General features: G+C 43.3%; 1 protein-coding gene across 1 annotated transcript; it reads left to right on the plus strand.

Moving 5' to 3' along the window:
- The first annotated feature begins 22,836 nt into the window (after nucleotides 1–22,836).
- BLOC1S4 (biogenesis of lysosomal organelles complex 1 subunit 4) lies at nucleotides 22,837–48,398 on the plus strand. The gene is made up of 5 exons (XM_077492305.1): nucleotides 22,837–23,120; nucleotides 34,014–34,085; nucleotides 42,399–42,500; nucleotides 43,838–43,978; nucleotides 47,398–48,398. The coding sequence occupies exons 1-5, from the start codon at nucleotides 22,911–22,913 to the stop codon at nucleotides 47,485–47,487; spliced, it is 615 nt and encodes a 204-aa protein (XP_077348431.1). The 5' UTR covers nucleotides 22,837–22,910; the 3' UTR covers nucleotides 47,488–48,398.
- Nucleotides 48,399–52,315: the final 3,917 nt, after the last annotated feature.

Consider the following 52,315-nt stretch of genomic DNA (forward strand, 5'->3'; position numbering starts at 1 on the left):
GAAATTAAATCTCTTTTCCTCTAGACATAAAGAGTGCCCCCTTGTCCTCTGTGTTGACCGGTAAAGTGATTAACTCAACACCAAGTTCACTATATGGACCCCTTATATATTTGAACATGTTGATCATATCCCCCCGTATTCTCCTCTTCTCAAGAGTGAAAACATTCAGTTCCTCTAATCTTTCTTCATAGCTGAGTTCCTTCATGCCTCTCCAGTTTCCTGATATCCTTTTTGAGAACTGGTGCCCAAAACTGAACTGCATATTCCAGATGAGGTCTTACTAATGATTTGAACAGGGGCAAAATTCTCTCTCTCTCTCCTCTCTCCTCTCTTAATAGAAGAAAGGACTTTGCTCGCTTTGGAAACCGCAGCTTGGCATTGCATGCTATTATTGAGTTTATGATCTACCAAAACCCCCAGATCATTCTCCACTATGGATTCCTCCAGTTGTACTTCCCCTAGCATGTATTATGCGTGCATATTCTTAGCCCCCAAGTGCATAACTTTACATTTATCAACATTAAACCTCATCTGCCACATATTGCCAGGATGGGTCTCCTTAAGGTCACCTCCCTCAATATCCGGGGCATTAATACACCGGAGAAATGCTCCCAGCTATTGGCTGGATTGAGGAAAAGTAAAACGCAAGTTACTTTCCTACAGGAAACGCATTTTCGCAGTGACCATATCCCTAACTTGACTAATGGTGCCTATCACATTGTGTCTCCAATCTCCAAATCTAAGGGGGTAATCATCCTGTTTGCTAAATCAGTCCTCTGGCTGTTTGAGGCACAACGGTCGGACACCCAGGGTTGTTTCCTCCTCCTGAGGGGGAGGGTGTTTGATGCGCCGGTCACCTTTGCGGATGTGTACTTCCCGAACATGGACCATCCCCAGTTTTTGTGGAGGCTTCTCCCGAAGCTCCTGGAGTTTGCGAAGGGTCTTCTTGTTTTGGGGGAGACCTCAATTTCTCCATGGACCCAGTACTGAATGTCTCACGGGGCTCCTCTCATCTCTCCTTTTCCCGCCTTCAGCGGTTGAAGGCAGACCTACAAGCTCTGCACCTGGTAGACCCCTAGCGGTTGCTACATCCACAGAACCGCGACTATTCCTTTTTCTCACCGGTCCATCACACCTACTCACGGCTTGATTATCTTTTGATCACAAAGACCTAGCTAGAGAAGGGTCAACCTCGATCAATGTTATCTCTCTCTCTGACCACACACTGGTCCACGTGACACTTCAATTGGGACCAGTGACACAGACCCCTCCATTCTGGAGATTAAATGAGTCTCTGCTCCAATCAGAGGAGATTCGCACTGAACTCCTGACCACCTTACGGGAGTATTTCTCCATTGATGAAGCCTCGGTCACCAACCCATTGGTGGTGTGGGAGGCCCATAAAATGGTTGTTCGGGGGGCATTGATCAGAATAGAAGCTCACCTTAAAAGGGAGGGGACTCATCTTACGGCGGGAACTCATCACCCACATGCGTAAATTGGAACGCTCTCATAAGGCCACTCTTGCCCGCTCCACCTATCGTGATCTTCTGAGAGTCCACGAGGAACTCCGTACACTTATATTCCACAAAATGAAGCAAAAACTGGCCCGGGCACATCGTACAATGTACGGATTCTCAAACAAACCCGGTACATTGCTTGCACAGGCATTGCGTGTTCCTCACACGAAAATGTACATTTCCAGCATTATGGCCTCCTCAGGTCAGAGGCTGACTACGTCAACTGATATGGCGAGTTTAAGTCCTTCCATGAGGGCCTCTACAATGTAGACGGAGCTCCTCCCCCTGCCTCCCCCTCTGATGGTGGAACAATCCCACAATCATACCCAACATCCTCCGGCATGTCCTCTCTTTCCCCTGCAGTACTGGAGGAACTGGAAGAGAGTATCATGAACTGGGTGTCACTCTGGCCCATTCAAAACTGAAAAAAGGCCCCCGGCCCGAATGGTCTTACCTCAATTTATTACAAGGCCTTTTTTGAGACTCTCTCGCAAGCTTTGGTTGCAGCCCTTAACTTGATCACGGAAGGGGAAATCTTCCCATTAACTGCCCTGAGAGCCTATATTTCTCTGATCCCAAAGGAGGAGAAGGATCCACTGCAGTGTGAAAACTCAGCCAATAGCACTCATGAACACTGATTTGAAACTGTTCGCCAAAATTCTAGCCAATAGACTGCTCCTACATATCCCGAGCCTCATCCATAGGGATCAGGCAGGCTTTGTACCTCTCTGAGAGCCTGTGACAATACCATTCGGGTAATGAACATGATCCACGCAGCTAGATCATCAAAACAGCCCCTTCTCTTGTCCATGGAGGCAGAGAAAGCTTTTGATTGGGTTAATTGGACCTTCATACGGGCCACTCTCAAACACATTGGTCTCCGATCTTCTCTGCTGAGTTGAATACTGTCTCTATACTCCCACCCCACGGCCACGATTAAGGTGAATGAGGCAAGATCTGATTTCTTCAATATTCATAATGGCACAAGATAGGGTTGTCCTCTATCCCCACTAATATTTATACTCTCTTTAGAGCTCTTCTTGTGCACAGTAAGGGCGAACTCTGCCATTGCTGGGTACAAAAAAAAATGTCAGGGATGCACAAGGTAGCCGCATTTGTGGACAATATGATCTTCTTCCTGACGGATCCCTCCTCCTCCCTCCCGAATCTACTGCAATCCCTGCAAGAGTATGGCTTCCTCTCCTTCTTCCAAATTTGTCCAAATCTTCCATCCTCAACGTTACAGTAGATAAGGAGATGGTCAAGTCATTAAGCTCAATTTTTCCCTTTCACTGGGCAACTAACTCTATACATTATTTGAGTGTTGACCTTACTTCTGACCCCGCCAACTTGTACTCAGTGAACTTTGTCCCACTGCTAGCTCGTCTTAGAACTGATCTTCTCCATTGGCACTCCCTCACATTAACATGATTTGGCTGCTGCAGCACCCTCAAGATGACCATGCTGCCAAGGGTGTTGTACTTGATACAGGCGCTCCCCATTCGACTTCCACCTGCGTTCTTTAAGTGAATCAACTCCTTATTTCGAGACTTCATATGGTCTAATCGCAGGCCACGAATCAACTTTCACATGCTTACTCTTCCGCATGGGGGCAGAGTTGGCCTCCCTGATCTGAAAGCCTACTACAGGGCGACACATCTTACAAAACTAGTGGATTGGCACTGCCACGCGGCGGCAAAACACTGGGTGGCCATGGAAATAGAAGACTCCAACGGTACAGCTAAGAGTTGGCAGTGGCTCACATCAACTTTGCCCAAAGCCCTCACAGATCACCCCACCTTAGGCAGTATGCTGGGGGTGGCTAAGGATGCCTTCTGACACTCTTTAGATTTGCCTTCCCCATCCCCTATGATACCGATTCTGGGTAAATCAGAGTTGGTTCCTGGCCTCCAGAATATCCACTTCCAATGTCTCTAAGCGAGCAGACGACTCCATCTCTGCAACTATGTAGACGATCAACTGTCCTCCTTGGCCGGGGTGTCTGCTGCTGACTCCCCGCTGGACTTTTGGGGTGATCTCCAGTTACGCACCTTTCTTCGCAGGTGTCTCCAGATACCAGGCATATCTCAAAAGCTCCCAGAATTGGAAAACATTTGTCACCGAGGGGAGCCGATCCGCCATAGTCTCTCAACAATCTACTCTCTTCTGATCCGACCGGCGGACGATCTTGACCCCGTTTCTGTCCAGATGGTATTCAGAGCTAAATGCCCAATTCACCGTGTTCCAGAAAGAGAAGATCCTTCATTTTGCACAGAAGTCCTCCATAGCTACTAGAGTCTAAGAGACGTGCTACAAAATTCTGACTCGGTAGTACAGAGTGCCTACCACATTACACCGATTCTTCCCAATTTCTAGCCAGTGTTGGCACTGTGGCAACACGGAGGGCACAATGTTGCATATCTTTTGGGACTGTCCCAGGCTTGGACAATTCTGGCGGGAGGTGACCAGCGCAATCAAGCATCTGACAAATGTCGACTTGGAGGGGAACCCTGCTGCCTGTTTGCTTCATCTTTCACTGCGACCGATTAAGAAATACAAGGCCTCTCTTACAATCCAACTACTGAATACAGCTAAGGTGTGCATCCTCCTCTGTTGGAGATCGGAGACACCACCATCCAAAGTCCAGTGGTTTTATAAAGTAAACTAAGAGATATGGAAGATTTCACCACCACCCTGCACAACCGGGAGGAGACCTTTCGTGAAACCTGGAGACCCTGGCACCACTTTAAGTACACTAACGCATATCTCCAGGAGGTTTCGTTATTTCGGCGTACCTCCCGGATTTAGCTCTGCTCACCAGGGTGAGGAGGTACCTATTACCTACTATCCGCTCAATTTCTCTTTCCCCTCTCCTTCACCCAGTTTTCCTCCCTTATTAGGGACAACCGCTATACTCTTTCCCCCTCACCCATTTAATGAAACCTTTCCCCCTCTGCCTCTCGTTACTTGAATATAGCCTTAGTTATAGGTATTACTTTTTCGGAAAAAAAATTCTGTCTCTTTTCTTTCCCTTTAATGTTATATTTTATTTACACCTGGCCATCGGGATGCATAGCATCCCAATACAGTTTGAACCTTATTTTCTAGCACAGCTTGACATATATGTTTTTCTGCTAGGGTCCCTATTATGGTCATTTGTAGATTCCCTCAGCTCTACCTGTTGTCCATGATTTTCTGAAACCGGTATATCCTATGTGCTCAGCTGATAGAGTATTGCTGGGTCAATTGATTTGTATATTGGCTGATGTGACCCTATTGTTTCTATTTCATAATGGTATTGTATGTTATATATTTATGTCAGTTACTTGGGATATAAACCATATCCTCTTTGAAAAATAAAGGAATTACAAAAAAATTGCTTTTACATGCATTTGTTGTGCATTTACAGGCGTACCAGTATATTTATCTGCAAAAAAAAAGCAGCACACTGTAACACACATGAAAACACCGCAATGATGTAAATTGGACTCACTGAAATATATTTGTTTTTCTTGCATCGGATCAAAACCAGCCCTCAGGGATTTCACACAGGTGTTGAATTCGAAAGCAGCCTTTAGCACGCACGTTTAGAACTAATGATTGTTTTGAATGTGTTACAGAGGCGTTCAAATTGCAGCAGGCGATACTCCTCAAACTCTCTGTGAGATTTTTTTTTTTAATTATCTTTACATGGTTAAAATGAGAACTGATCTCTTTTTGATGGTTTGCAACTGCACCAAAACCATAGGCCTGTCTATGGTGCGCATGTTGCACATTTCCATAGAAATGAATGGCAGTGGTTGCAAAGCATCAGTGCCTGCTGAACTCTGCAGGTAGTGTTATTTTGCTTTGCTGCGACACAAGTCAACGCTAATGCTGCAGTGTGAACACCTTCATCCACTTTCTAGTTATAACGTTTTGAGTAACGCTGTTAATCAATCAGAAAACAGTAAAAACACAACCCACCTGTTTCCCCACCTGTGTAAATGAGCCCTTACTCTATATAAAGTGGTATTAAATCCAAAAGCAAACATTTAGTAGATTGCAAGTTACCAATACTTAGATATGATAGCTGCATTTGTTTTCTTTTTTAGTCTTTCTTTCCCTTAATTTCACCTGGTGATCCGGACATTAAGTCTGTTGCCTTTTAACAGAACAAGCTGTCCTGCAAATTTAGCAGTTACAAGGGTTGACACAAAACACTTACACTGACAGAGGTGCTCACAATGGTCAGCTTTTATTCATTTTTGTAAAACCTTTATCCCAAAAGGAAAACTGTTTCCTGTAATTGCTTATAAAGTGCTATCTTGAGTTTGGCTTTAATTTGTTAATGTATCTAAATCTGCTAATACATCTAAAACTTCCCTTCCCCCAGATTAACAATGCTGCTGTCCAAAGGTGTCCACTGTGCTCCTTCATCCAGAGTGGTGTCTGTATAAAACAGGTGTGTTACTGCCCATATCACCAGGTGAAAACAGAATGTAAAAAGCCTAAACAAAAATAGAAAACACAAGTTAATCAACCCTTTTGTTACAGGTAACCTCCGCCCCGTTAGCTGAACAATCCCAGGCGCTTACACTCAAATTGCGTGCTTGTTACCTGGGGGCTGTGGAATTTTTTGGTCTATTTCTAATTAGCAGCTGTTTTAAAAGGGATTTTTAAGCCTGTACAAATATATAAAAAAACAATCTACACAATGAATAAATATATCAATTGATAAATCAATCCACCAATAGAAAACAGCGCATAGTACTACGTTTGCAATAATAGTCGGGTGCAATTCTTTATATCAAATCCTACAAATAGTCCTCTGTAAGTCCTTAGTGTGCAGTCATTTTATAAAAACGACACATGTATCCGACTTGTGATTCCACTTCAATATTCATCAATTATGTAGCCCTTCCACCAGGAATCCACCTCCACATGTGCACAGGTATACACGAAAGCCACACTGAGAGATATGTGGAAATAAAGAGATCCCCCTTTGGTGTTGCTCTTACCAGAACCAGCTGGTTTCACAGGCCTTTGCAGATCACTTTTGCTGGCTCCAAATGCTGGGTTCCATCAACATCATAGGCCACAAGTGTGCGGAATCTCGGAAAAGGGCAATTTTACAAAGCACACATAGCGTAATTCCGTTATACACAAAATGTATTTAATTAAAGACCAAATCCCAAAAATATTGCACTCACAAACGTAAAAACGTTAAAGACATTGATTCATTCTAAATGAATGGTTCATTCAATCGACCAGGATGAGAGACAATCCTATCGTTCACAGCTCCTAAATGGTAACCACTAATGGCTCACGGTTTTGGCTGGTTGTCTGTCTTTCCTCCTGTCAATTCCACTCTACTCGTGTTGTAGATTCCACCCTGACGCGTTTCGTCGTATTGACATCATCTGAGGGTGGAGTACTACGGTCCCATCACTTTTTTATACGTATATAGGGCCCATATTATTAACCCTTCAAAGGATTTTATCATTAAATGTTCTCTGCACATCTCTCCAGCACATACAGCTCTCTCACTGACTGGCAGACACAGGACCTCACAGGCTGCACTCAAAGAATCTGATTTTCATTTACTTTAATTAAAACAATTAATCCTCACCCTATACCCTTACTCATTTACCGATACACCGATCTTGGATTGCATAATTAGAAACATCCCGCTCATGCTGCCCATTATGTATGGTTAGAATATTGCACTTAGGAAATGTTCATCGAGCAAAAAAGATAATCATTTCTGAGCGATATATATATATGAAATATGAGACAACTCTTACGTTGACACATATTCCCTTCCCATATATACACTACACATATGTTCTGAGTGGAGAAAATGTTTACTCCCCCGAGACACTTGTATAACTAATACTAAGGCACATAGTCACCTTAGTGGAGTCTTTATGTGGGATACAGCATGACAGTATTCAACTTCTCGCCATGCTTTACTCGCGCTAAGAGGTTTTAACTGTTTGGTGGCGGTCCGATCCTATTGCCGTCACTGGATGAATCATTCATCTTTCTATATCGCTCGAGGCCAGTACTTGGCCTCCCCCCGCTGACTTCCGCCAAGCCCTCGTTCATCTTCTTTAGAGCTGGGCAATACACTGCCCGATCACAATCGTGCATGGAGAATTCAAATTAGCAGTCAGACTTGTTGTGATAGTGGAGTTTATATCCACAGGCAATAATAGAAAATATGAAATCAAAGAATTCATTACTTGTAGTTCTACACATGTGGTATATGTATTACAGTGCCCATGTGGCCTTATGTATGTGGGAAGGACAAAGAGGACTTTGAGGAAGCGCATATCTGAACATATGTATAACATAGAAATTGGATACAGTGACCACAGTGTATCTCTTCATTTCAAGAAACATCACAATAGAGACCCCTCTTTATTAAAATTTTGGGGGGTCGACAGAGTGTACCCTAACTGGCGTGGATCAAATATGGTTCGGGAAATTTCTAAAAAAGAATCTCAATGGATATACTGAATGAACACTTTAACGCCCAATGGTTTGAACGTCGAATTAGACGTAAACCGTTTTATCAGTGATTTTTAGCATACTAATTAAACACTTTAGGTAGATCCATAAAATACAGTGGCAGATAAATATTTAAAGCAAGGTCGCTATTTCTCTTAATAAGATAAAATACATTTTGATTTTGGGATGAGAGGAGGGATTTTTATAGAATAATTGAATAGAATAATTGAATAGAATGATATATAGTTTCGCAGATCCAGTGTACTATAACTTCCACGATGATGGTGTAGATGCTGGATTTGGTTATCTTTTTTGCACGATGAACATTTCCTGAGTGCAATATTCTAACCATACATAATGGGCAGCATGAGCGGGATGTTTCTAATTATGCGTTTCGAGATCGGTGTATCGGTAAATGAGTGAGGGTATAGGGTATAGGGTGAGGATTAATTGTTTTAATTGTTTTAATTAAAGTAAATGAAAATCAGATTCTTTGCAGCCTGTGAGTTCCTGTGTCTGCCAGTCAGTGAGAGAGCTGTATGTGCAGGAGAGATGTGCAGAGAACATTTAATGATAAAATCCTTTGAAGGGTTAATAATATGGGCCCTATATACATATAAAAAAGTGATGGGACCGTAGTACTCCACCCTCAGATGATGTCAATACGACGAAACGCGTCAGGGTGGGATCTACAACACGAGTAGAGTGGAATTGACAGGAGGAAAGACAGACAACCAGCCAAAACCGCGAGCCATTAGTGGTTACCATTTAGGAGCTGTGAACGATAGGATTGTCTCTCATCCTGGTCGATTGAATGAACCATTGATTTAGAATGAATCAATGTCTTTAAAGTTTTTACGTTTGTGAGTGCAATATTTTTGGGATTTGGTCTTTAATTAAATAAATTTTGTGTATAACGGAATTACGCTATGTGTGCTTTGTAAAATTGCCCTTTTCCAAGATTCCGCACACTTGTGGCCTATGATGTTGATGGAACCCAGCATTTAGAGCCAGCAAAAGTGATCTGCAAAGGCCTGTGAAACCAGCTGGTTCTGGTAAGAGCAACACCAAAGGGGGATCTCTTTATTTCCACATATCTCTCAGTGTGGCTTTCGTGTATACCTGTGCACGTGTGGAGGTGGATTCCTGGTGGAAGGGCTACATAATTGATGAATATTGAAGTGGAATCACAAGTCGGATACATGTGTCGTTTTTATAAAATGACTGCACACTAAGGACTTACAGAGGACTATTTGTAGGATTTGATATAGAGGATTGCACCCGACTATTATTGCAAACGTAGTACTATGCGCTGTTTTCTATTGGTGGATTGATTTATCAATTGATATATTTATTCATTGTGTAGATTGTTTTTTTATAAAAATAGAAAACAAATGCAACCACCACATCTAATGATTGGTAAGCTGCGATATGTAAAATTTTTGGTTTTGGGTTTTATACTGCTTTAAAATGCTTGAATAATGGATGTGCATTTTAACGCACATTGCCATACGTTTATATGTGTGTTAAATTGCTATGCATTTCGCTGATTATTTCTTCTGACATTAAATCCATTTTCATGTTTGTGAATTGAGAGTGGGTGTAAAGGAAAAACATAGAGAGAGAATAACACATTTTTGTTCTAGAGAAGCACTGGCAAACGGGATGTCTAGTGTAACAGCCTTAATCATTGTGATTGCTCTAGCTATATTGAGGAGGATGCAATTGAGAAGCTTAGGGCAAGCCAAACTTTGCTATTGAGCGCATCCATTGCTCACACATGTTGAGTATAAAGGGCAGCTTGGACCTTATACCAGGATGTACCATGTCACTCATCTATTTTTATAAACTTTGTCATTGAGACACCTCACCAACCAGCTTTCCATTGCACACACTCTACTTCACCTCCAGGTGACAATAGATGGACTGAAATTCAGATGGTTCAGCAGCTATAGGCAAGCTGGTTGAACTGATAGGCGTCCAATCACAGTGCCTGTCGCTTCAGCCAATCAGGTGACAGCGTAACCAGACCCAAGCACCTGATTGGCTGAGAGGCGGACCAGTGTTAGGGAAGCAATGCATTCGCTTCTCTAACACAACACTGTGTAAACAGCGAACGCACAGCATTGCGCCCGCTGTTTACCAATTTGGAAGCCTATTAGAGCCCACGGCTCTAATCAGGCACTTCCAAAAATAGGATTTTTATAACAGCTTACCTGTAAAATCCTTTTCATGGAGTACATCATAGGACACAGAGCCTTAAGTATTTACTAAGTGGATTATAGCTAGCTTCAGGTGTTGACACTTGCACACCCAATACAGGAAGTTGACTCCCCTATATAACCCCTCCTCCTTCATGGAGTACCTCAGTTTTTGTAGCCAAGCAATATAAGCAATACTTAAACCCCATAAAAGAAGAGGGCTGGGATGTCTGTGTCCTATGATGTACTCCAAGAAAAGGATTTTACAGGTAAGCTGTTATAAAATCCTATTTTCTTTATCGTACATCATAGGACACAGAGCCTTAAGTATTTACTTAGTGGGACGTCCCATAGCAATGCTACTTGAGGGGAGGGAGACACAACCCGTAGGGCACCCCCAGCCCTTGAGGACTTATACTGCTGACTGCAGTACACTGCGCCCAAAGGCAGTAAAATTGGTAATATTTTGTGAATGTATGGACCGAAGACCATGTTGCGGCCTTGCAGATCTCAGCAAAGGAGGCCTGGTGAGACTGCCCAAGAAGCACTAACCGCTCTGGTAGAGTGTGCCTTAACTTGAATAGGGGGATCTTACCCCTTAAATCATAAGTTTGAATTATAATTTGCTGAACCCACTTAGCTATAGTGAATTTCGAAGCTGCCTGTCCTTTTTTAGGACCTTCTGGCAGAATAAATAAGACATCAGTCTTACGAATCTGAACAGTTTTCTTTAAATAGATTTTCACTGCTCTCACTACATCACGACAATGTAGTGATTTTTCTTCCCCGGAACATAGTTTGGGGAAAAACTATGGCAGGACAATATCTTCTTTCAGATGAAAGCCTGAAACCACTTTTGGCAAAAAGCCTGGACGAGGGCGTAACACCACTCTGTCCTCATGAATAATAAAATATGGCTCTTTACAAGAAAGAGCAGCCAATTCTGAAACCCTCCTTGCTGAGGATATAGCAACCAAAAATATCAGCTTCCTAGTCAGAAGGACTAAGGAAACATGCTGTAATGGTTCAAATGGCAGTTTTTGTAACACTGACAAAACTTCAAGTTTAAATTCAAGTCCCAAAGCATTAAAGGTGATTTAACTGGCGGATTAATCCGCATCACCCTTGCATAAAACCCCAGACTAAAGAATGCGTAGCAAGCGGTCTATGAAATAAAACCTATAAGGCTGAGACTTGGCCCTTAATAGTACTTAGGGCCAACTTCATCTCTACGCCCAATTGTAGAAAGGCAAGGATTCTGCCTAGAATATATCTCCGAGGGTGCCAACCCTTGGATTCACACCACGAAACGTAAGCTTTCCCAACTCTATAATATACAGCTCTGGAAACTGGTTTCCTTGCATTGATTACAGTTGAGATAACAGACCTGGAAAGCCCCACGCTTCTTCAGAATGTGGGTTTCAATAGCCAAGCCATTAAAGAGGGATTCCACCAAAAAAATAAATATTAAAAGCCAGCAGCAATAAATACTACAGCTGCTGACGTTTAATAAATGGACACTCACCTGTCCCGGGTTCCAGCGATGCCGGCAGCCGAGGCCGATCGATCGCTCCGCTCTCGGCTGCTGCAGTCACCATTCTAGGTGAGGGAATCAGGAAGTGAAGCGAATCGGCATCACTTCCCGGTTCCCTACTGCGCATGCGCGAGCCGCGCCGCGCAATAGGAAATCTCCGCGCTGTCACTGGGACCCGTGTGTGTCCCAGCAGACAGCGCGGCAGGGCAGGAAATGGCGTAGACTCCCACGGGAGTCTATGCCCGGAAGTGGGTAAAAAATACCTGTCTTTGACAGGTATCTCCACCCCCCTCCCCCCTGAAAGGTGTCAATTGTGACACCGGAGGGGGGGAGGGATCCGATCAGCGGAGGTTCCACTTTAGGGTGGAATCCCGCTTTAAATTTAGCGTTCGTAAAGTAGGATGGAATATCGGCCCCTGCGATAGCAGGTCTGGCCTTAGTGGGAGAGGCCAAGGACCCTCCACTGCCATCTTTATGATCTCTGCTTACCATTACATTCTGGGCCATGCTGGTGCTACCAGAATTACTGGCATTCTTTCCGGGTTGATCCTGCAAAGAGGTCGGGCAGCAACTGAATTGGGGAAAAGCGTAGATCAGTGAAAACTGATCCCACGGGGTTACTAGCGCATCTGTTCCGTATGCGAGTGGATCCCTTGTTCTGGACACAAAGCTGACTAACTTCATGTTGAATCTGGACGCTAGAAGATCTATGTCCGGAGTCCCCCATCTTTGGCAAACAGCCCGAAACACTTCGGAGTGATGAAACCATTCCCCTGGGAATAACTGCTGGCGATAGTTCGCCTGTCAATTTTCTACTCCTGGAATGAAAACTGCCGATAAGGATGGGACATTCCTTTCTGCCTAAGTTAGGATATGGTTCACCTCAATCTGAGATGAGAGACTCTTTGTGCCCCCTTGGTGATTGATATAGGCCACAACCATGGCATTGTCGGATTGAATCTGGACTGGACAATTCTTTAACCTGGAGGTCCAGGTTTTCAGAGCCAGATACACTGCCCAAATCTCTAGGATGTTATGGGCAGGGCTCTTTCGAGTTTTGACCACTGTCCCTGGACAGTTGTCTCCTCTAGTACTGCTCCCCAACCTGAGAGGCTGGCATCTGTCGTTACTACTTTCCAGATTATTGGTCTGATGGATTTCCCCTTCAGAAAATTCTGGCTTCGTAACCACCAACTGAGGCTTTGAGACACTCTTGGGGACAGCCGCATTGGTAAGTCCAAAGCTTGGATCGCCTTGTTCCAAGCAGAGAGGATTCTGTTTTGCAACAGTCTTGAATGGAACTGGGCATAGGGGACTGCTTCGAATGAAGATAACCATCTTTCCTAACAACCTCATGCAAAGGCGAATTGAAGGATTTGCTTTTGCCCTGACCATCCGTACCAGCTCTTGTATGGAGCTGATCTTTGCTGGAGGCAAGAACACCCTTTTCTGGGCTGTATTTATGATCAGGCCTAAGTAATCCAGCCTTCTTACTGGTTTTAAGGAAGACTTCTCTAGGTTGAGGATCCAACCGAGACAATCCATGTAACTGGTTGTAATGTGTACGCTTTGTCTTAAGCAAATCACTGACTGGTCAATTAACAATAGATCATCTAGGAATGCCAACACTGTTATGCCCTGTGCCCTCAACCTGGCTAGAGGTGGGGCCAGTATTTTTGTCAATACCCGTGGTGCTGTGGCTAGCCCGAAGGGTAAGGCCATGAACTGAAAGTGCTGTTGTTCCACTTCGAATTACAGAAGCCTTTGGTGAGCGGGAAATATAGGAACATGCAGATATGCGTCCCTGTTGTCGATGGGCGCTAGAAGTTCTCCGCCATTTAGGATGGAGACCACTGACCTGATTGACTCCATTCGAAATGAGCGAATTTTTAGGAATCGATTTAGATTTTTTAGATCCAGAATGGACCCAGGAATCTACATTTGGTTTTGGTACCGTAAACAGGTTTGGATAGAAACCTAAACCTTGTTCTTCTGTGGGGATCTACCCCTTGAGTCAATAATCGGTCTAATGCTTGAAACAGGGATTGTATTTTTCCTGGATCCTTGGGAACATTTGATCTCAGGAAGTGAGATGGTGGAAACTCCCGAAACTCTAGTTTGTATCCTAGAGTCACCGTGGAGAGAGCCCATCTGTCCTGAGTTTCCCTCTGCCAAACTTCTGCGAAATGCAGAAGTCTTCCCCCCACCTTGGTAAGGGGAGGCGCCTCTTCATGAAGAGGGCTTAGTATTGTGCTTTGTAGTCTTGCGGCTCCAGGTCTTCCTTTGAGCCTAGGCCTGACCCTGCGATTTTCCTCTGGAATCTGACGGTGGAAGCCATCGCCACTGCCTAGAGGCGGATTCGCTTGGCACAGGAGAGAAAGTCAGATGACGCCTGGTGAATAGAATCCTTTATAGCATTTATGGCAAAACATAATGCTTTTGGTAAAATCGGCCAACTCACTGGCTGGTTGTGCAGGGAGCTCTTTAAGGCTGGATTCACACCTATGCATTTTTAGTGCTTTTTGCATTTTGCACTGCAGAACGTGTTCCATAGGAAACCGTGTTAAATGGACTGTAGTGAAAATCTGCAAAAAGCACTAAAACTGCATAGGTGTTAATCCAGCCTAAGGGCTTAGGTGAACTGGTCTAAGGACTGACAGATGCCTATAGCTGCAATTGCAGGCTGAGCAACAGTACCTGCTAAAGAAAAAGAGGATTTTAACAGGTATTCCAACTTTTTATCTGTTGGATCCTTTAGCATTTGTGCATTGTCCACTGGACAAGTTAAACTTTTATTCACACTGGAATCACAGCATCTACTGCTGGAACTTTCCATTTTTTGATGACTTTTTCCTCCATAGGATAGAGAACTGAGAATCTCTTTGGAAGGAGAAAATGCTTATCCGGATGATCCTATTCGTATAAATAAGCGTCTCTAGTAATGTGTGGACTGGAAACGCATGCACTGGTTGTGAAGGTTTCAAGGAACCCAAAGAAGAAACCAGACTTTCAGCTGACTGTTAGGGGTAGCATGAAAGTGGAGCGAACCATGTCCATAAGGATTTGTACCTCAAATTGTGAAGCTGAAACTTCAACTGTTATTTCCTCCACAGAGGAGTAATCAGTTTGTTTTTCCCAATCATTTGAGGGTAATACCTCATCCTGGCCCCACTGTTGCCCTGGTAAGGGGTTTGGAATGAGAGAGAGGGATCTAGCACGCTTCTTATCCCCTTTAATGGAGGATGTGATTAAAGCCGCTAATCTTCCTTCTAAGCCTTGCAGGGCAGAGGAAAATGCATCTTCAATCGTGTATACAGGGGCTGAAGTGTGAGAAGCAGTTACACCACCAATTGCTTCCAATGATTTCACTTAGCTTGCCATGTCAGGTATCTCCAGAGAGGATGACAATGTGGAGGCATGTCTGGAGTTCCCAGCGCCTGGGGGTGGTTTTGGTGCCTTAGTAGTAAGCCTTGAAGCCATAGTGCAAAGCACAAAAAGCAAAGGTACTCTAAGAACTGTTCTATTTATGTGAACAATAGTAGGGAAAACAGTGGTAGCATAGAATGATCTAATGCTAAACAATACGTTTTTTCCTGTACTGCAAATGCCTGTGTAAACCCCTCACGCACACCAGTGCTTCTGTGTCCTGTGGCAGCCTTGCTTCAGCTGCTCTGATAGACACTGTCTGTTTCCCAGAGTATCAGCTTTAAGCTTTTTCAGGTGTGAGCCCAATTGTCTATGTGCCACACCCTTTCCTGTGCTTTAGCAAGAGTCACCTCAGAGGGGAGGTGGGTAGCGGAGGAGGGAATTTACACAGCCGTTTTATCAGCTTTTCAGATTTATGCTTGTTTAAACATAACATGTATCCCTATCCACTCAGTTTGCCTATTTAGGGGGAGAGGAGACCCCCCCCCCCTTCAGGTTCTGAGACACGCTGTATCAGCACAGATTTAAACAGGGTCTATACACTATTACTCCCTCTAGAGGAATTTTTTTTCAAAGAACATTTTTATTGAGTTTTATAGAACATACAACAGTCACAGTGAGGCATATAGAGTACATTATATAACATTGTCGTATTTTATGACAAAACGTTAACATAGAAGAAATTCCTACGGTTGCGATTGATCGGTAAACAACAATTAATTAATTAAAAAAAAAAAAGTAGAAGCTCCTGTTTTCTTTTAGACTGTCACTTAAATCAACATAAGGCAAGTGCTTACCGAACCGGGGTGTAAAATTCCATGCGGAGGGTAGATGGGTTGACAAGGTGTTAGTGGGGCCCAGTGCATGTCCATCCTCCATACGTCCACCCCTACAGGGAACTCACTGTGAACGGGAGGGGACCATTGTACGAATTATGAACGGAGTATGTGGTTTTGCTAGGGCCCAGGCAATTCAACATTTATGTGTGACCCTACCAATGGATATCAATCGCTTGATGTACGAACAGGGCGAGCGTGGTGAGCAGGTGAGCATTGAATTAGTTAAGTAGTCAGATACTCTTCACTGACAGGTTCGGCGTCTGGGGTGCTAGAGGAGTTTTTAAGGCATTTTACAATATAATTGAAAGAAAAGTCATAGGTGATTCTAGTCTCCTTGAGGATTCGCTGATGTGGCAATGAAAAAAAAAAAAAAAAAAAAAGAAAAGTCATAGGTGGACTTTGCAGTTCCTATGCTCTCCTCTTACCTTTTCCTCGCTGAAGGATACTGCTGTAAACAGACAGATCCAAACTTCACCCATTATGGCAGGCAGCGTGGTTAAACCTTCCAAGACTGGGACCCTTGTAATAGGGGTTCCACTCCTTTAGACCATGTATAGCACCCCTCAGGACAGCTTTAGGTAATGTAGCCAAGACCAAAAAGAACCCTAGTTCCTAGGGTCCAGCCCTCAAAGAGGAACGTTATAGGCAAAACCTTGTTCTGCCCAGGTACCATCCTGGAGCCGCAGTGGTGGGATGGATCCGGTTGTGGAGGCTTTTAAAATCCAGCATGGAGTGCCTCCTTACATGCAGCCTGTGTCACATAAAATGCAGCCTGTGTCACCACCAAATTGCAGCAGCCTGTGTCACCATCAATTGCAGCAGCCTGTGTCACCACCAAATTATAGCAGCCTGTGTCACCACCAAATTGCAGCAACATGAGTCACCATCAAATTGCAGCACCATGTGTCACCATCAAATTGCAGCAGCATGTGTCACCATCAAATTGCAGCATGCATGTGTCACCATCAAATTGCAGCAGCACGTGTCTCACCAAAGAATGTGCAGAATGTGTCACCATCAATTGCAGCAGAATGTGTCACCACCAAATTGCAGCAGCATGTGTCCCAACAAGTTGCAGCAACATGTGCCCATCAATTGCAGCAGCATGTGTCACCATCAATTGCAGCAGAATGTGTCACCACCAAATTGCAGCAGCATGGGTCCCACCAAATTGCAGTAGCATGCGTCCCACCAAATTGCAGCAGCATGTGTCACCATCAATTGCAGCAGCATGTCTCCCACCAAGTTGCAGCAGCATGTGTCACCACCAATTGCAGCGGCATGTGTCCCCATCAATTGCAGCAGAATGTGTCACCATCAATTGCAGCAGCCTCACATCAAACCCCCCCCCCCCCCCCTTATTTACCTTGCATTATGTTGTCCTCTCCAGCGGTGTCTCCTGTGGAGAGGTTTGTCCTCTCATACTTCCTGTTTCCTCTCTCCTGGGCGCAACTGGAGAGAGAAAACAGGAAGTGACATCAACTCAGATGTCAATCAAACCGCCCGGCCGTAGTAATATATATATACTACGAACAGGCGGAAGCTACTCGGCGCTTCAGAAAGCACCACAAGGCGGGCTAAACGCTCACAAATGAAGCACCACGTCTGCAATCTCGTGATTGCATAGACGTGGCGCTTCCCATAGCTGCACTGTGTCCGGCGTCCGAACACAGTGTACTTAAGGGCCTTTTTTTTTTTAAACCACAACTGGCCCATAGCCGAATTACGGCTACAGGGCGGTTGCTTAACTCTGGGAGGACCTACTATGTCGTCCTCCCAGAATTTTGCTCTCGCGCGCACTCAAGAGCATCCGTGATCACACCGTGACGGAACAATCACTTGTAAACAAACCAGCATCATGTTATGATGCCAGTTCTTCCCTCCCCTCTCTGTACAGTGAGAGGGGAGAGATCGGTGTCAGCAGCGCTGTGGGCTGGATCTGCAGTGCCCACAGCGCTGCTCACTGACAATTAACCCTGCAATTCCCTGCCAATACTCTGCAATACCTTGCCAATACTCTGCAATGCCCTGCTAATACTCTGCAATGCCCAGCAATAATGTGCAATACCCAGCAATACTCTGCAATACCCTGTCAATACTCTGCAATACCCAGCCATACTCTGCAATACCCAGCCATACTCGGTGATACCCTGCAATACCCAGCCATACCCGGTGATACTCTGCAATACCCAGCCATACTCGGTCATGCTCAGCCATACTCGGTGATACCCTGAAATACTCGGTGATACCCAGCCATGTTCGGCCATGCTTAGCCATGCTTGGCTGTACTCGGCCTCTGTATGTGACCAGGCTGTGGAAGTCTCACACATGTGGTATCCCCGTACTCAGGAGGAGTAGGAGAATCTATTTTGGGGTGTCATTTTTGGTATGTACATGTTATGTGTAATGCCGTCATATAACGTCCTTGACTTTGTGCGGGGATATCTGAATGATGCCTGTAGCTACAGGCATCATTCAGATATCAGCTTTTTAAGCTGGTGATTCCCTACACCATAAGAATGATCATAGCGGCTGTTCCGCTGCTTGATCATTCTTACAGGGGGCGAGAGGGGACATTCCCCCCCCCCCCCCTCCAGTGCCTCTACCGACTCGCCAATACGATCAAAGCCAGAATCGTTTTTTTTATTTCAGGCTTCCCAGTCTAGAGGTGAGATGTGGGGTCTTATTGACCCTATATCTCACTGTAAAGAGGACCTGTCATGCCATATTCCTATTACAAGGGATGTTTACATTTCTTGTAATAGGAATAAAAGTGATCAAAAAATTTTTTGGGGGGGAAAAAGTGTCAAACTAAAATAAATAAAGTAAAATTAATTAAAAAAATAAAATACATTTTTTTTAAAGCGCCCCTGTCCCCATGTGCTCGCATGCAGAAGCGGACGCATACGTAAGTCCCGCCCACATATGAAAACGGTGTTCAAACCACACATGTGAGATATCGCTGCAAACGTTAGCGCGAGAGCAATAATTCTAGCCCTAGACCTCCTCTGTAACTCAAAACATATAACCAGTAAAAAAATGTAAAGCTTCGCCTATGGGAATTTTTAAGTAGTAGCCTATGGGAAGTAGAGACGTTTGGCGCCATTCCACAAGCATGTGCAATTTTGAAAGGTGACACTTTAGGTATATATTTACTCGGCGTAATTTCATCTTTCACATTATGCAAAAACATTGGGCTAACTTTACTGTTTTGTTTTTCTTAAAGCACAAAAGTTTTTTTTCCAAAAAAAAAAAAAACCCTTTCGAACAATTGCTGCGCAAATACCGCGCGAGATAAAAAGTTGCAACGACTACCATTGTATTCTCTAGGGTCTTTGCTAAAAAAATATATATATATATATATATATATATATATAAATATATATATATAATGTTTTGGGGTTCTATGTAATTTTCTAGCAAATAAATGATGATTTTTACATGTAGGAGAGAAATGTCAGAATTAGCCTGGTTGCTCCAGAATGCCTGATGGTGCTCCCTGCATGTTGGGCCTCTTTATGTGGCCACGCTGTGTAAAAGTCTCACACATGTGGTATCGCCATGCTCAGGAGTAATAGCAGAATGTGTTTTGACGTGTAATTTGTGGTATGCATATGCTGTGTGTGAGAAATAACCTGATAATATGACAATTTTGTGGAAAAAAAAATAATCTTGATTTTGTAAACAATTGTGGGAAAAAATGACAACTTCAAAAAACTCATCATGCCTCTTACTACATACCTTGGAATGTCTTCTTTCCAAAGAGGCGTCATTTGGGGGGTATTTGTACTTTCCTGGCTTGTTCAAGAAATTATATAGGTTGTCAGTGCTTCAGGTGTGATCAATTTTCAGATATTGGCACCAGAGCTTGTAGACTCTATAACTTTCACAAAGACCAAATAATATCCACCAATTTGTACTTATTTTTACCAAAGATATGCAGTAGTATAAATTTTGGCCAAAATTTATGAAGAAAAATTACTAAACTGCTACATTTTATAACAGAAACAAAGAAAATTTAATTTTTTTTTTTACTGAATTTTCTTTTATAGCACAAAAATAAAAAACCCAGCAGTGATTAAATACCACCAAAAGAAAGCTCTATTTGTGTGAAAAAAAGGGCAAAAATTTCATATGGGTACAGTGTTGCATGACTGAGTAATTGTCATTCAAATTGTGAGAGCACCGACAGCTGAAAATTGGTCTGGTTATTAACCACTTAAGGACCGCCTCCTGCACATATACGTCGGCAGAATGGCACGGCTGGGCACAATCATGTACCTGTACGTGGCTCTTTAAGTGCCCAGCCGTGGGTCGGGGGGAGCGCTTCTGACCCGGTCCTGAGCTCCGTGATCGTGGCAGCCGGACCACTGGACCCGATTTTCGCTGGTGTCCCGCAATCGGGTCACAGAGCTGAAGAACGAGGATAGGTCTGTGTAAAACAAACCTCTCCCCGTGCTTAATACTGTGACTGTCACCGATCGTCTGTTCCCTTTTATAGGGAAAGACGATCAGTGACGTCACATGCCAGGCCACGCCCCCCTACAGAAAAAAAAACACATAACGTCATACATAACCCCTACACAGCCCCCTAGTGGTTAACTCATTCACTGCCAGTGTCATTTACACAGGAATCAGTGCATTTAAATAGCACTGATTGCTGTATAAATGACAATGGTCCCAAAAATGTGTAAAAAATGTCCGATTTGTCCGCTATAATGTCGCAGTCACAATAAAAATCGCTGATTGCCGCCATTATTAGTAAAAAAAAAAAAAATATCAATAAAAATGCCATAAAACTATCCCCTATTTTGTAAACTCTATAACTTTTGCGCAAACCAATCAATAATCGCTAATTGTGATTTTTATTTACCAAAAATATGTAGAAGAATATGTATCGGCCTAAACTGAGGAAAAAAAAATTATATATTTTTTGGGGATATTTATTATAGCAAAAAGTAAAAAATATAGCATTTTTTTCAAAATTGTCGCTCTATTTTTGTTTATAGCGCAAAAAATAAAAACCGCAGAGGTGATCAAATACCACCAAAAGAAAGCTCTATTTGTGGGAAAAAAGGACGCCAATTTTGTTTGGGAGCCATGTCGCACGACCGCGCAATTGTCAGTTAAAGCAACGCAGTGCCGAATCGCAAAAAGGGGCTTGGTCCTTTGGCTGCAAATTGGTCCGGGGCTTAAGTGGTTAAGGGGGTTTAAGTGCCCGGTGGTCAAGTAGGTAAAGGGCCAGCTTTAAAAAAAAAAATTCTACTTTTTTTGTGACTGCCTGGAGGGGGGGGGGGGGGGGGCGGGGGGGGCGGCACCCAGGCGCCCCCTATGGACGGGCCACCACTGAATGAATCCATCTATTGGTGAGAGAGGGGGCGGTGCTCCTGCACCCTCTGTGGACGCACCACCACTGCTCGGCAGGTTGGGTCTATTGCGTAGTTGTACATCCCTTCTTGCAATAGATACAGTGGGTGCATGACCAATGATCGCAATGTCTGCCAGCCACTTGCGATCGCTCCACAGAGAGCCAGAATGGGGATCTATCAATGTACACAAACAGATCCCCATTCCGTCAGGGAAGTAGAGAGAAATTGTCTGTTCCTAGTGATTAGGAACAGCGATCTCTCTCTACTCCGTCCTTACACTCCCCCCCCCCCCAGTTAGAAACACATTTAACCTCTTGCTCGCCCCCTAGTGTTAAAGCGGGAGTCCGTGTTTTTTTTTTTTTTTTTTAAAAGCCAGCAGCTACAAATACTGCAGCTGCTGACTTTTAAAATAGTGACACTTACCTGTCCAGCGCGCCCGCGATGTCGGCACCCGAAGCCGATCTCTCGATCGTCTCTCGGGTGCTGCCGCCGCCATCTTGGGTATGGGAATCAGGAAGTGGAGCCTTTCGGCTTCATTTCCCGATTCCCTACTGCGCATGCGCGAGTCGCGCTGCGCAATAAGGATGGACCCGCTGCCTCTGGGATCTGTGTGTTTCCCAGCAGGCAGCGGGGGACTTTCGGAAAGGGGCATAATCTACGCCCCTTTCCGCAGAGAGCTATCCCGGAAGTGGGTGCAGATACCTGTACTGTACAGGTACCTGCAGCCCCCTCCCCCCTGAAAGGTGGCAATTGTGGCGCCGGAGGGGGGGGGAGGAATCCAATGAGCGGAAGGTCCACTTTAGGGTGAACCTCCGCTTTAACTAAGGATGAGCTCCGGCGTGTTTGCACACCCCACGTGCAGAGCCCGCCAGGAAGTCGGCACTGCACAGCGCTAATCACAGGCAGTGAGACATTTCCCAATCTCTGCAGCTGTGCATCAGGAAAATGTCTCACTGCCTGTGATTAGCGCAGAGCAGTGCCAACTTCCCGCGGGCTCTGCACGTGAGGTGTGCGAACATGTCGGAGCTCATCCTTCGTGTTAGCCCCTTCCCTGCCAGTGCAATTTACACAGTAACCAGTGCGTTTTTCCAGCACTGATCGCTGTAGAAATGTCACTGGTGCCATAAAAAAAGTGTCAAAAGTGTCCAATCTGTCTGCTGCAATGTTGCATTCCCACAAAAAAAAATCTCAGATTACCAGCATTACTAGTAAAAACAAAACAAAAAAATCATAATGCAAGAAAATGGCCTGGTTATTAGGGGGGGGGGGGGCAATCTTACGGTGTTTATTTAGGGGGGCTGTCAGGTTGCAACAGCAGCCATGTTCTGAAGGCCTGGCAGCCTTAGCAACACATTCACGGCGCACTCGTTTAGAAAACGAATACTAGAAGCACATCTTGACGGGCTCATGTAATATCTCCTATGAGGAGTCAGTGAGTAATTCGCTGAGGGAACAACGCTTTCTGACTAAGTTTGACCCGACTCGGCACCCGCCTCCGGTCACATGTCTCATTGGTTAGAGGAGCGATGGCGTTAGATGGAGGTGCCGGGCATTGGGAGCCGGAGGAGGAGGAAGAGGGGAGCCCAGGGGACAGCGGCCATGTCTCCCACAGTCAGAGCGCCTGCAGCAACGTCTCGGTCGGCCTTCTGAAAGATGACGAACAAGCTGCTGCAGGTCTGAAAACAACAGCCAATCAACTGTCTAGCTACCTTCTTCCCGCCCATCATAAGAACGAGGTAAGGGCGGGGCTTTCTGACAGTCATGTGATAGCTCACCTGCGCTTGCAGTCCCCCTCTCGTGACGGAAACATGGAGGAGGCTGCTGCCCTGTCCTGAAATGCCAGTCACCTGGCTGCCCTGCTCACCCCTTTCCTCCATTACTTTGACATTAGCTTGCAAAGGAAAGCTTCTGACTACCCCTGAGCAGGAGCAGTGATTCCCAGTGTGTCAGGCCAGCTTTTTCAGAGGCAGACAGCAATGGTTGCCCCCGTGATGTGAAAATGCAAGCATTTTATTGAGGCATTAGCTAAATGCCAACAACATACCACCAATGATGTGTGCCACGCTCAAGGCTGCTGCTCTGTTCACACTGTTGGGGTTCATTCAGACACCCCAGTATGGGAATGGTCCCTCAGCACTTTTGTTGCCAGATCAATTTTTGCCTAAGGAATACATAAAACCCCCAAAATGTTATCTATTTTCTGAAATCAAACACCCTAGAATGGAGAATGAAATAGCGGTAGTTCCAATTTTCCAGAGGTAATGCTCTAACAGTCCCTAGACTAGAGGCCAACTTAGCCATGAATAACGGGCCTACAATTATTGCCCTTACTCTGGCATGAACTGCGATGTGTAGCGAAATCAGCACATTTGTGCATAGCCCCCCAACACTTGTTACATTTCTACGTGTGTGTGTGTGTGTTGGGGGTTAAAAACACTCCAATTGTCCCACCTGCTCTCCAGTGAATCTAATGAAATGCAGATCACACTTCATTAGATTCTTCTGTGGACAGTCACACCAGGACCCAGAAGTGACATTTTACACTTTACTTTTGGGACAGTAACAAAAAAGGGAAATCAGCAAATGGACGCTTGCTGATCTCCTTCCCCTGTACCCTGTGGCACCTGCCTTGGTGGTCCTGAGTCCACTATTGGGCCCACAGAGAAAATATGGCATGCAGGGAAGGGTGGTGGAAGCAATCCCCAACATGTCACACTTTAAAATTGCGCACACTCATGGAATGACGCCAAACTTCAGTACTTAAAAATCTCCATAGGTGACGCTTTAAATTGTTTTACAGCTTACATGTTTAGAGTTAGAGAGGATGTCTAGAGAGAAAATTGTTGCTCGTGCTCTAACGCACGCAGGGAGACCTCATGTGTGGTTTTAACGGCGTTTACATATGTGGGCGGAACTATCGCGTGCGTTCGCTTCTGAGCAAGAGCTACCGGGGACAGGGGCGTTTTAAATTATTATTATTATTTTTTATTTTACTTTATTTTTTTATTTTTATTTTCTTTTACAACATTGTATTTGATCATTTTTATTCCTATTGCAAGGAATGTAAACATCCCTTGTAATAGGAATCATTTGTGACAGGTCCTCATTATGCAGAGATGCGGGGGCAATAAGACCCCACACCTCTCATCCAGGCTGGAAAGCATGAGATCAGAAAGAAAAATCCACAATACCATGCTAACCAGCTGCAATCGCGGCTTTGTTTACACCCGCGGCCCGGACATGATATCATAACGTCGTGCCTAGGCCTCCGACGGTCATAGAGATGAACGGTGACCATCTGGTCACTGGCCATCTCTATGCCTGTCATCCGGCGGCAGGCAATTCTTTCTCCGGGTCCCCGATGGCACGGGAGAGACTGGAGAAGCATTGGATGGCAGCAGGAAGGGGGGAGATGTCGCCTGTAAGAACGATCAAGCAGCGGAACTGCCGCTATGATCATTTTTATGGTGCACAGAATCGCCTGCTGCAAACAAGGATATCTGAATGATGCCTATAGCTGCAGGCATCATTCAGATATTCCCACTGAAAGTGCAGGATGTCATATGACGTCCTTGGACGGGGAAGTGGTTAATAAATAAATACTATTTTGGATGTCATCCTGAGTGCCGCCCATCACTTTCCTTTATTTGGGTATGTTGGAAGTGTCAGCAGCCTCAAGGTCTGAACATGGGGCGGAGCTGTTATGTGGGAAGGTTGCATCGCCTATACACCTGTTTTCCAAAGCCACCACTGTAGTTTATATAACGGTGAAAGGTTTGGGGGATGAAACATATCAAGAGCAGCTTCAGGAACTTAATATGTACAGTCTGGAGGAAAGAAGGGAAAGGGGAGACATGACTGAAACCTTTAAATGCATCAAGGGGGTTAATGAGGTTCAGGAAGGCAGTTTTTTTTAATATGAAAACAAAATCAAGAACACGGGGACATTACCTCAAACTAACTGGAGGAAAGTTCAAAACGAATCTTAGTATTATTTTACTGGAAAGGTGGTTGATATAGACCCCCAGCAGAGGTATTGAGACAGTCAATGGTAAATGGCTTTAACCATGCTTGGGAGAAACATAGATCTATACTCAGCAACAAGACAACAAGGATAATGAAAAAGAAACAAAACAAAAAGTAAATAAAATGAGCAGACTCAATAGACTACTTAGGCCTCTTTCACACAGCCGATCCGTTAAGGTCCAAATGTCAGTTTTTCAGGCGGACCTGAGCGGATGCTCCATAGAGGTCTATGGATCGTCGGATGTCAGCGATGACATGTCCACTGACATCCGATTCAAAAAAGTGTGACAGAGGAAAAACCTACTTTTCCATCCGTCATCAGATCAGGTGACGACGGACACCGAAGTCCGTCGTCATCCGATCTCCCATAGGGGAGAGCGGCGCTCTGACAGGTCCGTACCTGCACAGTGTGCGGAGACGGACCTGTCATCTTCCTGCTCAGCGGGGATCACTGATCCGCCCCGTGTGAAAGGACCCTTAGTCTTTTTCTTCCATAACTTTTCTGTGTTTCTTTATGGCAATGGCAATAAAAGTTTTTTTTTTTTAATTATTATTAATTTGATAAATATGAAATATTGTATATGAAAACATTGTATTTATTTTTCCTGTCAGCCAGTGGAGGACTAGGCTGCTTGTCACATTTTACTAGGCTAATCTTAGCTGCTTGGCTGAAAAAAGTGTTTTCACAGTTTATAATAACTGAATCCCCAATTACACCAACATACTGAAATACAGTAAGGCTTGTTTCACACCGCTGCGACCTAAAAGTCATGCAATTTATGGTGAGACTTTGCCAGGAGACTTCCTGGCGACTTGAGTACTACTTTGAGGCACAAGTCTGATAGAAGTTGCCTTGACGTAGTACAAGAACCTTTTCTAAAGTTGAAGTGACGTCAGTAGTGCTAATTAAGACAGCTGTCATTGACTAACATGGGATTTCACATGTCGCGCAACTTAGGGTCTCACAAGTCAGATCCCAAGTCACGGAAATGTGAACCGAGCCAAAGTCCAACAAATGACACTCCTCCACCCCTCTTTCCCTGTTGGGCCCTGCAGGGCTCTGTACACAGGTTAAATTAGTGCTCTTTCTTTCAAAACCCATTCCTACCTAATTGTGCTGCAAAATCAGAGTATTGTGTGCACCTCGTATTACATGTTTATTTGTAAAAGATTTTATGTAAATACAGGTGCATCTCAAAAAATTCAAAAAGTTAATTTATTTCAGTAATTCAATTAAAAGATTGAAACTCATATATTATATAGATTCATTACACTCTAATCAGCTCGTTAATTCAAAGCACCTGTAAAGGTTCCTGGAGCCTTTACGGCTGGGTTCACAATCAATACGCATGTGGCTCACAGCAGGGGTCCGGTGTATCCCTGTTCTCCATTTCAGTGACAAATCCGGTCCTAATTTTTGCCTAAATTCAGACCTGAAACAGCCAAAGACGCACAAGTCCCCTGTGCAATCCGCTTTGCGGCTTCCACAGACATGTGTGAACCAGCTCCATTGAGAGCCGGGCACGCTCTCCTGTCATGCGAATTGCCCGCATCCAATTCACACTAGTGTGAACCCAGCCTAAATGGTCTCTCAGTCTGGTTTATTAGGTTACACAATCATGGGGAAGACTGCTGACTTGACAGCTGTCCAGAAGACAGTCATTGACACCCTCCACAAGGAGGGTAAGTCAAAAAAGGTCATTGCTAATGAAGCTGGCTGTTCACAGAGTGTTATATCCAAGCATATTAATGGAAAGTTGAGTGGAAGGAAAAAGTGTGGTAGAAAAAGGTGCACAAGCAACAGGGATAAGCGCAGCCTTGACAGGATTGTGAAGTAAAGGCTAGGGTTGCACCAATACCACTATTTTGAGTACAAGTACTGACACTTTTTTTCAAGTACTCGCCGATAGCTATTATCAATGCTTTTTTTTAATGTCATGTGACAGTGGACTGTGTCTGTAGTTTTTTTTTTATTCTATATATATTTCTTACAATTTTTTTTTTTTTTTGGTTATTTTTTTCTTTACACTTCTTTCTCATTTATTTATTTTTGGGGTGGGGGAGTAGACGAGTCAGTTGTTTTAGTTTTTTTTTACAATTTTACCTTTTAAATATTTATTCCTTTTTTTGTTATCTTTTTTTTATCTGCCGTGTTGGGGGGTGGGGGAATTGGGGTTTGGTGAGATGTCAGGGATGAAAAGACACCCCTGACATCTCCCCTTTGAGACAGGGAAAGCAACGGAGGACACAGATTCCCCAGTCCCTTTCCCTGCGGCCTCAGCTGCACTGAAAATAATTGGACAGGAGACAGCGGCTCCTGTTCATTCATAAACTGAAGCAGAGAAAAACACAGTTTATGATGCTCATTTGTGAATAGACAGGGTCAATGATCACTAACTCTGTCCATTCAGAAAAGGAAGGAGCCACTCTCCATCCTGACAGATCCGGGCTGGAGGAGGACATGGAGGGGGACCGGAGGAGCATGGAGGGGGATTGGATGGGGACCAGAGGAGCACAGAGGACATGGAGGGGGACTGGAGGAGCATGGAGGACACGGAGAGGGACTGGAGGAGCACAGAGGACATGGAGGAGGACTGGAGGAGCACAGAGCAGGAGATCGGAGGACACGGAGGGGGACTGGAGGACATGGAGGAGGACTGGAAGAGCACAGAGAGGGGGACCAGAGGAGCACACAGAGGAGGAAATGGAGCAGGACACGGGACAGTCAGGGATGATTGGTGCGGTGGAGGGGGGAGTTACAAGCACTGATCTCCCTGTATAGATTTTTAATAAAGCAGCTGAAAGCCACGGGGGGAAAGGAGAAGTGGCTGTCAGATGCTTTATTAAAATCTATACAGGGAGATCAGTGTTTGTAACTCCCCACACTACTGCACTGATCACCCCTGACTGCCCAGGTACCGGATTAGGCATTGAAGCATTTGCACGAGTACAAGTACACATGTAAATGCTCAGTATCACCCTAGTAAAGGCCATTCAAGAATTTGGGGGAGATTCAAAAGAAGTGGACTACAGCTGGTGTCAGTGCTTCAAGAGCCACCGCACCCAGACATATCCAGAACATGGGCTACAACTGTCGCATTCCTTGTGTCAAGCCACTCCTGGAGAAAAAGGACTGAACTGTTGCTCAGTGGTCCAAAAGGCCTCTTTTTGCATTTCATTTGGAAATCAAGGTCCCAGAGTCTGGATGAAGAGTGGAGAGGCACAGAATCCAAGTTGAATGAGGTCCAGGGTGAAGTTTCCACAGTCGCTGATTAGGGGGGCCATGTCATCTGCTGGTGTTGGTCCACTGTGTTTTATCAAGTCCAAAATCAGAGCAGCCTGCTACCAGGAATTTCTAGAGCACTTCATGTTTCCCTCTGCTGACCAGCTTTATGGAGATGCTGATTTCATTTTCCGGCAGGACTTGGCACCTGTCCACACTGCCAAAAGTACCAATACCTTGTTTAATGATCATGGTATCACTGTGCTTGATTGACTAGCAAACTCACCTGACCTAAACCTCATAGAAAATCTGTGGGGTATTGTCAAGAGGAAGATGACACCAGACCCAACAATGCAGATGAGCTGAAGGCCGCTATCAAAGCAACCTGGGCTTCCATAACACCACAGCAGTGCCACAGGCTGATTGCCTCCATACCATATTGGTCTTATGTAATATTCAAATTTTCAGAGATACTTAATTTGGGGTTTTCACTGTAAGCCCTATATATCAAAATAAAAAAAAATGCTTGAAATAAATCACTCTGTGTGTAATGAATCTATATAATATATGAGTTTCACTTGTTGAATTGAATTACTTAAATAAATTAACTTTTTGATAATATTCAAATTTTTTGAGATGTGCCTGTAGATAAAGAATAAAACATCATTAAAAAGTGGAATAAAAATGACCATTGGGTTGGGTCTACACACTAGTTGTTCGTTGTAGTACGATAATGCGTATTGTGTTAAGGTCACCTTTTCATTTTGAATTGGCTGATAAGGCACATGACCCTTTTCTTGGATGCAGTGCACCACATTGCATGGCAGGTCATTGGGGTGCCACTCACAATGAATAGAACAGCATCTGGAGGCATGTGTTGACATGCTTTTTAACCATTACAACACAATTAATTTTAATGGCCTTTACCACTGCCAGTGCGTCCAGGAGCAGCAGAGTTTTGATTTTTAAAAACAGCTTTCCTGTAAAATCCTTTTCTTTGAAATACATCAGAGGACACAGAGCCATAGTAGTTACTATGTGGGATGTCCCATAGCAATGGCAACTGAAGGGAGGCGACACAACAAAAAAGGTAGGGCATTAAGAGGCTAGAGGACTTATACTGCAGTACACTACGCCCAAAGGCAATATCCTCATGACCTTTTACATCGATTTGATAGAATCTGGTAAATGTATGGACTGAAGACCAAGTTGTGGCCTTGCAGATCTGAGCCATAGAGGCCTGGTGATGCACTGCCCAAGAGGCACTAACAGCCCTGGTGGAGTAAGCTTTAACATGAAAAGGAGGAATTTATTTCTTTAGACCATAAGCTTGAACAATCACTTGACAAATCCATTTGGAAATAGTAGATTTTGATGCTGCCTGTCCTCTTTTTTAGGACCTTCTGGCAGTACAAACAAAACATCTGTTTTGCGAATCTGAGCGAATTTAAATAGACCTTGACCGCTCTCACTTCATCAAGGGAATGTAGTGACTTTTCTTCCTTAGATCGAGGCTCTGGGGAAAAAAGAAGGCAGAATAATATCCTGGTTTGAATGAAAACCTGTCACTATCTTTGGTAGGAATTCAGGATAAGGCCGCAATACTACCTTATCCTTATGCATGATCAAATATGTCTCTTTACAAGAAAGAGCCGCCAATTTCGATACCCTTCTGGCAGAGGATATGGCAACCAAAAAGATTATTTTTGCTCGTCAAAAGAACCAATGGAATTTCCCATATAGGCTCAAAAAGCCATTTTTTGTAAAACTGACAAGACTAAATTCAAATCCCAAGGATTCAGAGGTGCCCTGACGGGAGCATTAATCCATATTACCCCCTCAATAAAACTACATGCCAGAGAATGAGAAGCAAGAGGCCATTGAAAGAATACTGATAGGGCCAAGACCTGGCCCTTGATGGTACTCAAGGCCAGCTTAATTTCCAATCCCATTTTCAGGAATTCAAGGATCCTACCTATGACATACTTCCTGAGGTGCTAACCCCTGGATCCACACCAGGAGACATAGGACTTCCAGACTCTATAGTAAATGACTCTGGAGGCCGGCTTCCTAGCATTAACCAAAGTATACACTACTGAAGGAGATAACTCACGGTCCTTTTTAGAATGGGTGTTTCAATAGCCAAACCGTTAAAATTAGCGTTTGTAAGGTAGGATGGAATACTGGACCTTGTGCGAGAAGGTCTGGCCACAGCGGCAGGGTCCAAGGGTTCCCTACTACCATCTTTATGATCTTGGCAAACCAACATCTGGGGCCACCAAAATCACCTCTTTCCGTTCCTGCTTGACCCTATGGAGAAGCCGCGGAAGCAGCAGAACTGGAGGAAACGCATAGATCAGTGAAAACTGATCCCATGGAAAGACCGAGGCATCTGTTCCGAACACTAGCGGATCCCTCGTCCTTGACACAAAGTTGTCGACTTTGCTGTTGAATCTGGACATGAACAGATCCACGTCTGGAACACTGAAAAATTAGGTAAAGGGTCCATTCTCCCAGAAACAATTGTTGGCAACTCAAGTAGTCCGCCTGCCAATTTTCTATCCCTGGAATGAAAATCGCCCATAGGCAAGGAATGTTGCTTTCTGCCCAAGCTAGAACATGATTCACCTCTTTTGGGCTACGTGACTTCTCGTGCCCCCTTGGTGATTGATGAAGGCTACAGCCGTGGCATTGTCGGATTGAATCCTGACAGGACAATTTTGTAGTCTGAGTGTCCAGGCCTCTAGGGCCAGACATTCTGCCCGAATTTCTAGAATGTTGATGGGCAAGGTCCTTTTGGACAGATGCTTCTTTCAGGACTGCTCCCCAGCCTAGAAGGCTGGCATCTATTGTTACCACTTTCCAGGATACTGGTAGAAAGGTTTTCCCCTTTTTTGGAGGTTGCTGGATATCAACCACCAATTGAGGCTCTGACACAAATCTGGGGATAAGTGCATCGGAAAGTCCAAAGCCTGGACCTTCTTGTTCCAGGCCGACAGAATGGTATTTTGTAGCAGTCTTGAATGAAACTGTGCATAAGAGACGGCCTCAAAAGAGGCCACCATCTTTCCTAACAATTTCATGCACAGCGAATGGAAGGATTTATCTTCGTTTGACAAGTTGAATCAGTTCCTTTATGGAGTTGATTATTGCCTGGGGTTAAGAATACCTTTTTTGAACGGTATCTATGATCAGCCCCAAGTACTGTAATCTCTTTGATGGGTTTTAAGGAGGATTTTTCTAGGAATTCCAGGTACCTTACAGCTGAGGTTAAACTTTGGTTTAGACCCGTGACTGACTGATCGACTAAAAGCAGATCATCTAGATAGGCTAGGATAGTTATACCCTCAGCCCTTAACCTGGCTAAAGGAGGTGCCAGGATCTTTGTGAACACATGTGGTGCAGTGGCTAGATCGAACGGCAGAGCCACAAACTGAAAATTACGATTTTATATCTTAAAACGTAGAAATTTCTGATGAGCGGGAAATATTGGCACGTGGAGATATGCGTCCTTGATATCGATCGATGCGAAAAATTCCCCTTCTTGCAAAATGGAGACAACCAATCGTATTGACTCCATGCGAATTGACCAGATATTTAAGTGCCGGTTCAGGTCTTTGAGATCTAGAATGGGTTTTACCGCCTCGTTCGCTTTTGGAACCTTGAAAAGGTTTGAATAAAACCCTGAACCCTGCTCCTCTGTGGGAACCTCTGATATCACCTTCTGGGATAAGAGGTGATCCAGAGCTAGAAAGAGAGATTTTTACCTGGATCTCTGGGAACGTTTGATCTTAGAAAACGAGGAGACGGGAATTCTCGGAACTCTAGTTTGTAGCCTAGAGAAACTGAGGAAGTCACCATCTGTCTTGACATTGTTCCTACCAGATCTTTGAAAATTGCAGAATGCATCAGCTTTTTTAGCCATCAATGGATAGGAAAGACATGCCCAGATGGGGGAGGCATTGATAGACTGCGTTACAGGCAGCAAAAAAGTTGAGCAAACCAACCTAGTAAGGGAGTGTACCAACAATCTTTCTTGTGAGAATACACCCTCTATATTAGGATCCTCAGAAGAGGAGATATCAGCGTCTTCCTGATCTTTGGGAAGAACTTCCTGATCCCCTGCCCCTTGTACCTCCAGGATGAGGGTCCTGAGCACTGGATGGGAATCTGCTATGCTTTGATCCACTATGGAACGTGATCATCAATCTTCTGTTCCAAACTTGGTAGAAGAAGAAAACTTCTGGGTGATATATATAGGGGCTGAAGTGTCCAGCGCTGCTGCAACACCAGTCTCCCCTGACGGCTCACTCTGACCGGCCGCATCACTCTCAGAGGAGGATGACATTTTCTTGGACATGGATTTAGGTTGTTGTAAAACAATCCCTTAGAACCCTTTTGAGGAGTTCCTTGCCCCCCTTCCACTCATAGCCTGATGCACAAAGCAGAGCTCTGTGTCCCTGAAATGTATAAAAAGAAGAACACTTAATGCTGCTAAAGGCGTCTAAATGCTAGGTACGTTTAGCACTTCAGCGTTCATTTCAATAGCCAGAATAAATTAAAATTCTGGCCAATGAATAAATAAATGCCCAAACACTGCTAAACTTTGGTAAGCTGGTTTGAAAAAAAATGCAGCTTAGGTGAGTTTTTATTGCAGGTTTTCTCCTGTCAGGATAAACAGTGTTTTACAATAAACTAGTGTGCATAGGGCCTTAAAGGAATTTAAATTCTTCAGGTTTTTTTCTGCAAACATGTAAGAGGTCAGTTTGAGAATATTCTTATCAGTGTGTTTTTAGTATTTTAAAAATGTTTCTATGAATGACTTAACTAATAACTTATATATGTACATAGGGGAGGCCATATTTGCTCATTACATATGCAGGCTTTACTTCCTGCTTTTTCATGATAACACAATGGTTATGCTTTACTGCTCCTCACATTCTGACAAGTCTCTGAGCCATCAAACTCATTAAAAACAATGCACTGCTTGTGTGGCAGGCATCTTGCATCAAAGTCTTTAAAATAGACAACACAATTGCACTAAGCTATTGATCTACACATCTTTATATTTAATACAATACCAAAATAATTGGAAAAGAAAGCATGTCAAAATTAGAAAAGTCCTATAAAAAGGATATCAGCAAATAAGAGAACAGTAGGGAGGATGAGATGTTAATTCTAGTGATAGTTCCTGATTCTATATATCACATAATACATATGGTGTTTTATTTTTTCTGGGCTGGATATAGATATCAAGTAACTTTTTCTCCACAGCAAATTTGTTTAACATTAATGTTACTAGAGTTTTAACAATGACCCACTAATGTACATCATGTATTTCCCTATAATTTAATACCTATGACATATGTTTGTTGTCCAGATTGAGAATTTGGAGAAGAGCTTGGAAGACCTACTTGTTAGAGTTGATGAGTTTGTTGGAATGTTAGACATGGTAAGTACAGTACTTATGCTTTATCTTACTTTTTCACAAGTGATGTGGTAGGAAATGTCTAAGTATAATTTACACCAAATTTTTGTTATATATTGGGTACAGGACACCAGCGATGAGTCCTGAGCAGCAGGTATATTATCCCATTATTTGGGTTGTAGTTCCTTTTAAGGGGGATAGTTTGTGGTCATTGTAGAGTACTCGAGGTGAGGGGTTCCAGGGCAGCCTGGTTGATAAAGATTGCTAGGTCCTTATTAGGGACCTGGAATTTCAGAGGTTTGAACAGTTTTTGTTAAAAAGAACCTTCAAATCCTAATTACATGGACTTTGGTCCTGCGGGGGTTAACCCCCATGTGCTTCTGAGTTCAGAAAAGGAAACAGTTGACACCTGATTGTAAGAGACACCTCAGCGAGCAGGGTGAACTAAGCTTGGGCTTGAGCCATGGTTGCTGAACTGTGAAAGCCACCTCTTTGGGACCTATAAAGCAGATGGAGAAAACCCCAGCGTGGGACTGATATAGTGGCAGTGAGCCATTACCTTGTTTTTCCATTGAGCCAGAGTAATGGACTGTTTTGTGTTAATTTTTTGAACTAAGCTGTTTTATTTTCTGAACTGTTTACAAGTTCAATAAAGATTGTCACTTTTACAAATGGCAGACAAGTCCTACAGGTTTTTTCCCTTACCGCTGTACAGGCTCGCAGTTTGAAAGCTGCAAGGGTTGTAAATGTACTACAAGCACTCTCATCAGTGCGCTCACAGTTCATTGAAAACTATAAGCTATCTGCCATGATGGCAGACAGGACTTGTAGTTTTCTCCTTCACAGATTGCTGTGAATGAATGATGCGATTATGCGGGCTGAACCTCACACTGATTTTGAAATGGGAAGGAAGAGGAACCCCTGCCTGCTGTCACAGGGAAGGGAGCTTGGTATGTTACTTGTTACACCCTAAATACAGATATATTGTGTAATGTGCTCCAAAGGAACAATCCTTTAACCACTTCAGCCCCGGAAGGATTTACCCCCTTAATGACCAGGCCATTTTTGAGATACGGCACTGCGTTACTTTAACTGACAATTGCGTGGGCCTGCGACACTGTACCCAAATAAAATTGATGTCCTTTTTTCCTCACAAATAGAGCTTTCTTTTGGTGGTATGTTCTCACCTCCGGGTTTTATTTTTTGCGCTATAAACAAAAAAGGACCACCAATATTTTTTACTTTCGACTATAATATATATCCAAAAAAAATGTTAAAAAAAACAAATTCTTCATCAATTTAGGCCAATATGTATTCTTTTTCATATGTTTGGTAAAAAAAAAAATCCCAATAAACGTATATTGATTGGTTTGCGCAAAAGTTATAGTGTCTACAATCTACGGGATAGATTTATGGACTTTTAAATTTATTTTCTAATTTTTACTAGTAATGGCAGTGGTCTGCGATTTTGTTAGCGGGACTGCAACATTGCGGCAGGCAAATATAACCTGAAGTGACACTTTTTTGGGACCAGTGACACCAATAAAGTGATCAGTGCTAAACAAAGGCACTGATTACTGTATAAATGACACTGGCCAGGGAAGGGGTTAACATCAGGGCGGTCAAAGTATTAAATTTGTTCCCTCACTGGTGTTTCTTTACTGTGTTGGAGGAAGTGCTGACAGGAACAACACAAAGATCGTGTTCCTAATCACTAGGAACAGCAGATCTCCGTGTTGTTCCCTGTCAGAACGGGGATTTGCGTTGTTTACGTAGGCAGTTCCCCGTTCTTCCTCTCTATACCATGATTGTGGATGGCCGGTGGACATCAGGTCCGCTGGGCAGGCGCATCGGCTCTTCCTCCATGCAGTGGGCTCACATGTCCCCACACTATCTCTTGCATGAAACAATGTATAGACATGTTGTTTCACACAAAAGAGCTGCTCGGCCGCAGTATATATGCAGTGGGCAGTCTTTAAGTGATAAAAGCAGAATTCCAGGCAAATCCTAACCAGTCTTAAAAATGCTCCCTCCCCCTTCTAACACCTATGTTTTTCTAATCTCTGTAAGAAAGATGTATACACTTGCCTAATTGCAGCCGGTCATGGTCCGGTCATGAGAACTGGCACCTCTGAATCCTAGAACACGTTCCAGCACTCGGCTCTACTAATTAGCCTAAAGGGGTGATCCACTGCTCCATTCCCCCACTCTGTGTCTCCCCTGTAGCTGCATTTGTCACACAGTTGTTTATTCCAAATAGGGGACAAGTAGTAAAAGCCGCCACAAGAAGTAGGGAGGCAGCACTATGATCGATTCTTGATTAGTACCTGCCCCCTTCCCAACAAACAGCGTTTCCTCTGTAGCTGCATGTAAGCAGCACATCTGCAGTGAAGACACCGAAGATTAGCTTACTTCTGTTTCTCTCTATGGGACTCTTCACAGAACTCAGGGTACTGAAGCACCAGGTCTTCTCCCCTTTCTCCTATTCTCTGGTCCAGTAGGCAGGGCTATGAGTAGCTGTAATTTAGCCCCGCCTGCTGGACCAGGGAATAGGAGAAGAGTCTGAGCTGCAGTACGCTGAGTAATGTGCAGAGGCAGAAGGAGAACATGGGTAAGCAGTGCAGAGGTAAGACAGACGGTCACTTACTACTGAATTCTGTACTCTCTGCCTCACTTAGTACTGATCGCTGCCTCACTTAGTACTGATCTCTGCCTCACTTAGTACTGACCTCTGATCTCTGCCTCAATTTGTACTGACCTCTGCCTCAATTTGTACTGACCTCTGCCTCACTTTGTACTGACCTCTGACCTCTGCCTCACTTTGTACTGACCTCTGACCTCTGCCTCACTTTGTACTGACCTCTGCCTCACTTTGTACTGACCTCTGATCTCTGCCTCACTTGGTACTGACCCGTGATCTCTGCCTCGCTTAGTACTGACCTCTAATCTCTGCCTCACTTAGTACTGATTTCTGCCTCACTTAGTACTGAACTCTGATCTCTGCCTCACTTAGTACTGACCTCTGATCTCTGCCTCACTTAGTTCTGACCTCTAATCTCTGCCTCACTTAGTTCTGACCTCTAATCTCTGCCTCACGTACTACTGACCTCTGAACTCTGCTTCACTCCAAACTGACCTCTGAAATCTGTAGTAAGTGATGCAGAGTTTAGAAGGGACTCCGAGGTCAATAATAATTGAGGTAGAGTTCAGAAGTCAATAGTAAGTGAGGGAAAGTTCCAGGGTCAGTAGTAATAAACAGTCAACTTGGCTTTCAGACTAACGGAGTGCGGTTTTACCACACCTTGGGTGCAGCACAGTGTTTCCGCGGTTTTTGTGTGGGTTAGCTGCACTTTGCCATAGACTTCTGTTATTTCTCATGGTTTTGATGTGCTTTCTGAAAGCGCACCAGAACCAAGCTTTAAGTTTTTGGTTTTAGAACGCACACCAAAAGCATATTTTATGGGGACAGGAAGGCTTTTGTTTTATTTAACATAGTTACATAGTAGATGAGGTTGAAAAGTCTATTAAGTCCAACCTATGTGTGTGATATGTCAGTATTACCTTGTATATCCCGGTAACCACACCCCTTTAAGCCCCTCTTACTGTAAACACAATTTGGTCACACCCTCCATTTAACGCAGCTTTGGGTTTTGAGCTTTGGTGTGTATACCTTAATGCAATAGGCTGCACACACCTACCCATGCCTATGAGTAAAGTTACTACTCCCAAGCACTGCCGGTCACTGTTGAGCGCTTAATTCTCCCCTGCAGCCACCGCTGGCTGATACAGGGCATCACATAACCGGACCGAATTGGACTGAAAATAGGTAAGTATAAACAGTGGGTATAGAAAAGAATCACCCCCCTTTAAAATAATCACATTTTGTTGCTTCGCAGCCTGAAATTGTTGTATCCAGCTGTATTTACTCAGCGCAACTTATAACATCAAAGTGAAAGCTAAAACACCAACATGTCAGAAAAAAATTAAATAAACGGAATCACTGAGCTTTGAAAAAGGATCACCCCTCTTATGTCAGTATTTTGGTGGACCACATTTTGCTTTAATTACAGCCTTTAGTCTGTTGGGATATGTCTCTACTAACTTTGAACATCCAGACTGTGCAATATTTGCCCACTCTTTGCAGAACTGCTCAAGCTCAGTTAAATTTGACGGTGACCATTTGTGGACGGCAGTTCATTCCACAGATTTTCAATGGGGTTTAAGTCTGGGCTCTGATTAGGGCATGCAAATACATTCACCGTTTTCGCCTTCAACCATTATGTGGTCATTTTTCCTGAGTTCTTTGGATCGTTGCCATGTTGGAAGGTAAACCTTCTTCCCATTGACAACCTTCTGGAAGATGGCAGCAGATTTTCCTCAAGAATGTGATGGTATTTGGCCCCATCCATTCTTCTATACTGATAAGTGCTCCAGTCCCTGCTGCAGAGAAGCCCCCCCCCAACAGGATATTACCACCGCCATGCTTTAGTGTAGGAATGGTGTTATTTGGATGGTGAGCTGTATTAGATTTCCGCCAGCCATATCATTTGGTGTTGAGGCCAAATAAATAAGTTATCTGACCATAAAACCCTTTTCCATGTGGAGTCAGAATCTTCTAGGTGTATTTAAGGTGGTCAGATGAGACTAAAATTGAATTATTTGGCCTCAATACCAAACAACATGTCTGCAATTCTACTTTAACCACTTCTGCTTTCACACCAAACCCCTATTCCTATACACCTTATGGATTTTTAGCTATGTGCCTATTGATTCCTTGATAACCTTGTCATTACTTCAGATAACAAAGTAAAATATATAGCTTTTTTTTTGGGGGGTTGATTTACTAAAGGCGCCTTTGCAAGTGAGTGCAGTTGCACTTTTCAAGGGCATTTGCTCCAGAGATTGGTAATTGATGAAGCTTCACTTTGCAAAGAATATCCAATCACAAGCAAGGGAAAAAAAAAAGACGACGACTGGATGATGAAAGTCAGCAGAGCTTCTCATTTACTAAACCCTGAAGCAAATTCCCTTGCAGAGTGCAACTGCACTTGCAAAGTGCAGTCTATATTCTTTTAGTAAATCAACCCCACAGTCTTGCAAAAAATATTTTATTCTCTATGCAATCTGTAGAGAAAAAAATGTTTGATTAATATTGGTAACAATAAAATAAAAGGTCTTTTTTATAAATGTTTTTACCCAGGAGTCACATTTTTCCAATTGAGTCTAATGCAAAGTGTTACTGTAGATACAAGGACCCATTTTATTTATCTTTTTTTTTTTTTTCTGATAACTTGCTCTGTTGGATGACAGTAAAATTTGGATTCAATTGCAAAGAATGGCTAAGTTGTTTACAAGGGGGATAAAGGTTTTTTTTGTAATTTGTTTAAAAACAGAACTAAACATGACTAGTAAAAAAAACTGTAGGCATCTCTATATTGCAGAATAGACATGCTATGTTTCATCTGAAATAAGTAACGTTTACTAGTCTGTTGAATGCACATAGAGCTACGCTGGCTGTTCTGGAAAGAAGAATCCCATGTGCATGTGCGGGATGATGTCATTCCCCAACCGGCCAATCAAGAGGTCAAAAAACTCTTGGAAGTAACCAGGGAAAAGATAAGTCAATGAGTGCTTTAACCTAGAATGAGGAAATTAGTATTTCTCTGAGTTTAGTTCCACTTTAAATTCAAGAACAGAGGTCATGTGATCATTTATTAAGAAAACAATTTTTTATTTTTTTCATATCTACACACAAATGTTTTGCCATTTTTATTTTAAACGTAATGGGTTATTTTACAAGGTGAAGGTTCACATATATTTTAAAATGCTGTTTTCCCAAAACGTCTTTAAGGACAGCTACATCAGAGATACCGGCTCTACCTTCTACAGGAAACGCCATACCAAAAACAGTTAAAGGCCCCTTCCACCCCTTTGTCCTCAATTGTTATTGTGTTTCTGACCCTCCAGGTGAAGACATCGTCCCTATTTTGTTGTTTTCTCTAGTGGGTAATTGTGGTTACCTGCTCCCCTCTCAGGGTTACTAACCTGCTTGTGGGTAAGTTTTTACTAGTCCCTTTTCCTGTGAGTTGTTCCCTGTTTTGTGCCTTGATCTTGCTCCTCCATGTCAGATGTGGGCCGACTCCGGAAGCTTCTTGCATTTTCCCATGGCTGTGTCTCCACATACTGCCATTATTGAATGGCACCTGTGGAGGAGCAGGAGTGGCTGGTGTATGGGTGGTGGCGGTGTTGTGACAGCAGCCTGCCTTCCTTTTTTCTCCCTTGCGGTATTTTTCACTCTCCTGCATGCCCAGATGCACCAATATGGTGGCCGTTGCATTGCTTCTAGTGGGCATAGGAAACGGCGGTGGTGATGTTTACTGTTTTAGCTCTATGATACCCTGCCTAATGGTTTTAGGTGTTCCAAGATGGCAGCTGCTCTTTCCGGAACTGAGGGGTGCCATGGATACATGCCAGGGTTCCATTTCTAATCTAAGAGGAGTTGTGCACTGGGCAGACAGACCGCAGTAGCTAGCCGGTGGCTCATCTTGCTCTAGGCAAAAAAGCAGGGCAGAATTGGTGGAGCTCTACTCATCTCAGCATGCAGGAGGGGGGTGCAATGGACTCTAAACCTGGAACCCCTAAAGCAAAATCGGGTACTTCTTCAGATGGGTCTAAGTCCCCATCGCCTGAGGTATGAGGGGAATGATACTCAGTTTAGAAAGAAGTATGCTTATGGGCAGTTGTTTCTTCCAATATGTTTAACTTTGGTTGCCGCTGAACAGCTTTGCAGGCCCAAAAAACGTGTATTGTGTCAGTGCCAGGTTCTCTGTCTATCTCCTTAATGAAGGATTTTATGCATTCTATGCGGGATGAGCTGATATCTACATTTCGCTTGTGTAGAACAGCTGTTTCAGATCTGGGTCCTTCCACTCAGTCTTTTCCTCCATTCTTGGATACCCATACTAATAATTCCCAGGCAGTTTCAGAATACAATGTGGAGGAAGGGTGAAGTGAGTTCAAAGGAGGGGGGAAAAGGCGATTGGGAAGGTTATGCTAGCAGATTTCTCTTTCTGGTGGAGTAAACTGATCAGTTAAAGCCATTTATGCATCTGAACAGATTGTCAAGGATCAACTGTCGCAGTCTGCGCAGGATGTTATGTACAGAGATTTACAAGATAGAAAGGACAGAACTTTTCCGATCCATAAATCTCTTAAGTATGTGATCCTCAAAAAACAGAAGGATCTGGAAAGGTTCCCCTTTGGGACAGAGGAAGAAATCTTTTTTTAAGTATCCTAAATAAGATGCCCCACTATCCCTGGTTTCCAAGAATTTGGAGGCTTGGTAGGCTTCTGCCTTTTTTCACTGGGACCAGCACTAGCATCCACAAGCACAGCCAGGTACCTTGATGTTTGGGTTGAGAGGATAAGTAAGCTCCTTTCCTCTGACACTCCCATGGCTTAGATTCAGGAAGCTCTTCTTCCGCTTGTGTCTAAATCGGTTGTGTTTCTAGTGGATGCAACAGTAGAGATTGTCAGGGCCACTAAAGTTCTTTCCTCTTTTTGTAGTTTCCCCAATAATAAGAAGGTGGAGCAATTTCGTTTTTTGAATGTAAGAAGGTGCTTACTCAAGTATTTGGAAATGTCCAGAGATTTTAGAAGATTCATCTATCTTCTGATTCTTTTCCGTGGTCCAAACAAGAGTCTTTGGGCTTCCAAGTGCTCTATCCCTAGATGAATACGCGAATCGGCCTCCTTCCAAAATACGTGTGCATTCCACTAGAGCTTTGACAGCTTCATGAGCTGAGACGGCAGGTGGCTCAAGGAAAGACATCCTGAGAGTGTCAGTCTGGTCCATAAACCATGCTTTTGTAAAACACTATCATGTGGAACTGCTTTCCAGCCAGGATCTGACCTTTTGGAAGAAATTCTGCAAGCTGTGGTCCCTCCCTGAGGTAGAAGTATTACTTTTTTATCTTCATGTAGCTGTCCTGGAAAAGGCTTTGGGAAAACAACACTTGCTGGTAACTGTTTCTGAGAGTTTTCCAGGACAGCGTCCTTTTTTTGCCACCCTGGTCTTTTCACCATTTCTTTGAGTATCTGGTTATGTTATGTATTGTGGTCTGTGTATTTTTATATATATGGTAATTCCTCTCGTGCACACTGATGGTGGTTAACAGCTAAGGGCGAGGGGGTGGAAGGGGCCTTTTAACTATTTTTGGTATTGTTTCCTGTAGAGGGCAGAGCCAGTATCTCTCATGTAGCTGCCCTGGAATACTCTTGGAAACACTGTCGCAGGTAAGTCTAACCATGTTTTTTTTTTTGTTTTGTTTTTTACAGATACGAAATGATACATCTCAAGTGGTTAATGAAAAAGTACCTCAGATTTACACTAAGGCTGCAGAAATGAGAAAACTCTACCAGAAGATAGACTTGCTTGAGGTAGAAAAGTGAAAGCAGTTGTTATTTTAGTAGAAATGATAAAAGAGTTGTATTGTTAGATGTATTGTATTAGGTTTGACATAGCACAATATAACTAAGTTTTGCTCACAGAAACTCAATAGATTTTATCATCCATACTCCAATGCTGTCTGTAGAAAGCAGTTTTTGCTTTTGTTATTATGGCAGAGAGAGCATTTACTTTATTGTTTAAAAACAATGAAGTAATTGTAGGGAAACATCTTTCAGTAGTCAGTTCTGTGGGTTTTAACTTGCATCACATAATCCTGATTCCACAGAAATCTTAGCACAGTTTTTATTTTGGTGATGGAATTTTGAGAAAGTAGTAAGAAACTGGCAGACATTTGAAGGTTATAGCATCCACCAAATGCCTCCCAAGCACTGAATAGTCTTGTAGGGTGGTGGTTGTGGATTTGGGTGACACTGACATGTATGGGTGGATATATCCCAGAAAAGAATTGTAGCGGCAGACTTTTAATAAACAGCCACTCACCTGTCCCATAATCCAGTGGTGCACTCACTGCGCTGCGTTTTCCCCGTGTCCTCCCCCGGCGATGCCGACATCTCTACTATGGGCACCCGGCTGTGACAGCTTGCAGCTTCACAGCCGGGTGCCCACTGAGCATGCACAAGTGGTCCTGTAGTCTTCTAGGACCTGTCATATGCCCCAGAAGAGTTTGGGAGGGAGAACTTCCGCTTCCGATCATCTAATGTGATCGGAAGTGGGAGCAGGTACCTGTCAAAATCGGGTACCTGCTCCCTCCCTCCCCAAAAGCTCAGTTTCATAAACAGGAGCCAGGGAGGAGGCCTTAAAGCAGAAGTTCCACTTTTGGGTGGAACGTCGCTTTTAAATATATTCCCACCCCTATTCTGAAGTTGCCCTGGTCAGGTCACATGATCAGGTCCCAGCGCCTGCTTCAGTGTAGAGGGATATCCGGCCCATAGTAAGCCTATGGGAAATGTCATCGCCCATGCTCTGCAGCTGTTATCGGCAACCTCTTCTCTACACTGAAGCCAACAGCAGGACCCAATCATTTGACCGAACTAAAGTAACTTCAGAATAGGTAGGTATAGGCATCTTTCCTTTTTGTGGATTTAAGCTTAGTTAAGTTTTGATTTGCCTTCCATTTTAAGACCTAACAAATAAAATGTTTGTGTTGTATGTATGCTACAGATCTATGTGCCCTGTCCTGCTTCCCAGCATTATATGTCCTACTATTTTGCAATCTGACTACTTTCTTATTCACTGTGAAAATTTTGTTTTTATTTTAGAAAAGCTATTGTAACACTTTTCTTCTGTTTTGCGCACTTATGGACAGGCCTTTGTGAAGAAGGTTGGAGGTGATGTGGCTCTCATGGAAGAGCAGGTTACACACGCGGAAACAAACTTGGGCACCTTTCCTAACCCTCTAAAGAAAATCTTCCAAAACCTCAGTGCCTCGCCTCTCTTTTCTCCCACGGTAGGCATTTGTTGTGGTTATCTAAGCTTTTCTGTTTCTAAATGAACCCCATCCCAAAGACACCCTCATTGCCTCATTTAACATTCTCTACCTCTACATGTCACCTACAGAAGAGCAACCATTAAAATGTAACAGGTCACAGATTAACCAGCAGTTTTTTTTTTTTGTTAGATAGTTTTTATTGAAAAAGAAGAGAACATTTTTAACATACAAAACAGTGTCAAGGAGATACAATCTTATCCATAGATGTATCAATCCGGCAATATAGTAATTACAATATTACTGCATATAGCAATGGAGTCTATGTGAAATAAACAAATATATTGTAAAGTGAGCTTGGCAAGCCTTCCTGAGTATTTTATAAGTGGTCAACAACCCTGTCCTCAGTGCCCACTAACAGGCCAGGTTGTATGTATTACCTTGGGAAGATGCAGACTAGAATACTGCAATCACTGAGCAGCCAATTATATCACCTGTGATGTATTTCAGTTATCTTGCAAACCTGGCCCTGAGGACAGGCTTGATGAACGCAGTTTAAAACATAAGTTGTGCATCCTCCGCTTATCCATTTTACCCTAGCTCCGCTCCCCGAACCTAGATCGGCCCAGAGAGCAGGGCAAGGGAAGCATTCCTCCCTAGAAACGGGGTGTGATTCATAGTAAGCAAACATGTACCTGAACAGGTAAATAAAACCAAAACAGTTGACCTCGACAAGTCAAAGTATGTATTATTTGTAGCAGTGTTGGAGAGAGAACACTAATATTCACCTCTCCTTACTACAGATGCCTCAGTCTCAGTTAATAGTGCCTCAATCAAGTGGATGATGTCTTACCACCAAGAATTCTATTGTGAACTAATTGTAGTGGAGCTAACCCGGGAACGTCTAGCCAGGCATCCCACATATGCTCAAATTTTGTTGGGCTACCCCTATGTTTGTAAGTTAGTTGCTCCCTTAAAAGTGTCTCATTTATAGTTTTAACCCATTCCGCATGTGGGGGGGGGGGGGGGGGGGCGATGCAAAGAGACATTTTTCGTGCTATGAGCTTTCTAGCAATAAATAAAACTCAGAATAGTAACATATGTGTGAGGTGTATATAGTTCTTTCCAACCAACCCAGTAGGCAGAGTTTCGGGTCTACTTTAAGAGTGAGATTCCAAATTCTATAAATCACCTCAGTTCAATATCTTATCAACTTTGGACATTTCCATAGCATGTGTATAAGCATACCATTGTCTATAGCATCGGGGACATAATGGACAGTCTCTTCTATGCCATTTATGTAATTTATAAGGACTACGATCTGTGCGATGAATAATAAACCCTCAGTCTGAGGGTCCTAGGAAAATGGAAGAGAATCTGTCGCATCTTGACCACACTGGGATGCGATTAAAGTCACTAAACCTTTTTATTTATTTATTTATTAAACCTACCATGGCTGAGGAAAAAGAGTAAAATGAGCAGGGGCTGCAGTGTTGAAAACAGTTGCAAACATTTCATGGCCCCGATGCTCACTCTGACCAGCCACCCCCTCTCGTGAGAGGATGCCATTTGTAGAGTAGACTTTCCAGAGCTTGAGGAAGACCCTTAGCTCCTTTTTTGGAGGTGTTTCAACCCCCCCCATTTGAACATGGCCCAATGCACAAAGCAGAGCTACTACCAGAACAAATCGCATCCATTGTTTGAGCAATAGTCAGCCACTGCCGCTGCTATTAATGCTCAGCCTGATGCAATAGTAAATGTGTAGAAAAAAAAAAAGGAATACCTGTGTCACCAAACCTGTTTCATGCCCCTCTTGCTCTTGTGTCCCTCCACAGCTTGCAGCAATAATCATGGTGCTTTTAAAAAACACTTTTTTGTGCGCTGGACATTGGAGGACGCCAATGATGTGCTAAGCCCTGCACCCTCCGTCACCTACAACCCCCTCATCTCTTTTTAGTTACAAAAAAAGGGCTTGGGTCTCTGACCCCTATAGAATCAAAAAGGGGGGGGGAGAATGGCAAGCAGGGAGCATGGAAGCCACCAAGTAGGGCGGCGCACCGTTTTTTTTTTTTTCTCCTGGCACTTCTTCCTCGTGAAAAGGGGGAGAAAACAGCACAGGTGGGGGGCGTCTGGTGGAGAGGAAACCCCCCCCCCTCCCCAGACTTACCGGAGGTTGCTGCTGGCTGGAGGAAAGGAAGCTGTTCTGGACACGACACAACGTGAGCTCTCTGAGGAAGCGTGAGAAGGTATGTGCTCTATACAGCCCCCAGTGGTGACACTTAGGCATGACAACATTTACTAAATTAAAGGAGTCATTCATAGGAAAATTCAAAAATTTCTTTAAAAAGTCCACTTACCTTTCCAGCGGCAGGGTTTTCTGTGGTAAAACCAACACACCCAATCTTCACCCTTCACGGTTGGTTTCCATTAACAAACCTTCAGGAGCTGGGGACTCTCGGGGAAACCCACAATCCTGGACCTGTAATAGCACCACCGCCAGTAAAACTTTATGGCCTTAATACTAAAAGTACTGGATCCCGGGGTCCAGCTCTCTAAAAAGAGAAGCGTTTACAGGCAAAACCTCGTTTCTTCGGACACTAGGCCCGGGTACCATTCAGTTAGGCCTGAAAGACACTTTGAATAGATCTGGCTGCATAGCTAGCCCCAGCAAGGATTGCTCCAGTAGAGCTCAGCATATCTTCACTCGTGACCAACCCCTTAGACAAACTGAGGTATTCCCAGTAGTGGGAGGGGTTATATAGGGAGTGGACTTTTTGTCTTAGGGCGTGCCAGTGTCCATCACCTGAAGGTGCCCTATAACCCACATCTAAACTACTATGGCTCTGTGTCCTGTGATGTACGGTAAGAAATTTAATTTTAGATGAGGACTGTCAATATAGCATTTTTCTAAGGGGCTGTTTAAAATATGGCACTAGTGCTTGAAGCTAGACCAAGTCTTCTATTGGTTTCCAATTACTTCTAAGGCTGGCCATACACTATTAGATTTTTTTCTTCAGCCTGCAGGCTGAATTAAAAAAATCTAACAAATTCTTCCTTCTACGCTAACAGCGTGAATGGACAATTCTGTTACTGCTGTGGCTATTGTGTTTTGACAGCCAACCCTGCTGGCTGTTAAAATACTTGAACAGTGGCTGCATTTGTTCCGCCCGGCAAATTGGATTTTTTTCACTCTGAGACTGTCGACCAGGAGGTGGCCCGAAAGGGCCACCCACTGAGTGAGAAACCAGACAAAAGTAGTACATTGTACCAGGATGCCAGAAAAAATAAACTTAAACTTTGTCCTTTTGAGCTGCTTTTCGTACAAAGAGACACATTACTTCCAAAGTACAGTGCTGCATCCTTGTGCTGACAAGAGATCTTGATTGCTGTCCGTGCAATATATTATAAAAATATATATATGTGTTTGTTTCTCTTTTCAGAAAGCAGCATCATCTCCAAGGACACATCAAGTCCGACATGAGCCTCCAACAGTGTTCAAGACTGAAGATTTCTTTCCAACTTCCAGCTGACCGGTACTATTGTAGAATCTGAATTCTAGACACTGCCATGGACAATACATTTCTACACTTTCTACAAGGTGTCAGATTAATTTTACACTAAGAAATATTATCAAGTCTTCCAGCCAAGCTTTTCATCATTCTGTTCTAGCATCTGAAATAATTTCTTAGAGCAGCCATTGAGTTACTTTATGGCGTTGGAATTGCACCATGATTTAAGAACCCACACAAAATTTGGGTATAATTCTATGCAAGTTTTTTTGTGCATTATTCTGGATATTCATAATTGTGTCTCTTTGTAAAGAAAAAAAATAATACATTTGTTGATGCCATTTTCATATAACTACTAGAGATCAATATTGCACTGTATTGTAATTACATTGTCACTTAAGTGTTTACCTCTGGTAAATATGCTTGTACTATTCTGTGCTTTTGTAGAACATGGAGTCCTATTCAAAAAACTGCTTTTTTCAACTTAAAGTGATTTGTAAAGGCTTGTTTTTTTTTTCCCCCCTATAAAAATAACAAATATGTTATACTTAATTGCTCTGTTGCAGTGGATTTTTACAGTGCAGCCTGGATCCTCCTCTTCTCAGGCCCCTCTTCGGAGCCCCTTACCCCTCCCTCCTGTTCAGTGCCCCCACAGCAAGCAGCTTGCTATGGGGCACCCAAGCTGAGTCACAGCTCCCCATGTCTATTCAGACACGGACCCCCCCAGCCCTGCCCCCTCTCTCCCCTGATTAGCTAGCTGACTTTGACAACAATGGAAGCCAATTAGCGCCACTGCTACAAAAAACCTTCTGCCTTTACAACCACTTTAAGCCAGGACAATATATGCGCAAATTGAAATATAGTAACTTTCAGTTGACCCCTCTTCATTTATTGCTGTATTACAGGCTGCATACGCAGTAGTATAAAATCTCTCTCTCTCTCTCTCTCTCTGTATCTATATCATATATGTGTGTGTATATATATATATATATATTTTATATATATATATATATATATATATATATATATATATATGTATATGTATATGTGTGTGTATATGTGTTTCTTTTAATCAGCTAAGTGCTGAGTAGGGTACAAAAACCCTATTCTTCCAGTACACAGGGGAGACAGACCATGACTCGTACAGATCTGCAGTCACTGTTAGAAGCAGTATTTTTGAGAAAAGATCGCTCTCCCTAATCATTTGATAGGTGCTGACGCATGTATTTGGGGTCTATGGAACTGCAGCATATTAATTTTCTTACTACACAAAATACTGTTCAACGGTTCTGTTCAACCCATGCAATAACTATAAAGATAGCGCATTATTTTGTTTATCTTTCTTATACATAATGACTTATAGTCACCCTGTAGTTTTGTCATGACTGCGGTAGTCAGGTGCATCATAGTCTTCTTTCTATCAAGGCTGCAGACAGCAATACCAAATTGGTCTTTAGTGTGTAAATATCTTGTTTTACTCCTGTGTAGCTAACAACATGTATAATGTGGCCATTTTGTGTTGAAAAACAAAACTTAAAGTGGAGTTCCAGCTGTTTCTGTGTTTATTAAAAGTCCGCAGCTACAAAAAGTGTAAATAATTAATTATAATTAATAAACACACACACACACTCACCTGTCCACGGTCCAGCGATGTGGCCGCCCGAACCCTCTGTTCTCTCCCCTGCCTCTTCACGGCGCTGGCATCACTACTGTTGGCACCCGGCTGTGATAGATTACGCCTTCACAGCTGGGTGCGCGCACTGCACATTTGCAAGGTCCGCTGCATGTCCTGAATGGCTGGGCAATTTTCTGGGACCAGTAACGTGTCCCAGAAGATTGCAGGTAGGGGGCGGTCTGAGCGGAAGTGGGAGCTGGGTGGGTACCTGTCAAAACTAGGTACTAGGTTCTACTTTTGGGTGGAACTCCGGTTTAAGAGGGAAATTCATTTTTAATTAAAAAAACAGAGGTCCTTGGTCAGCTTGATACAAAGGCCTATTTCATAAAGCTGACACACTAAGATTAAGCTGTAAGTGTCATATTCCATTTGTTAATTAGTTGCATGGCAAAAAATCCTGCCTTCTTAGCCCTTGTACAAGGGCTTAGAGTTTTATGAATTTGATTTAATGGGTCTGGTAAGGATTTGCATCTAGACCCCTGCCCAACTCTACTTCTGTTTACACTATGACCAAGGCTCCATCTCAGCTGTAAGGGCCCGTTCATACCAGAAACTGCACATAACTGCATGTTTTTGACAGCATGTTTATATGAATTTTGAAGTGCATCTGACGTACGCTTTCTGCATGCTTGCTGCGTGCTTAAATGCGTTTTTATGCTGCAGTGCATTTTTCTGTATGTTTTTGGGCTTGGCTTTCTTGGCTTAAAGGGGTGCAGTGCAGTGCATTTGAAGTGTGTTTGTAGCCTGTTACCTGTATTTGCGGGTTCGGAAAAATGAAGCATGCTCCTTTTTTTTTTTTTATAACTGCGTTGAACTGCACTGCAATGATGTGAACTATGCCTATAGGATTAGCTTGATTTTGGACTGTGTATGCAATTGGAGTGCAGTTCAAAATGCATCCAACTGAATTGGATGTGAAAGGGCCCTAAGCCCCTGTACACACAGTCGGAGATTTCCACAACCAAATCCGTCGGATTTTGTCCGTCACATTTAGTCTGACGGATTGTGTCCGAAACTGTTGCATACACACGGTCGGACTAAGTTGGCGAAAAATCCGATCTTTCAGAACGTGATGACATAATTTCGTTACGATGGGACTAGATTCAGGCTAGTAGCCAATAGATTTGATGTAGGAATTTGATCTGAGCATGCGTGGCACTTGGTCCGATCAAAATTCTCTACACATGATCGGATTACGTCCGACCGGCCCAGTTGGTCGGGAAATATTTCCAACATGTTGGAAAATTGGGTCCGACGGAATCAGTCCAATGCATACCACACACAGTCGGATTATCTGACGACACGGTCCAATAAGACGCATTCCGGCGGATTCTCCGACCGTGTGTACGCGGCATAACACTTGTTAAGAGTGAGGATAAGCAGTGCAGTGCTTTATAGGAAGTAAAATCCACAATGTAGGCAGTAGTTGGTTACATGAGCCTGGCAATAGTGGGAGAATTTGAATATGACTTTTTTTTATGTAATCGTATAAATAATGCAGCTTCTGCTTTGTTCTGTAATCAAGAGGAAGAATGAATATTCATAGTTACAGAATGTTCAGTGAAGCATGTAAAGCACTTCATAGTGAGCACTAGCATTACAGGTAGTTTAGCCCCCATGTGTGCCTCATGAACTAGGCTTGGAGTTACTGGGTTAAAGTAAACCTGCCACAATACTGGCAATTCGGAGCATGTGTTTGGAAAAATTGCATTTCAAAATCATTAATAGGGCCAGCTATATAGACAAATGAAGTTGTATACCAATTTTACCATTAAATGTTATACTGGGCCTCACTCTGTCCTAAACGTCTTTTTCAGTCCATAATATGAAAGCCCCTTTAACCAACTAGAAGGTGAGGGACAGGGACAAGTCTGATTTTGTATGGAAAATGTCAATGATTGCTAAGGACATTTACTGCCTTTTTTTAGCATGTTTACTTTGAATGGCTTGAGTTTGTGACAGGTTTACTTTATGGGGTTTAGCCAAAAGTGATATTTTAGGTATAAGTAGAATTTAGGGGGTTAAGGCAGGTGCCTTCTGACATATTTTATGTACTCCAGCTGCAATATCTCCCTGTCATTTACTGACTCTGATCATAACCACTTGGGAGTTTGGTAAATTCCCAACAAAGATATAAGAATTTGACAGGTGACTTAGTGCTCCAGCATTTGCCAATACAGAAATACTTGTTTTAGGTAAAGTGGCTCTTTAAGATATATGCAAAGTTCATTTAATTTTTTTGTGTTCGGGGCCTCAAGAGTAATTCCACAGATTTTTTACTTTGTATACAAAATAAACAATGCAATAATTATTAGCATGTAGTGCTGGTATTTTTTTTGTGTCATGACAAACAAATTGTGTATGCGCACACACACACACTTATCCAATCTGCTTCGGGAAAACATGAACCAAACTGCCATAATATTGTGACAAGAAAGGCAGCTAAGGTAGGTATGAAGCTGGACAACAGCATCATTAGCAGTAATCAGCACGTGTTTACGAAAGGTCGCTCTTGCCAAACCAACCTATTAACATTCTACAAAGAAGTGAGTTGCCATCTGGACAAAGGTAGGCTGGCGGATGTGGTGTATCTGGATTTTGCAAAACCATTTGATATAGTCACCCACAAACGCTTAATCTACAAGCTGAGGTCTGTAGGTTGTGATAAATAAGGTATACTCAGAGTGGTGAGTGGGGTACCCAAAGGCTCTGTCCTGGGACCAATTCTGTTTAATTTATTTATAAATATAGAGGGTGGGATAAATATCTTCATTTTTTATTTTTTTATTTCTTCTTTATTGTAAATTTTTGATCATTACAAACCAAAATACATTCTTATTGGATATAGTACTTGTCACTTATACAGTTTGTACATAAATTCCTTATTTCTAATACCTTACATATGGTCAATCCACAGCAAATTCTGAGTTTTTCTTTATTTTTCTTACATATATTCTCTAAACCTCATAACAAGTATTTAACCACAGTTAAATCCTTAGGGATATTGGCTTTTGTGCCATAAACAGTAATCTGCTAACTGGTATCAGAATCTCATGGGGCATAAGTTCTTCATCAAGGTTGCCCAAGAAGCAAATTTTTGTGTGTGTGTGTGTGTGTGTGTGTGTGTGTGTGTGTGTGTGTGTGTGTGTGTGTGTGTGTGTGTGTGTGTGTGTG

This window comes from Lithobates pipiens, unplaced genomic scaffold (assembly GCF_037356315.1).
Source record: "Lithobates pipiens isolate NorthernLeopardFrog02 unplaced genomic scaffold, aLitPip1_a1.2 Scaffold_19, whole genome shotgun sequence".
NCBI classification, from domain to species: Eukaryota; Metazoa; Chordata; class Amphibia; order Anura; family Ranidae; genus Lithobates; species Lithobates pipiens.

Bases quoted from the DNA above. Each gene is read 5' to 3' on its own strand.
- BLOC1S4 (XM_077492305.1), top strand. From the start codon at position 22,911: ATGGCGTTAGATGGAGGTGCCGGGCATTGGGAGCCGGAGGAGGAGGAA. The intron at 23,121-34,013 runs GTAAGGGCGGGG...TTTGTTGTCCAG, and splicing joins CCGCCCATCATAAGAACGAG to ATTGAGAATTTGGAGAAGAG. The intron at 43,979-47,397 runs GTAGGCATTTGT...TTCTCTTTTCAG, and splicing joins CGCCTCTCTTTTCTCCCACG to AAAGCAGCATCATCTCCAAG.